The 72,089-nt window shown below is 40.2% G+C and overlaps 3 protein-coding genes across 4 annotated transcripts; 1 reads left to right on the forward strand and 2 right to left on the reverse strand.

Annotated features, from left to right (window-relative positions):
- Positions 1–10,566: 10,566 nt before the first annotated feature.
- Positions 10,567–46,882, reverse strand: psmd1 (proteasome 26S subunit, non-ATPase 1). The gene is made up of 25 exons (XM_069153448.1): positions 46,716–46,882; positions 45,547–45,590; positions 44,932–45,005; positions 44,327–44,496; positions 43,897–44,105; positions 43,510–43,653; positions 42,362–42,588; positions 41,969–42,029; positions 41,711–41,839; positions 41,489–41,577; positions 41,300–41,378; positions 41,020–41,193; positions 40,747–40,858; positions 40,217–40,413; positions 39,666–39,761; positions 38,970–39,034; positions 25,019–25,133; positions 22,443–22,559; positions 21,564–21,666; positions 17,517–17,686; positions 15,105–15,197; positions 14,665–14,751; positions 13,105–13,332; positions 11,751–11,917; positions 10,567–10,791 (listed from the first exon to the last, which is right to left on the reverse strand). The coding sequence occupies exons 1-24, from the start codon at positions 46,729–46,731 to the stop codon at positions 11,771–11,773; spliced, it is 2,946 nt and encodes a 981-aa protein (XP_069009549.1). The 5' UTR covers positions 46,732–46,882; the 3' UTR covers positions 10,567–10,791; positions 11,751–11,770.
- Positions 28,696–37,529, forward strand: htr2b (5-hydroxytryptamine (serotonin) receptor 2B, G protein-coupled). The gene is made up of 4 exons (XM_069153446.1): positions 28,696–29,142; positions 29,537–30,158; positions 34,223–34,423; positions 35,275–37,529. Exons 2-4 carry the CDS (start codon positions 29,897–29,899, stop codon positions 36,231–36,233), a joined length of 1,422 nt encoding a protein of 473 aa, XP_069009547.1. The 5' UTR covers positions 28,696–29,142; positions 29,537–29,896; the 3' UTR covers positions 36,234–37,529.
- Positions 46,883–47,483: 601 nt separating the features above from the next.
- Positions 47,484–50,156, reverse strand: LOC138200616 (uncharacterized). Of its 2 annotated transcripts, XM_069153449.1 has the most exons (3): positions 49,297–50,156; positions 48,629–48,742; positions 47,484–48,360 (listed from the first exon to the last, which is right to left on the reverse strand). In XM_069153449.1, exons 1-3 carry the CDS (start codon positions 50,129–50,131, stop codon positions 48,263–48,265), a joined length of 1,047 nt encoding a protein of 348 aa, XP_069009550.1. In that variant the 5' UTR covers positions 50,132–50,156; the 3' UTR covers positions 47,484–48,262. The 2 variants fall into 2 exon arrangements, with proteins under 2 accessions (XP_069009550.1, XP_069009551.1); XM_069153450.1 differs by lacking the exon at positions 48,629–48,742.
- Between the last annotated feature and the right edge of the window lie 21,933 nt (positions 50,157–72,089).

The raw sequence follows: 72,089 nt of genomic DNA on the forward strand, positions 1-72,089 counted from the left end.
TGTCGTCCGAAATATGAAAAAAAAGTCATACTATAGCATGTCGACTGAAATATGAAAAAAAAGTCATACTATGGCATGTCGACTGAAATATGAAAAAAAAGTCATTCTATAGCATGTCGTCCGAAATATGAAAAAAAAGTCATACTATAGCATGTCGTCCGAAATATGAAAAAAAAGTCATACTATAGCATGTCGTCCGAAATATGAAAAAAAAGTCATACTATGGCATGTCGACTGAAATATGAAAAAAAAGTCATACTATGGCATGTCGTCCAAAATATGAAAAAAAAGTCATACTATGGCATGTCGTCCGAAATATGAAAAAAAAGTCATACTATGGCATGTCGTCCAAAATATGAAAAAAAAGTCATACTATGGCATGTCGTCCAAAATATGAAAAAAAAGTCATACTATGGCATGTCGTCCGAAATATGAAAAAAAAGTCATACTATAGCATGTCGTCCGAAATATGAAAAAAAAGTCATACTATGGCATGTCGTCCAAAATATGAAAAAAAAGTCATACTATGGCATGTCGTCCAAAATATGAAAAAAAAGTCATACTATGGCATGTCGTCCGAAATATGAAAAAAAAGTCATACTATAGCATGTCGTCTGAAATATGAAAAAAAAAGTCATACTATAGCATGTCGACTGAAATATGAAAAAAAGTCATACTATGGCATGTCGTCCGAAATATGAAAAAAAAGTCATACTATGGCATGTCGACCGAAATATGAAAAAAAAGTCATACTATGGCATGTCGTCCGAAATATGAAAAAAAAGTCATACTATGGCATGTCGTCCGAAATATGAAAAAAAAGTCATACTATGGCATGTCGTCCGAAATATGAAAAAAAAGTCATACTATGGCATGTCGTCCGAAATATGAAAAAAAAGTCATACTATGGCATGTCGTCCGAAATATGAAAAAAAAGTCATACTATGGCATGTCGTCCGAAATATGAAAAAAAAGTCATACTATGGCATGTCGTCCGAAATATGAAAAAAAAGTCATACTATAGCATGTCGTCCGAAATATGAAAAAAAAGTCATACTATGGCATGTCGACTGAAATATGAAAAAAAAGTCATACTATAGCATGTCGTCCGAAATATGAAAAAAAAGTCATACTATGGCATGTCGACTGAAATATGAAAAAAAAGTCATACTATGGCATGTCGACTGAAATATGAAAAAAAAGTCATACTATGGCATGTCGTCCGAAATATGAAAAAAAAGTCATACTATGGCATGTCGACTGAAATATGAAAAAAAAGTCATACTATAGCATGTCGTCCGAAATATGAAAAAAAAAGTCATACTATGGCATGTCGACTGAAATATGAAAAAAAAGTCATACTATAGCATGTCGACTGAAATATGAAAAAAAAGTCATACTATAGCATGTCGACTGAAATATGAAAAAAAAGTCATACTATGGCATGTCGTCAGAAATATGAAAAAAAAGTCATACTATAGCATGTCGTCCGAAATATGAAAAAAAAGTCATACTATAGCATGTCGTCCGAAATATGAAAAAAAAGTCATACTATAGCATGTCGTCCGAAATATGAAAAAAAAGTCATACTATAGCATGTCGACTGAAATATGAAAAAAAAGTCATACTATGGCATGTCGACTGAAATATGAAAAAAAAGTCATTCTATAGCATGTCGTCCGAAATATGAAAAAAAAGTCATACTATAGCATGTCGTCCGAAATATGAAAAAAAAGTCATACTATAGCATGTCGTCCGAAATATGAAAAAAAAGTCATACTATAGCATGTCGTCCGAAATATGAAAAAAAAGTCATACTATGGCATGTCGTCCGAAATATGAAAAAAAAGTCATACTATAGCATGTCGTCCGAAATATGAAAAAAAAGTCATACTATGGCATGTCGTCCGAAATATGAAAAAAAAGTCATACTATGGTATGTCGTCCGAAATATGAAAAAAAAGTCATACTATGGCATGTCGTCCGAAATATGAAAAAAAAGTCATACTATGGCATGTCGTCCGAAATATGAAAAAAAAGGCATACTATGGCATGTCGACTGAAATATGAAAAAAAAGTCATACTATGGCATGTCGTCCGAAATATGAAAAAAAAGTCATACTATGGCATGTCGTCCGAAATATGAAAAAAAAGTCATACTATGGCATGTCGTCCGAAATATGAAAAAAAAGTCATACTATGGCATGTCGTCCGAAATATGGAAAAAAAGTCATACTATGGCATGTCGTCCGAAATATGAAAAAAAAGTCATACTATGGCATGTCGTCCGAAATATGAAAAAAAGTCATACTATGGCATGTCGTCCGAAATATGAAAAAAAAGTCATACTATGGCATGTCGTCCGAAATATGAAAAAAAAGTCATACTATGGCATGTCGACCGAAATATGAAAAAAAAGTCATACTATGGCATGTCGTCCGAAATATGAAAAAAAAGTCATACTATGGCATGTCGTCCGAAATATGAAAAAAAAGTCATACTATGGCATGTCGACTGAAATATGAAAAAAAAGTCATACTATAGCATGTCGTCCGAAATATGAAAAAAAAGTCATACTATGGCATGTCGTCCGAAATATGAAAAAAAAGTCATACTATGGCATGTCGACTGAAATATGAAAAAAAAGTCATACTATAGCATGTCGTCCGAAATATGAAAAAAAAGTCATGCTATGGCATGTCGTCCGAAATATGAAAAAAAAGTCATACTATGGCATGTCGTCCGAAATATGAAAAAAAAGTCATACTATGGCATGTCGTCCGAAATATGAAAAAAAAGTCATACTATGGCATGTCGTCCGAAATATGAAAAAAAGTCATACTATGGCATGTCGACTGAAATATGAAAAAAAAGTCATACTATGGCATGTCGACTGAAATATGAAAAAAAAGTCATACTATGGCATGTCGACTGAAATATGAAAAAAAAGTCATACTATAGCATGTCGTCCGAAATATGAAAAAAAAGTCATACTATAGCATGTCGACTGAAATATGAAAAAAAAGTCATACTATGGCATGTCGACTGAAATATGAAAAAAAAGTCATACTATGGCATGTCGTCAGAAATATGAAAAAAAAGTCATACTATGGCATGTCGACTGAAATATGAAAAAAAAGTCATACTATAGCATGTCGTCAGAAATATGAAAAAAAAGTCATACTATGGCATGTCGACTGAAATATGAAAAAAAAAGTCATACTATAGCATGTCGTCCGAAATATGAAAAAAAAGTCATACTATGGCATGTCGTCCGAAATATGAAAAAAAAGTCATACTATGGCATGTCGTCCGAAATATGAAAAAAAAGTCATACTATGGCATGTCGTCCGAAATATGAAAAAAAAGTCATACTATGGCATGTCGACCGAAATATGAAAAAAAAGTCATACTATAGCATGTCGTCCGAAATATGAAAAAAAAGTCATACTATGGCATGTCGTCCGAAATATGAATAAAAAGTCATACTATGGCATGTCGTCCGAAATATGAAAAAAAGTCATACTATGGCATGTCGTCCGAAATATGGAAAAAAAGTCATACTATGGCATGTCGTCCGAAATATGGAAAAAAAGTCATACTATGGCATTCGACCGAAATATGAAAAAAAAGTCATACTATGGCATGTCGTCCGAAATATGAATAAAAAGTCATACTATGGCATGTCGTCTGAAATATGAATAAAAAGTCATACTATAGCATGTCGACCGAAATATGAAAAAAAAGTCATACTATGGCATGTCGACCGAAATATGAAAAAAAAGTCATACTATGGCATGTCGTCCGAAATATGAAAAAAAAGTCATACTATGGCATGTCGTCCGAAATATGAAAAAAAAGTCATACTATGGCATGTCGTCCGAAATATGAAAAAAAAGTCATACTATGGCATGTCGTCCGAAATATGAAAAAAAAGTCATACTATAGCATGTCGTCCGAAATATGAAAAAAAAGTCATACTATGGCATGTCGTCCGAAATATGAAAAAAAAGTCATACTATGGCATGTCGTCCGAAATATGAAAAAAAAGTCATACTATGGCATGTCGACCGAAATATGAAAAAAAAGTCATACTATGGCATGTCGTCCGAAATATGAAAAAAAAGTCATACTATGGCATGTCGTCCGAAATATGAAAAAAAAGTCATACTATGGCATGTCGTCCGAAATATGAAAAAAAAAGTCATACTATGGCATGTCGTCCGAAATATGAAAAAAAAGTCATACTATGGCATGTCGTCCGAAATATGGAAAAAAAGTCATACTATGGCATGTCGTCCGAAATATGAAAAAAAAGTCATACTATGGCATGTCGTCCGAAATATGAAAAAAAGTCATACTATGGCATGTCGTCCGAAATATGAAAAAAAAGTCATACTATGGCATGTCGTCCGAAATATGAAAAAAAAGTCATACTATGGCATGTCGACCGAAATATGAAAAAAAAGTCATACTATGGCATGTCGTCCGAAATATGAAAAAAAAGTCATACTATGGCATGTCGTCCGAAATATGAAAAAAAAGTCATACTATGGCATGTCGACTGAAATATGAAAAAAAAGTCATACTATAGCATGTCGTCCGAAATATGAAAAAAAAGTCATACTATGGCATGTCGTCCGAAATATGAAAAAAAAGTCATACTATGGCATGTCGACTGAAATATGAAAAAAAAGTCATACTATGGCATGTCGTCCGAAATATGAAAAAAAAGTCATGCTATGGCATGTCGTCCGAAATATGAAAAAAAAGTCATACTATGGCATGTCGTCCGAAATATGAAAAAAAAGTCATACTATGGCATGTCGTCCGAAATATGAAAAAAAAGTCATACTATGGCATGTCGTCCGAAATATGAAAAAAAGTCATACTATGGCATGTCGTCCGAAATATGAAAAAAAAGTCATACTATGGCATGTCGTCCGAAATATGAAAAAAAAGTCATACTATGGCATGTCGACTGAAATATGAAAAAAAAGTCATACTATAGCATGTCGACTGAAATATGAAAAAAAAGTCATACTATGGCATGTCGTCAGAAATATGAAAAAAAAGTCATACTATGGCATGTCGACTGAAATATGAAAAAAAAGTCATACTATGGCATGTCGTCAGAAATATGAAAAAAAAGTCATACTATGGCATGTCGACTGAAATATGAAAAAAAAGTCATACTATAGCATGTCGTCCGAAATATGAAAAAAAAGTCATACTATGGCATGTCGACTGAAATATGAAAAAAAAGTCATACTATAGCATGTCGTCCGAAACATGAAAAAAAAGTCATACTATGGCTTGTCGACTGAAATATGAAAAAAAAGTCATACTATAGCATGTCGACTGAAATATGAAAAAAAAGTCATACTATGGCATGTCGTCAGAAATATGAAAAAAAAGTCATACTATGGCATGTCGACTGAAATATGAAAAAAAAGTCATACTATGGCATGTCGTCAGAAATATGAAAAAAAAGTCATACTATGGCATGTCGACTGAAATATGAAAAAAAAGTCATACTATAGCATGTCGTCCGAAATATGAAAAAAAAGTCATACTATAGCATGTCGACTGAAATATGAAAAAAAAGTCATACTATGGCATGTCGACTGAAATATGAAAAAAAAGTCATACTATGGCATGTCGTCCGAAATATGAAAAAAAAGTCATACTATGGCATGTCGACTGAAATATGAAAAAAAGTCATACTATAGCATGTCGTCCGAAATATGAAAAAAAAGTCATACTATAGCATGTCGTCCGAAATATGAAAAAAAAAGTCATACTATAGCATGTCGTCGGAAATATGAAAAAAAAGTCATACTATAGCATGTCGTCGGAAATATGAAAAAAAAGTCATACTATAGCATGTCGTCGGAAATATGAAAAAAAAGTCATACTATAGCATGTCGTCCGAAATATGAAAAAAAAGTCATACTATAGCATGTCGTCGGAAATATGAAAAAAAGTCATACTATAGCATGTCGTCGGAAATATGAAAAAAAAGTCATACTATAGCATGTCGTCCGAAATATGAAAAAAAGTCATACTATAGCATGTCGTCGGAAATATGAAAAAAAAGTCATACTATAGCATGTCGTCCGAAATATGAAAAAAAAGTCATACTATAGCATGTCGTCCGAAATATGAAAAAAAAGTCATACTATAGCATGTCGTCGGAAATATGAAAAAAAAGTCATACTATAGCATGTCGTCCGAAATATGAAAAAAAAGTCATACTATAGCATGTCGTCCGAAATATGAAAAAAAAGTCATACTATAGCATGTCGTCGGAAATATGAAAAAAAAGTCATACTATAGCATGTCGTCCGAAATATGAAAAAAAGTCATACTATAGCATGTCGTCGGAAATATGAAAAAAAAGTCATACTATAGCATGTCGTCCGAAATATGAAAAAAAAGTCATACTATAGCATGTCGTCGGAAATATGAAAAAAAAGTCATACTATAGCATGTCGTCCGAAATATGAAAAAAAAGTCATACTATAGCATGTCGTCGGAAATATGAAAAAAAAGTCATACTATAGCATGTCGTCCGAAATATGAAAAAAAAGTCATACTATAGCATGTCGTCGGAAATATGAAAAAAAAGTCATACTATAGCATGTCGTCCGAAATATGAAAAAAAAAGTCATACTATAGCATGTCGTCCGAAATATGAAAAAAAAGTCATACTATAGCATGTCGTCCGAAATATGAAAAAAAAGTCATACTATAGCATGTCGTCCGAAATATGAAAAAAAAGTCATACTATAGCATGTCGTCGGAAATATGAAAAAAAAGTCATACTATAGCATGTCGTCCGAAATATGAAAAAAAAAGTCATACTATAGCATGTCGTCCGAAATATGAAAAAAAAGTCATACTATAGCATGTCGTCGGAAATATGAAAAAAAGTCATACTATAGCATGTCGTCGGAAATATGAAAAAAAAGTCATACTATAGCATGTCGTCCGAAATATGAAAAAAAGTCATACTATAGCATGTCGTCGGAAATATGAAAAAAAAGTCATACTATAGCATGTCGTCCGAAATATGAAAAAAAAGTCATACTATAGCATGTCGTCCGAAATATGAAAAAAAAGTCATACTATAGCATGTCGTCCGAAATATGAAAAAAAAGTCATACTATAGCATGTCGTCGGAAATATGAAAAAAAAGTCATACTATAGCATGTCGTCCGAAATATGAAAAAAAAGTCATACTATAGCATGTCGTCGGAAATATGAAAAAAAAGTCATACTATAGCATGTCGTCTGAAATATGAAAAAAAAGTCATACTATGGCATGTCGACTGAAATATGAAAAAAAAGTCATACTATAGCATGTCGTCGGAAATATGAAAAAAAAGTCATACTATAGCATGTCGTCCGAAATATGAAAAAAAAGTCATACTATAGCATAAAAAGACACATGAACAGCATTTAATAGAAGCAGGAAAAAACAACAACACAGATGTCTGTACCTGCACATTGTCCTGCTGAGGAAATATTTCAGTCACAATTCTTTAATATCCAAAGTTAAGGGATCCATGTCTGAATTATTTGTGTTTGTGTTTAAAAAAAAAAAACAAGCATTGACTGATATGTTGCTTTTAGATTGAATATATTTGTTTGGCACCGGCATCAAAAATACAGTAATTTTGTGTCATTTTTGCTTAATGCATGACACAAACAACCACTGCGGTTGATAAAGTTTCTTTTTGATCGTCGAATTTTCAGATGAATTAGTTGTTTATTGTCCCGTTGTGGGAGGTCTCTTGTCATCTCACCGTCAGAGATACAAGGAAACGTACAAGCTGCAGGCCACCGAGGCCAAAATCCACAACATCCTGGCGTCGTCCAGCGCGAGCGTCCGGAGAGCTCCGTCGTGGACCACTGGCGCGTCACTCGCTGGCCCCTCCGGTCCAGCCAAGAACTGTGCGGGACCCCCCCCCCCCCCCCCCCCCCCCCGACCCCGGCCGTCCGGCCGGCTCTCCGGCGGGTCCGCGTGTTTGCTTTAACAACTCTGCCGACCCTCCGTCCCTTCATCGACACCGCCGCCTGCATCCACAGACGGTGACTGCACGCTCGCCCTCCTCCTCTTCCTCGACGGCTGGTTCACCAGTCAGACGCGAGCTCCCCTCCACGGCTTCGACCGCGTGACCGGACGCAACCGGGGGATCGCATAATTCCCTTGTATGGTGATTTGTAGTTGTAATCGTCAGGGAATTTGGAGGTGCAAACTTTTTTTTTTTTGCTGCGCTTCCTAAAAAGCGCTTGGGGCCGAGCTCACGGGATGGGAGCCCCGGTTTTGTAAGCGAAACGTCAAAAATTCTTTTTGGAAACGAGGATCCTTCGCGAATCGAATATTGATCTGTGAGAGGTGCGGAGCATCGTCGGCCTAATGACTGAATGTTGACGCGCCGACGGCCAGCTTTCATTCTTTTTTTACGAGCCGACGCGGCCTGTGACGCTCGCAGTTTGTGGTGTGGGGGACGAGACGCCGACGCAGAGGGGGGAGCGGGGGTGGAGGGTGGGAGGGCGGGAGGGGGGGGGGGGGGAGTACGGTTGTTATGATGAGGAAAGATGACGAAAAGCTTTTGCAACGCTCTTCAGTAAGAAACCGATCCGCGTCGGCCTGTCAGCTCGCCAGAAGGAACAAAGACGACGTCCGCTCTGTCACGGAGAGAGACGCGAGAAGTATGAAACGTGGCTTTGAGCGGAGCCAGATGCTCCACTCGCACACAGGATGACAAATCTGAACCTCGTCCCACCGGCGCTTTACGGGGGACCTTCGGGGAAGCGGAGGCCTGCAGCGGGCCTCGCGTCGTCCGAGCTGGGAACGGCGGGGAAAGCGTTCTGAAGCGCGGCCAAACACTCTTGTCCCGTGCAGAAGTCTTCAGGGACGTAACGGACGGTTGTGGACCGTCGTCTCTGCGTCCATCCGCGTAGCTCGGATGTGCCGGACGTGACGGAGCGGGTCGAGCTCTACGTCCGGTCACGCGCCAAGTGACGCCGGCGACGGATCTGGTGGTGAAAGGGGAGGGGTGGGGGGGGAGTGTTTTTTTGCGTCGCAGACGACCAAGAAGAGGAAAATTCGGGAAACACTGTGCAGTCGATAGAAGTCGTTAAACATGTCCTCCGTTGACCGAGTATCTGGGAATGCGAAGGGAGGAGTTGATTAGACTAAATGTCTGGCCAAAGAGTATAAACTCCGGTTCTCTGATGGAAGCGGGTACGAGCAGCAAATCATCTCCGATGACCGCTTACTTCACAGCGGAGACGGTTTTTTTTTTTTTTTTCTCCCCCCGCCAGTCTTACACGTTAAGAGTCACACTGAGAGTCACAACCCACTTCATACAGAAAACAAACTGCCTGCGTCATCACGCGCTGAACGATTCCCAAACCGCTTTTCCACATCAAGCTTCATTTACCAAATGTAATCCTACTTAGATCGGGGGGGGGGGGGGGGGGGGGGGGACAGGCCACTTGGAAGATTGTAAACTTGATCTCTGGGTGGGAGACCAAAAACCACGATGAAATCAAATCAATTCTTCTGCAGGCTACTGAAAAAGCCGGATGGTTTGATTAGAAGGATATTTTGGATGTGCGACGCTCAAACTACGACTTCAGTTTAGGTTTCTGTCGAGCAGAATGCAATTATGGAGGTTCAGATAATTATTCTGTAACGGGAAAGAGAAAATAATATTCTCATGATTTCAAGCAGGGAAACCACTCTGATAAGACACGAAGGGAGTGTTGCAGGTAATCAGACACACCGAGTAGTTGAACGACGACTGATTTAGGCGATGTCTCATGTTTCAGGACGTCTCGGCTGAAATTAGCTTAAGGTTTTTTTTAATTTAATGAATCTCTCCAATGTAGTTAAAAAAATTTCCCCTCGGGGATTAATAAAGTAAATACCTACCTACCTAGTTTTTTCTGTTTATATGGTAAAAATAAAAATGTAGTTTACTGCGTTTTTTTTTTTAAATTTACTTCATTACTGATGTGGCATTTGTTCTATATTTAGCAGTAGTAACATATTGTTTACGCATGTGATATATTCACTGATTGATGCGTGTTATGAGTTATAGGATCTTTGGGAAAAGTCAGTAACGATCCAATAATAATAATAATATGTTTAATCATCTCATTATTTCTACATTTCAACAGTTGCGTTCCTACGTCATAAAAAAAAAGTAATATTTTAGTATCTTGTCCAAAATGTAAAAAAGAGTCACGAAAGAAATTCACAGTATTCCGGGCACAATGGTGTAGTGGTTAGTGCCGGTGCCTTTCATTGAGAAGGTCATCGGTTCAATTCCTGCTGGACACCTGCTTGTCAATTCCTAAAAAAAAAAGTCATACTGTAAAAAGTGGAATTTTTCCAATTTGGAAAGTGAAAATTTCTCTTTTGAAATGAAACAAAATGTAAAGAAAAAAAAAGTCAGACTATAGCATGTCGTCCAAAATGTGCCAATTTTTTTTTTTTTTTAACAATTTTGTACATGCATGAAATTGATGAACACAAACACACCAGTGTCCAATATATATCACTTTTATTGTATGGACTGAAATTATACAACATGAGAATGTAAAACATCCCCCTGCGTGGCCAAATGAGGAGCCAGAACAGGAAAAGAAACGTGTAAAAAGAGGGGAGTGAAGCGGGGGAGGTGGATGGATAACACGGATGCACACGGGAGGAGGGGGGCTGGGGGGCTGGGGGGCTGGACCACGATGCTGGGATCTCATTTCTTCTGATGCCTGAAGAGAAAAGGAAAAAAGTGAAATCATTTGAAAAAGGGTTCCATCTGATTTGTTGTCATGAATTTGCACCGTCTGTATTTGAATTTAAAGCCTGTGTGTTTAACAGTAGGAACTGGACTATAAAAAAAAAAAAAAAGGGTGCAGAGTTGATCGAATTCGTGATGAATAATAAGTGGACTCGCACGCACTGTCAGCAGAAATGTAATATAAAATATCTGCCAGACAGATGTGTAAGGGGAATGAACTCTAATGAAAACATGGTGGGCCTTTCTTCCCGTTTCCTGAGTGTGCACTCGATTACTCGGGTGGGGATGGGTTGGAGGGGGGGTGGGTGTGTGTGTGTGTGTGTGTGTGTGTGGGGGGGGGGGGGGGGGGGGTGGTGGCGACCAATCTAACGCCGAGCATCAGCTTCAGCGGCGAGTACAGAGGGAAGGTTTTCCCTGGAAGCCGGCAGCGATGTTTACATTCCTCAGCCAGCGATGGTTGAAACCGAGTCAGGCTTTTAAACAACAGCACAGATCCGCATTGTGTGTAACCATCACGTGACGGTACTTCCTGTTAAAACAGACTCGACAGCTATGCGGGAGCTGCACCGTACGTAACCCCGACCTGGACTTCCACCGTCCGGGGGGCTCGATTCGCTAGATGTTAAACTAAAAAAATAAAAAAAAAAAAAGCGCTCGCGCGTCGTTTGACTATAAAATGCTTCTGGAAGGAAATTAGAACTGGAAAATTGTTGCCGGTCTACGCGTGATGACAGTTTACAGTGCGGTCAAATCTTCTAAAAAAAAAAAAAAGTGAAATGTTTTGGATTCCAAATCCCTAAAGCACTAAAAATCAAAGTCAGGGATTTTGTTTGTTGTTGTTGTTGTTGTTGTAAAGACGAAGCAGCAGGTGAGAGACCGAAATGTGGGAAAAACTGAGCGGTGCGGTGGAATGACTCGGCGTGAACATACCTTCGCCGTGAGAGCAATGTCTACTCGTCCATGTACTCGAAAGGCTCGGGGGGCTCCGGCTCCTGCTCTTCCTCCTCGATTTTAGGGCCGTGAGCCGAGACGGGCTCCACCAGCTCCTCCTCCTCCTCGCTGGTGTCCTTCAGGATGATGATCCCGCCTGTGTGGAGCTGGTGACAGACGGGGAAGAACTACTGATTCAACACCGACACTCGTGTTTAAAAAAATAAAAATAAAAGAATAATCTCAGGGTCACGTCCGACGACGTGCGTCATCCGCAACAAATGCAGTACTTGAATTTCATATAAAAGGGAATAATTACAGTGTAACGCAAGCAGGTAAGCGCGTACAAACGAGAAGTTCTGATGAAAATAAATAAATAAATAAATAAATAAAACAGTAAATGGGAAGGTTGAATTCATTTGAAAGTTCAGGGTCACAGAGTTATAAAACCGTTTGGTTTTCAAAAGGCGGTTTTGTTTGGATCCAAACTACAAAGAGTATAAAAGCAAAGAGGAAACCTCACATTAATTTTCAATGTAACAAGCCTTCAGTAAATCTCCAGACGTTAACCAGATTTCAAGATAACGATATAAAACCTCTTCACTTCCTAAACCCGCCTTCCGAGTCAAAAACAAACCCTTAAAAGGAAAGCAGCGTTACCAAACTTCAGACGAGCAAAGACACCGTTCTGGCGCTCGGTCCGGCAATCCGTACAATGTAGCGCTCGGCTTGGCTCGCTGGACACAAAATCAAACAGTGCTTCCTCTTTACGGGACCGGGGCGAGTGCTCATTGGGCGACTGAGCGCCGTCCCGACGTTTACTGCGGAAAACTGTCAACATTTACAGCAGCACCGCAGAGCGCCGCTTTATAGGCCCGAAGAGGGGAGTTTTCTGGAATGGAGGGTTCCTGACGGACCCCGAAAAAAAAAAAAAAACACCGACAGGCTGCGAGCCGACGTATATTAGAGGGGAACTCCTCTCCCCAGATACTTTTACACTGTTAAAATACGATCACGTGACATCTTTAGTGCACATTTACACATATTTCGAGCTTGTTGTACGTGTAATGTTATCCAGGAGTAATGACGCTAAAACCAAGAAATGATTTGGGGAAACTGTGAGACTCGCATCCTTAAAGGGAAACCTCTGTAGTGTAAATGTCGGTCTACACACTTTGTGTGATGAACTCTTCAATGATCATTATGTCAATGTTAGACTGTCTTTTGTTTTTTGTATGCAGAAGGACTCTTTTGAAGAACAGACTTTTGCCGAGACCTTTAAATAATTGGAATCTGTAAAAAAAAAACAAAAAACACACGCACAAACACACAAACACTCTCTGAGGCCGTTTACCGGTTTGAAGGGTTGGTATCGGCAGGTCTCCGGCATGATGAGGACTTTCAGCTGAGCCGGCATCGCTCTGGCCGGGTTCTCCAGGAGCTGGAAGTTTGGCTCGGCCTCTTTCTTCTTCTCTTTCTCCTTCTCTTCATCCTTTTTCTCCTTCTCCTTTTCCTTCTCCTTCTCCTTTTCCTTCTCCTTCTCCTTTTCCTTTTCCTTCTCCTTTTCGGCCTCCTGCACCTCCTGCAAACAAAGAATCAGCATTTTCTGCATCAGGGACTTTTAAATACTTGTTTTTCTTGCACTTTTTCATTCGTAACGATGCCGTCCCTGTGGACTCTGCTGTTTCTTTACAATTGATTTGTTTTCACTTTGTAAGTATTTTAGAATTTACACAGTATGCATACAAAAAAAAGATAAACAGCATTTCCATTCCGATACTTTTTTTTTTTTTTAGGAAAAATGATCAACAATGACCCGACATACTCGATACATTTTTCTGAATATTCTTCTAAATAATTATGAGTTCTAACGTCTCTTGATGTCCAACGATTGGTTGCGCTATTCAACAGATGCTACGGACCCATAAAGATGACAATGAAGAATGAGCGTAAAAGGACAGTCCAGCTTTAAGGCAACAATAACAGATTCTGAACTGCGTGAACCCAGTTTCAGTGGAAACCTTTGCTTCAACCTCCATCTCAACAAGTCCAGCCAAATCAAATCAAAAGCCTGAGGTGTGAGCAGGCCGGACGTTTCCAGGCTCGTCTCTCAGCAGCAGAGCCGAGACGTAGCGTGCCAGACAGGATCTCACAGGCTGCTTAACGCCCAGAGAAAATCCCACTGAAAGTTATACTGGCTCCGGACTGACAGAGTCTGTCTGTGAACACTGGGAGTGGGTGAGTGAAAACATTAGGACAGGAAAAAAAGAAATAAAGGTAGGTGTGTGTGTGTGTGTGTGTGTGTGTGTGTGTGTGTTACAGACTGGACGACTGGGTGCTCGCCTCAGATACCACAATAAGTTGACAATAGCTGACATTTGATCTGAAACCAGGAGGGATACAGTAAAGTGCGTTACTAGGTACTAGTTGTCAACAAAACCCAATAAGACAACAAAAGGTGAAGAAAAAAAAAAAAGAAGCTTAAACTAAAAACACCAAGTTGCGGCTGTGCTGTCAAATAGTTTACTGGAGCCAAAGTCAGCCAACAGAGGCACCGTGGCTGTCATAAAAAAATAATCCTTCGATAATGCAGATTATACTATGAATGTTTTAGTGTACCTACTTACCTTCAAAGCAGTCTAAGACTACAACAGTGTAATAAATCTTTGAAAACTTCACGTGTAGTTTTGCTTTAATTCAAGAAGGACACCCACAAGAGTGTTTAAATCAAGTAAAATCGTCCTGCTTCTGGAGATAAAACTGCCGACTGTAACCTTTTTACTGCTCGGTAAATAAACTAAATAGATAAATTCATCTTTAAGGAGTGAAACAAGTGAACGCAGATAAGGAAGTCAGATAAAACTGTTAGTAGAAAGGGGGCAGAGCGTTTGAGCGTCGGTCTTTTTCCACTCACCACTTCCATCTTCTCCTCCTCCTTTTCTTTCTTTTCCTTCTCTTTCTTCTTGGCTTTGGCTGTGATGGAGAGAACAGCGGTGGATACCTGCCACGAGACAAGAGACCGAGAGACATTTCCACAACGTAAGACAACACCAGAGACATTCAAACCTTCTACAAACACGGGTTCAAACGTGCAAAACTAGTCAACCACAAAATAAACGTCCTTCATTATGTTCCGCGAGAGCAGCGAGGATTGTGAAATGAAGCAACCGAGAAAAAAAATAGGCCGGAGATGCTGAAATAATAAACACAACAGCTAAGAAAATGCCGAGTCTTTTAGGGAGGGTTCGAAATGATTCACAAATCAATACGAAACGAGGTCAGATTTCCTGAGCTAATAATTTCAGAAAAAGGAAATCAAAACAAGCTGATTTGTTGTGGCGCCTCAGTTCTCACCTTCTCCTTCTCTTTCTCTTTAGGAACCTCCAGAGCTGGCGGGTAAGCGAAGGTGGAGGGCTTACAGTTGGAGCGGTACTGCACCTTGGGCATCTGCACGCAGAGACAAAAGAAAAACAGGGTCAACCCTGATGGCATGACTTTTTTTTTTTATAGATGTTTAATAACGCCGTACGAACTGCTCGGAGGATCACCTTCGGCCCGGGGCGATGTGGACAAAATGAAATGTGACAACATTCTTGACCAAAGACCTCGATATCAATCCCGTAACAATATTTGAGGGGTGACTATTGGCGTTTTAAGAAAAATATTTACACAATGAGACGATGATAAATGATCATCGGTGCGCCAAAAAAAGCAAATAACAGAACGGTCGGGGAAGTTCTGAAAATTACATCATTTTCGCTTTAATGCAGCCTTTAAAACAGAGCAGAGACAACGCAAATGCCATCCGACGATATGACAACATCCCGTATCTAAGATGATATGTAGTCTCGTATCACGACATCAATATAAAATCTGTTTTTGCTCACTAAAGTTGTGTAGGGGGCATTAACCAGGACAGACCTGATGATCCCGAGCGCATTTAGTTCGCTTGTTTTGCCAACTACTGACATAAAGAATGAACTCTGACTCTCAACCTGATAGACTTTGTTAAAGTCTTTAAACCTGAACTTTTTTTTTCCAGGTTTAAATACTTCAACAAAGTTGAAACTTATTATTATTATTTTTTTTTTTTAAAGAAGTTTTATTTAAGGCTGAAGTGATCTGAGAGCGGAAGTTCAACTATCCGTCCCCTGCCTTTGTATCTTCCAGTAGAATCTTTCATCCTGCTCTATTTCTTGGTTAAAATGATGAGCTGCTGCAGAAGCACTGCCGAGAGAATGTCGCTACGAGTAAACCCGCCAAGTTACAGAAGGAACCGGTTAGTGAAGACCCAGGGGTGGCGGGACTTCAGATTCAAACTAAATAGCGAACTGAAGAGAAATGGGAATTGAGGATAAGCAGAAGGCAAACAAGGGAAAGACTGCAGTTCTTTTGTTTTGGTGAAAATGTCACATCAAAAGCGGCCGTAGAACGTAGCAGCTTAACGTCACCTCGAATGTCAGGTTTCAAAACTGCATTTCTCTCTCGGGATCGCACGTTTTGTGTGCCAGTCTCAACCTACTGGAGCACGAACACATGGAGGGGGACCAGATTTGACCAAAACGCTCCAGTTCTAAGTATTTTGTGACTTTGTTAGAATGCAGGTTTTGCAGACTCCTGCTTCATGATAAAAAAAAAAAAAAACAACAACAACCTTTAAGCAAGAAAAACAGATTTGTTTTCCACAGGAATCATTGTTACAGGAAAAGTGAAGATGGGGACAGCTTGGCTTACAATTAGTTTCTTTAACTAATTAACTGACTGTTACATGTGATTAGTTGACGGGTCTGGAAAAAGAGGGAGCCCTTTTGTTACAATGCTTTTCTTCTGATAAATGCAGCTTCAACTTTATGTAAAAATGAAGAAGTGGCCTGACAACTCGACCTAGACAAACATAAAAGAAAGTCTCCAGCCACGGCAGCACCAGCTGCCTTCTGTTTAGTGTAAGCCTTCAAATTATAACAGTTCACTGAAACTAAATGATTTAAGTGTCTCCAACAGAGCACCGCTGCAGCACAATGTGTGACTGGGAGCACTTCTTATTTCCTATCACCTCATAACTCATCCTTTCACTGCAGCATGGCGGCAGAATAAGAGGTAGAGGAGTGATTTTTCTTGCCGAGATACTGGAAGCCCGGCCACAAGTTTGGTAAATGACAAAGATGTCCTCTGTCCAATGAGGAGAAGCCAAGAATGTGAAAGCTTGTGCTGCGTTGTTTAACGACGTTTTGATGAACGCTGCCAGGATGCGGCGAGTCTGTTAACCCCAGCTAGCCTACACCCCCCCGCCCCCACTCCATCCCTGGTGTATTATTGGGGGCTGTACACCGAGTTTATTCTCCCGAGCCTGTTTGGGGGTTGCAAAGAGGAGCTAAAGCCCATCTAATGTCAGTTTAAGACTGCAATATGTCACCGTGATCCCTTGGCATCCGTGTGCGAGTGGCAGGGTGCCGGAAGATTCCCCCAGTCGGGAGCACCTGGTCATGGATAGGCTGCTTGGTGACAGTTGCCACTAAGGCAGGAGGCAAAATCATTTCTACACCGGATGCAAAGCCAAATACAAATTCAGCAGCAGAATTTGGCAGCCGTACTTCTACCCCTCAGCTCAATTGTGGTTTTAATATACAGTTATATTTACACATAATAAATAGAGAGTACTGCATTTCAATAACTGCCGTGTGACTTATGTATAACACATGAATGATAAATCTACTTTGGATATTCCTTCAGAAACACCGACCGCAATAACTGGAGACGCTTCAGTACCTTGAGGTCCTTGTTGAGGCCGATTATCGCGGTTGGCGTGAAGGCCAGAGACAGAAAGTGGGACAGAGGGAACCAGAACCAGAACTGGGTGAAGACCAGCAGGCCGACCAATGACGGCATGTGAGTGTGACCCGTCCTGGACTGCAGCGAGATGGTCACGTTACGTCCACCTGGACAACAGAGAGCACAGAGAGGGTTTCAATATTATGAACCAGGCCTGTCGGGTCATTCACCACGTACCACACAAGGTTTTTAGAGACATTACAGCTGAGTGTTAATTCCAAAATGACACTGCATAAACAGTTTATATACCAGGAGGATATTATTGTCTGTAGGTCAACAAGTAAATGGATATTCACTAATATCCACGACTAGAGCAGTAAGTAAAAACATTACGTGTAAAGGGTGAAAACAATTTTCATTCTATTTGCAGCTATCGTTGTACAGCTGGTGATAACTGAACTTTTGCTGAAACCTTTACAGTTGCACAGATATGTCATTGTATGAATGCCCAGATACTAGTCTTCTATTACCTTTACACAGACGTCTTATACAATAATGCACATTTCACAATTCCAATAAGAGACAGAAAAGAGACGAAAACTAAAATCCAAAAAGCTGCTGCCTAATTAAGTTTATCAATAAGGATTAGGCACATTCCCAGACATCTAACTCGATAGGTGATGGATAAAATCTTTTTAATTGTACAATTTAACAGCACCCAGTTTACGGAAGCGCGAGTGGTGAAATTGAACTGAACTGCAGGGTTACATATAAAACGTGAATCAGGTCAGGGCTGAAAACTAGGAGAGTTGAAAATGAGCCAGCTCAGCAAACCTCGAGTAAGCCACATGTATTCCTGATATATAAAGGTTAACAAATGACACAGATGAAACGTGGTGGTGCTTTGAGTTAAATGTTGATCTCCGCTGATAAACAGCACCTACAATAAAGAGACTCGAGCACACTTCGAACAGACTAACAAGGGCAACTAAAAAAAAAAAAGGGAGCAGCTATTTGAACAATAATGAAAGCAGCTCTTTTCTATGATGTGACATTTATTACTGCTTGTGGAACAAACTCGTGACATCTTGGCAGAGAAATCATCAGATGAGGGAGTGGGGGTTAACAAGGGTACAGACCAGGATGTTCACCACCCAGAAAAGGTGGTCTGATCTGTTGAACTCAAGGCAGGATTTAAATCACAGAGACATGCCGGTGAGGCAGTTAACCCGGGAATGTATTGTCTACAGCATCCTGCATTTAAATGAAGAAAAAAAAATAGGTCTCAATAAGTACTATTAGATTAGAACTGCACCGGAGATTAACAACTGATTTACGTCAAAAGAGGTGCGTCAGCTATATAAAATACTGCATACCTTTTCCTTCCACACGGAAGTAGATTCAGACAGTAAAAGTCCTCCAATAAATCACATCTTCAGGACGGTTAGAGGATAAATTTCGCAGAAACTTTTGAGATTTTTTTTTTTTTTTAAAGATTCAGAGATGTTGGGAGCCGCCGTTTGTGGTATTACATGACACTTCAGGGGAGTATCCATTCAAATCAATGAGAGTAGATTAAATTATTTCAACTAGTTGTACTTGGCAAATGAGTGCATACTTCAGACAACACAAACGTGAATAAGGATTTTAAGGAAAGCCAGTTATCACATCTCAGTTTGCATTTATCTCCGTCGTCCTTTAAATGAACTGAAACGGTGTTCTTGTTAACACATTTAACAGAGAAGTAAAAGGCCAAAAATATCTTTGTAATGTTGGCGTGACAAAAAAAAAAAATGAAGCAACTTCCTTCTAAGGAGCAGTTGAAAGAGGGGCTTTCTGTACAACCTCCTCACCGAGGTCACTCATTGTTAAAGTGTGAGCCCCACCAAATAAAAGCTGAAGCCATTCATTTGTATCTATGGAGATGACTAAAGAGGTGATTAACGGGGGGGGGGGGGGGGGGGGGGTCAAGGGTGAAACTCCAGGCAGTAAAAATAGAGGAACAGCCCTCCCTTAGCCTCCCTTGGACAAACAGAAGGGAGGGGCAGCAGGAGACAGAGGGCAGTAGAGAGGAAGCACCCAGGAGGAATCTGTCATTTCTACAGGGATGAATAATGAAAAGAAAAACTTTCCTTTAAAAGATAAGGTCACTGAGGAAGGAGCCCTTCCAACGATCGTCCTGAACAACACCCCTCAAATCATCTGATGCTATCTAGGTTTGCAACCACTCTAATGTGAGGTCACTGGGATGATTTAGGAACGGTGTCTTATCTTGACACCTGAACCAGTGTTGAAATCATTCCAGTCCCACAGATTTGATCGGAGGCTAGAACGAGTTGCGCAGTCAACTCGCCGCACCACAACTGAGTCCTGGAGAGTCTCCTAAATACTTAATAAGATGTTGAGAGCATTTGACGAGCAGGTACCCCACCCACCATTTTTTTTTTTTTTTTTTGCCAACTCTCAGTTTGTTGGGCCAATTTTCATTCCTAGGAGTTGGCGAGGGAGGTGTTGGGATAGCTGCGATCCCTCAGAGGTGTAATGTGACTAAATCAACAACCAGCAGTTTGAAAGGATGAAACAACTGGATCCCACAAAACCGAAAGACAGAGCATGTTTTGTTACAAGAAGGTGAGAAAACACACAAATAAAAGCAAATTAATGGACTGTATCAATTAGCGAGAGAAAGTCTGAACATATAAAGGCGAGACAGAAGACATGGACACAAGAGAGTGAGAGAGAGACCGAGCGAGAGACTGACATTTCCTGGGTAATGAGCGCCGGTGATTATGAAACTGAGCTCTAATCGCTTCCGCCAGTCAAATTAAACACAATTACCACTGCACCTCAAATACTAGGCCCGGGCAGAACCATGGCACTCCAACATTCATACCACATGAGCTCGAGCATGTCTGACATTCAAACAGGGCTCGTGTGTGTTCTGCCTGAATGTGTGTAAACTGTATGCACCAGACTGAACTGTACTGACAACGTGGATTAGCACACGGAGCTGGAGTTCTGCAATCTGGAGAGAGAAAAAAAAAAAAAAAAAAAAAAAAAAAAAACTCACCCGTGATCACATCACAGTTTGTCTGGGTGGCCTGAGTTTAATGCGCCTGATTTGACAAATCATGGAAGTCCTGTCGGTCATCAAGATGGCTAATCAAAATGACCATTAACAGCAACGCAGGCGGGGCGGAGTTAATCAAGAGGCTATGAGATGACTGATGGAAAATGATTCACAACAACTCAAATCTTTTTAATGTAATGATGAAAATACTTGAGATAGACTTCACTTTGTGTAAGCTGCAACACCTGATAGTGTACATAGACAGCAGTGTCCAGCAGTAAACAATGATGGTTTCTTTCTTTCTTTCCGAGTGCACGCGGTTCAGCTAGAATGTTTTTTTTTTCTGCTCATGCCAACATGGACGACTCGTGAACAACACCCCTGTAAATATAGTATGCAAATATAGGTGTGCTCTGCATGTGGGAGAGTGATGATGTGCTGCTCTCTAGACCACACAGACACAGACAGACAGACAGACAGACACACACACCCCACACACACACACACACACACACACACGAGCTGCTTGCTTGTGTCCACAAACACCCGCGCAGATACACAAACACAGAGACTTATCAGACAAACAGTAATCACCGGGGGGAGGGCGGGAACCAACCGGCCATGTGTGGCTCAGAGCAGAGCTGAGGTTGGACCGCCAGGCGCTAAAGCACCTTAGCATGATCTGTTCCAGAGACGCAGTGCACGGGTGGTCAGCCAAAGAGGGTTACTCTGTGTTTGCTTGAGCGTAAAAGGACTCAAATTAAGAACGCACACATGTACACACACACAAGGCCAGAAGCCCACATAGATTTAGAGGAGTTCACTTCTCGGACCTTGTAATTAAGAATTATAGATCTTTTTGTATCCCCCTGAGGGGTGAAGGCACATGGGACACGCAGGACCACATACTAGTTTAATCTTTAACTCAGTGACAGACATAGATAAACCATATACACCAGTGTTTGGATACTGACCTGCATCGAGGATTCCCTGGGCCAGGATGGCGCCGAACTTGGCCATAACGTCGTCGTGCTTGTCGTTGATAACCTTTGCGTAAAGCTGCCTGAACTGGTTCACCTAAAATGATGGGACATTTGGAGGTAAATCATTAAAATAAATCAATGCTGTGCAACAAAGCTATATATACATTTTTCTGCCCAGTCAGCCTGTGCCACCACGTCAGGCTCTCCAAATAAAAGTGAGATACACACGATCAGCAGAATATTCACAGCCCCATCACTCACGATGACGACGATGATGATGATGATGTAGCACCAGTGGGAGTCCCAGCTCTGACAGCACCTCTTGTGAGCCACACTGAAACCTTTTGTAAATGCTCTGCTGGGTGATTATCACCCAATTGGGCCATTTTACCACGCTGAAAAACTAAGGTCTTAAACTGACGTCTACAACTGTGGAGCACAGCTGGAAATTAAAAAGGCTGATGGGGAAACGGTCACGGATGTAATACCTCCTGATGTTCCACTGTTTGGTAAAAATGGACTCTTGCGCAATCCTGCATACCGCCCTGAGCTTTAAGGACCGTTGCTGTGCAGATGAGGAGTCTTTGAAAATGTGTCTGGCATTTCTTAACTGCCTATGACGAAGTATGAAGTGCTTCAAGGGGGAGTGCGTGCAGTTATGCCTGACTTAGTAACCCTCCGCATGTCGTTATTTTGCAGATAACCAACCGACACCAGGACAAAAAGCAGGGCCGTATGGTTTTGTACTTTTACAAACTGAAAAACATTCAAGAGGAAATTGCTCTGCTGTTTTATAGGTATAGTCAAGAGTCTAGATCAAGTCTTTGATGAGGGCTGCGGGCTATGAAGCCCGTTTCACTATGCACTCACCTTGGGACAGGTGACTTCAGTCTGCTGGATCATGATGAGGGCGGAGGCAATGAGGGCGCCTTGTCTGACATAATTCACGGGGTCATTGGTCATGGGCTCCAGCAGATTGATGGCCTCCTGTGAAGGAGGAGGCATAAGAGAAGTTGGTAAATGTTGCTTAAAATAATAAACATGCATGTTTTTATGAAAGGGCAAAAACCTTGCGGGTATTGTACACATATTGCCAAAGTATGATTGAATGGCTGACCTCACTAAGAATGATTTTTTTTTAATAGAAAAAAGTTATTTCAGATAATAAAAAAATATAGAATTCAATTAAAAAAAATGGAAATTTCTATTTTTCTGTTCCAAACAGAACAGATGAGTGCAAACAGGGACACTTTTGATTGGTTAAATACAGGAAAAGGGATTATCAACAGAGGCAACCAGACCCCACAAATTAATGACATTAGTCATCCATATCTGGTTGCCACCGACAACTGAGAAACAATCAGTCTCCTCCCATGGCACCCTGTGAAGGAGTGCGGGAAGACCGCCTCTTTTTCTTTGCTCTCTCTCCTCTGTTCTGCAACCAGTCCATCATTGTTACTTTTATTTCTCTTGAACAGTAATGGCTGTAGGCCACACCACCAGGCTCGCATAGAGGCGTCAGCTCCGCCGAGGAAAGAGAAACAAACTAGGATGATGACAGTGGAGGTAAAATAAACCATGTTTCATCTGTGTTCCCGGCTCAGCTGGCTGAGACAGCGGTGCACCGGGATGATAAGTCAGAGTGTAAAGCCAACACTAGTCGACCACATCCTGTCCGTGATAGGTTGTTGGAGATGGGGGTTAATTGAGGGTATTTACTGTCAGACCCAATCAACAGAGAAGGTTGTTTGCTTATGAACATCTTAATCCATGTACAGTCTTGGGCTGTTTTCCTCAGGTTTGTGTCTCACTGTGAACTGAAGTTTAAATTAGATTCAACTCTGTGCTGCTAAAAACTGGCTGGAGGCTTGTTTAAATAAATGAAACTGTGCAGAACACACTTTACCGCGACATAATTTCCATTTTAATACACATTTATAAAACAGTATCACATGACGGAATACTAAATCATTTAAAGGTTTCTTGTGAGTCAGCTTGGAGTTTAACATTATATTTCCACACATAATTCCTGGTGAACAAGGTTTCCATCCAATTCACCAAACAAGCTCAACTGTTTTTTTTTTTTAAGAATTTCATTATGGCACACAATCAGTAGACTAAAACAAGGGTCAAAACATCTCTCCTGTGCAGTTTTTTTTCTCTTCTTTACAGTAGATGAGGAACACCAGTCCAGTAAACATATCCAAACTCCAAGGTGTAAATGACAGCAAGGGAATGTTCCCCCTGTAAAATAGGTGACCCAGTTCTCTTGCCTGAACCTCATTACTCTCACCGAGAGCCTAATGTGCTTCAGGTCTTATTGTGGAAAAACCAAGCAGTGGAGCTCCGGAGCTGATCAGGACTATAACAAACCTTGACCGACCGGAGCCGATCCAAAATATTCACTTTGGTGCTTCAAGGTTTAGGGTGCAATGAGCCGTGACTCTGCTGTGACACAGTAGACTTATCAGCCAGCATAATTAGATAACTCAGGAACTGGCAGCACCCTGACTTCTGTCTTCTTCACTCTTCCCAAACACAATGACAGGGTACAGCCGGGGGGGGGGTTGTTTGCCAATTTGGACCATTTTATCTGCTAATCTGGGATGAACTTTCCACAGTTCCTCTGTGCTGACAAAATCAAAGCAAATGTTGATGGACGACAAGTAAAATAGCTGCTTACTTTATGCTTTGATTACAGAACAGGGAATCAATGAAGCACTTCAATCAACCTGTGGCATTAAATTAATGTTTCCCTGAAGCAGACGATCCTCAAAAGCAGGTGAGTCTTGAGGTATAATCTCGGGATAATTGCAGCTGGTTTTTTGACAACATCATTACACCCTTTTTATTTAGTATTCATTCTAATGCAATCATTAGGTCTAACAAGACAAAACACACAACCTCATTTTAGAGGCTTCTGCAGGGGTTACAGAAAGTGAGCCTCACCTCAGTCTCACAGAGGAGTCATCAATCAGCTGCTTTAAAGAAAAGCCTTTGTTCAGCATAGATAATCTTTCCATCAGTGACGCACATGTTACGCCAAAAGGAAAAGAAAGTGCCAGGGATAAATGAGGACAGACGGGCTTGGTTTAAAAAAAAAAAAAAAAAATGCTATCTAAACTTGTCTTCAACACAGACCTTTGAGAAATATCAATTCCAGTTATTATCTAAAAGGACCGGAAGAATGAGCCATTACAAATTCCTAAATAGTGACCTGGTCTTTATTTAGATCAAGTGAAGAGAGAACCACACCTCCTTACAACAGTGTTAAGCTACTGCTATTGAATGTTTTTGCAAAGATTTTTCCATGTTTTATATTAAAAGCCTACAATCAGTTCACACAGTACTCTTCCTGGCAGAGTTTTATCAACAGTGGCTCAGCACGATCAGTGATAAAGGCAAGGCAAGGTAACCGACTTTTTGAGTTAAAAGGAGGCGCTCACCTTGTTGCCTGTGCCAGCACAGCAGATGCCCAGAGCCATGGCAGCTCCACAGCGCACGTGAGGGTTGTAGCTCTCTGACAAAAGAGACACCACGCTGGGACACTGCTCAGGGGTCCTGGAGAGACCAAGAGAAATGCAAAAAGAGTCAAGAAGGCACTTGGAGTTAACTATTTGCATTAATTGTGATAGTCATATAGCTTTAAGAGAAAAAAGAAAAATACATCCAGCACTGATGCTTAAAGTTAACATTTTTTAAAAAGGAAGAGACTTACTTCCTAATGAAATATTACAGCATTTTGGAGGGCGAAAGCAAATAACTGGTTGTGTGTTAAGATCAAGTTTTAATATGTCACAACTTCAGTTTGGATGTGGTATAAATGTTACAAATATGCTCTTTGTGCCCACAAGAATACAAAGGGTAAAATTTTAAGCAATGCATCAGGTGATTTGTTCCATGTAATGTAAAGTGTTTCAATGGTAAATGCGTGTTTGGCCATTTTCTCACAGCAATGCAAACATTTAAGCCAAATCTTTGGCTGAAGACACAATTGCACATGATGTGGCTCCTTGTTATGTCCTTCCACCTCTTGTATGAATTGTTTATTGCAGAATGAAGTGAACATTAAGGGATGCGAATTGAGGTGCGAGAGGGAGGAGTCAACATTACCTTTTTATATTGCTCTTTGCAAAAAACAAAACAAAACAAAAAAAAAAGAGGTCAAGACTGTGGTTGTAGTAGTAAAAAACACTTACAGGCAAACAGAAATAAGTCTAACATCTGCCAAAGGACCACAACACTGTGCACTATTCACTGTATGACTATATGACAAAAGTATTATCAGTCAAAGGGTTGCCAAGATACGAAGTACACACAATTATTAGGCAATTTAAGGGAACTTGATGGAGCTAAATGAGAGGCCTCACACGGGGTGGGGGGTGGGGGGGGGGGGGCGGACGGACGGACGACGACTCTCCCTCACATTTACACTGCACACTGTCACAATGAAACTCTCCTCAATCAGTACATGATAGATGCAGGCAGTCAGAGTGACCAACAGCGATGTTGAATCCTGTCATACGAAGTTTTGTGCCATATTTCCACTGCTTCCATGAGGTCATCTTCAGTGACACACATGTTCATCACCTGTTCAGAGAAAGGTCTGCATCTCCTCAATTGACCACAGTGTAGTTTTGCGTGTTGCCATTTAATCAAGCAATCCAGTGAATAAAAGAATAAAATAAATTGTGGCCGCTCTAGCAGCTTGGCTTTTTAACTTCAAATTTGTATTGTGAGCCATGACCCTGGTGATGATTCTATCTGCCCAGTCAGTGGTCCGCAGTATTTTCACCTTTCAGTATTTGCTTGGCAAAAACAAAGTACTAGAAAAAAACAAAAAAAGGAGAGTAGAATTTAGCCGCACCACGTGGTGAAAAAGAGGCATTGCATCACCAGTGGTGGCATCTTGATATTAAACAAAAAGACCCACAAAGTTTTAAAGGTAAAGTCTGAGGCAAAACAGTGTAATTGTGTAATTACTAGACATAGTAGTCTTTAATTTGTCCAAGACATGCTTAATTTGAAAGCAGAGGAGAAAAAAACATGGTATAATACAGATTACTTCAACCTAGTCCAAGAATGTTAACAGACAATTTGCTTGCAAAAGGTGGTGTTGATAAATGCAGCATTGCCTGACAGACAGATGAGCTGATTGCTCGGATTATAAAGCCTTCAGATACAAATGTGTGATTTTGAGCCTCAGGAATAAAAACTGCCCTGATCAACATGTAGGTGGTGGGTTGACTTTGTTAATTGGGTGCCGTCAGTCACTTATAAGAAGTATGAACTCTGCTATCTACAGTGTAAGAGGTTTTGAAATGGCGAGACCGACTTTGATACATTTTGAAATGGACTGGAGAAAACAGTAGCTCAAGGCACAACTTGAGAAAACGTTGCTATGGGTTTTCCAAATTGTTTAATCTAAAGCCTTCTCAAACCTTTCAAAATGAAAGGTAGGCTAATTACCTTCAACCACCATCGAAACACAAGAGCTCGGATGGAAAGAAGAAATCAATATCCAACATTTCTTTTGTGAGGAGGCAGTGAAGCAATGACTTCTGTATTTAGAGTTAAACTTAAGATCCTGTTAGTGTGTGATGCACTTCTAAACCTCAGAATAAACTTAAACACATATGATAATAAAAGACAGGAAAAATACATATTTATCTGAGAAGCTGATTAAATGTAATGCTTGCAAAAAAACAAAAAAACAAATCCAGCTTGCTGAATCCGATATTTATGCTTAAAAGTTACAAAGATACAAAAGGCTTTTACTTGTCTGGTTAATGTAAAACATAACTATATACATACATCACATACAGCACTCTGGTATGAGTGACAAAGGCTGACATAAAGCTGCAACTTCCTGACTACTTCTTGTTGCAAATTCCATGTGATGCCGTGTGAAACAACACATCCATCGTTGTGAAAGAGGCAGGGATTAAGTGTAGCTAAAGAAACTACAGATGGATTTTGCCACATGAAATGTAACTGCTGCACTTATTAATGTATTTAGAAAGCAGATCTCATTAGCTTGCTTCCTCTCATAATACATAATGAAAAAGCCTGGACAATGTTAGTATTAGACAAGACCCTGTGGGGCTTTTATTTTTGAGACTTAAATTTTATTAAAACACAACCAATGTCCAGCAAAGTGTAAACAAAAGAAAAAAAGCAACAAACCTGATAATCATTAGGGGAAAAGAAGAATGGTAATATGGGTGAGTATATTGCTTCAATAATAAGTGATAAGCCACTGCCAAAATGTTAATTATCAAATTATTGAAATGTAAAAAAAAATTGTTTATCTCAATGTAGGCTGAACATAGGTCATTAGGGGAGAAGAAGAAGAAGAAGAAGAAAAAAAAGGGAACAATGTCACAATGCATTAGTTAAACAAATATTATTGGTATGTACCAAGTTAGATAAGAAGATTTTTTTTATTTTTTTTTTAAATTTTATTTGTGTTACATTGGATATCATTTTGGAAAATGTGTTACACAGTGTATGAGTGTAACTGAGCATACCAACAAACGTTCGGATACGAGAAGAATGCCTCATCACAATGTGGTTACTGAAAACGCCATGTATTGTTTATTTGTACACATTTCAATGTCTTGCATCCTGCCGCAAGTTAAGGCGGGGAGATTAAAGCAGAAAACAAATATTTATATGCATCTTTGTATGTTTATGTCTATCATTATGGATGATCTAAAGGAAAATAGGATTGTATTTAAATTACTTTCTCAGCCTGAAAATGTGAGCTCACTGGGGATTAAAGGGAAAAGCTCTGCAATACGAGTACATATTTCAAGCACCAACCACCTCAAAAAAGGCTTCTCACTATAGTCCGCTGCTACCTCCCCCATCACTGCTCGCTTCGAATGGAGGAGAAAACAGAGAGTGACAAACATAAACAGTGGGACGGCTGTGTTGAAGGAAATTACCTCCCAGAACCGCTGGCATATTGCCAGCACGAAGACATTCATCTGTTTTGTATAGAGTCTGACTCACTTGTCGGAGGGAAGGCAGGGATGGAGGGAGGGAAGGAGGCATGGAGGGAGGGAGGGAGGGAGGGGAAGGGTGAGAGAGCGAAAGAGACAGGAGAGAGTGTGAGCTGATCACAGGCTGTGAACAAGAGGCAGCGAGTGGGAATGAGAGAGGGGCAGAGGAGCCACAACATCTGAAAGTTTTAAACCTGTAATCGCTGTGGTGATGCGAAGCAAGACTGGGAATTCCTCCAACATGTGGAAGCAAAGCAAATTCCACATCACGGACTGCTACAGACCAAGACAGATTTAGGTTTTGCCGCTGAGGGAGGGCGTTCTCTGTCACATTCTTATTTGAGAAGGGTGGAAATATAAAGATGAGATAGGAGATGTTAAAAAAGATATTATACCGCAAGGTGTGCAAAGACTGAAATGCTCCGAGTGTTCAGCTGCGTCGTTTCCCCGGCACAGAATGCTACTTTAGTACTTAGAAAAGTTAAGACAGAGCGGAGCTTGGAAAAATACTTCAAAGAGTTGATACACCAAAGAAGTACAACAAACGCTACATTGGGGAGGAGGTAAGAAACTTTTGCAAAATCATGATAATACCCATTCACACTGTATGCTATTTTAAATTGAATTATGTTTTTAAATCTTCAATTTGTTTAAGGGTGTGAATATATATGTAAAAGAAAATGTTATACCACACTGTTTAAACCATTAAAAAAATTGTTTTGCAGTTATTATAAACTATACAGAAATTAAATAAACTTGTAGGCTGTTATTCTTCATGTTTCCTAGCTTGACAAATTTATTTGTCCTAATGTGGAAACAATGAGTGGCATCACGCAGGAAAGACCCTCTTCATTCGTCACCATAAATGTCTTATTATCGTGCCATAATTCAGACAACTTAAAACAAACGGGTAAAAAGTATCGCTGTCCTTTTAACAGACACATTTCTTCTTTTAAGTGGATGCAGTGGATGACAAGAGTATCAGCTGCCTGGGAATGTGAGGACCCCTGCTAACATCTCACTGTGGAAGTACTACTCGCTGTGGGATTATTGCCAACACTGGAGTTTATTGCATTGGACGCTCCCCTTTCGTTTTTTTTTTTTGGTCTCCTTCAAGCAGTAGATCCTCTACTGATTGTTAGCTGGTCCGTTTTGTTTGAACAAAGGATGAGGCATCTTTTGCGCTGACCTTGAGCTGTCCCACCCTACCCTGTGCCCTTGTCTGTGGGACCCAGTGACCATGCTGACCGAGTGTCCAACACCAGAAAGATCAGAGCCCCGAACCGCGCTCAGGCCTGCTGTAACCTCAGCAGCACCATGTCTCAACCAGTCGTGGCACAACTCGAGGCTAACAGCTCGCATGCAGGCGAAGCGCCTGAGATTCAGCTGAAATGGGCTGCGCTGCTCATTGTCATGGTCATCATCCCCACTATCGGAGGAAACATCCTGGTCATTCTCGCCGTGTCACTGGAACGAAAGTTGCAGAATGCCACCAACTACTTTCTGATGTCACTCGCGGTAGCTGATCTGCTGGTGGGACTCCTGGTGATGCCCATTGCACTCGTCACTATTCTCTACAGTAAGTTTAGCATGAGGTTTGAAAAACCCATAATCCGCCTCATCTCTGAAACAAACCTACGCAACACCAAAGCATCGACTACTCAATGCTGCCGAGAAATATGTCCTCGCTCAGCGCCCAGATCCATTTTCTTGACACAATCCTGATGAAATTCAGCTCAAATGACAGACGTTACTCCGATACCGAGCTTTGTTTAAGAGGGCAATGGACCAATAAAGCCAAGCAAACCATTTCTAACAAATACTCAAAACAACAAGGTTTCAAAGTGAGTGTGTGTGACCATAGATGTCAGAAAGGGAAATTTTACAGAAAAAGAAGAAAGAAAAAAAAAAGAAGCCTGACAATATATAAATAAGAGAGAGAGAGTAAACTAATGGGTCAAAGAGGAGAGTAAAAATAGTTTGTGAGCAGAAGTAGATACAATCATGACCATCAAACAAATTCTTCAACATGAAATAGAATAACAAAGAGTGGATAATAAACATGCGTTCATTGCTGTGGTCTAACTAATAGTCTGTGTGACTATTACCAATGAAAAGATATGCAAACAAAAACGTTCTTACTTTAACTGCAGTAATAGTGTTGTGTAAATACAGCTGCAAAGGGGCAGATTCAGACTTCTATTCTCTATGTGTTAATAATATAAGAACACTTAGAGCTTCGGCAAAGCTATTACTCTCCATTAATTCAATTGAAGGATAAGGAGCCAGATCATAATTATGCCTCTGTCTTTGCCTCACATACACTCTGAGAACAGTGTAATTCAAGGTCATTTGTTTCTTGCTTCTCCGAAACATGTTTTGCATGAGAATTGAATCTATCCATTTTATATTAATGCAACGGCTTTTAAGTAAGAGCCTCACAATTAGTTTTTTATTACTTCTATTTTTGAAAAAGAAAAAAAAAAAAAAGAAAAAAAAAAAAAGAAGAAGAAAATCTTCATCTGCATACAGAATGTTGACATTTGGATTGGGTTGCATGAATTAATCAATCCTTGGGTTACATGGCCCGTTATAACAATCTACAAATCCAACATATTAGGTTTGTCTGACCAAAAGCTTTTCCCCTCCTAAGTTGCTTAAATTGAGGAGCCCGGGACGCTTCAGAGACTAAAAGTTACACAGCATATTATGAAAAAAACCGAGACTTTAACAACTAAGGAAAGTGTAGGGAGGTCTTTAACCCATCTCGTAAATGTAGCCAATGTATCTCGCCAAATTAAAATATCCTGAGAAGCAGTGCAGTAAGGTGAAAGTTTGTGAGGGTGCATGTTTATTAATGAGAAGAATACTGCTTCAATTAAAATACACCAATTTCACCTTTGGAGTGGAAAAGTGAGATGTTTCGTCGATTAACAACTGAAAAGGTTATATAATTGTCCATGTACAAATGAGTAAATATGACTTTATTATCATAGCTGTTGACATTAAAACGTAAATATAAATAAGTGAGGTTACGCTTTCTTACAGCAATGCTTCTGGCTGATACAGTATTGCAATAAAAGAAGGAATTACCAAATATTTTTTCAGACCCCAGCAACTGTAATTACCCTCCTCCTCAGAGAGATGAAGCTCAGAGCACTGGGTTAAGAAGGAAGAGGTCATGCGGACATACAGTAAACGTACACATACAAAGTCTACATAAAGTTGGTGTGAAGCATAGCAGGGATAACAACAGTGCAGGCAGTCAAACTGCCAGACAGAGGATTCGTGTTTCGTATCCTACCTTAGCTGAAGGACATGAAACAGTCACATATTACAGGTTACAATATTACTACCAGCAGGACATAACTACTGTAAGTTCACGAATACTTCACGAGGTCAAATACAACAAAAACTACTAAATCACAGTTAGGGATATCTCTGCAGATCAAGGCCAACTGGGTGGGACAGCTGGCACAGCTCCCCGTGGGCTGGACTACGAGCTCCACAGGGCAGAGCTTGAAATAATTAAGGGATGGTAAACATTTTAAGTAGAAAATGGTAAGCAATGCCAGTCTAGGGGTAAAAATAAACTCAAACTGATGCAGTTTTGTGTATCATGTAAAGTAAGACAAGGATCATTGTTAACTAAGAACAGAAACCCAGCTGATTCTTCATTGATCTCTGGTTACAAGCTAAACTTGTGAATTTGTTGAGACAATATTTTACATTAAAAAAAAAAAAAATCCCTTTCCTCTTCCTGCACTCAAGCCTGGCCACATATCAAATCATATGTAATTTGTGATGACTAATTAATTGACCAATTGTATACAAATAAGACTTAGCAGTATTTTAGCAGGAGGTGTTTGGTTTTCAGCAGGTAAGCTTGCAGCTGAGGTCCAATTTTTTTTTTTTTTTAAACTCCGAGCTTCCTCCTCCTGATCTAACAACAAAGATGAAGGAGGTCTGTGTGCCCCCACACAGACCTCACAGCCCCCTACCAGCTGGTCCTTTGCAGCTTCATGCGTCTCTTCAGCTCCATATTAAACCAACACAAAATTCCAGAAAATACTTCAACCATTTAGTTATTTTCCAGAGATGCAGGGCCGATAACTTTAAGGACCTTGAAAAATGTCCCCTTGTTTAAAATGGAAGCTATGTTGAAGAAACCGTTGTAAACTTACAATACAGTACTCTGTAACAACAAAAAATGATCAAGAATTTTTTGAAAAGCCAAATAATATTTTTGTTGCTACCTAAAATATTGTAACTGCAAGTGTCAACTAACAACACATTATACTGCCAGGTGAGTCGGGGTTTTCATTTCTATTATTGTAACCATATAACGTGGCAATTCAATATATATTTGTTGTACCTCTCAATTCTCTTTGTATTTGAAGAGCTGTGGGTCAGGGGTTTGTACTGTGTAATGTGCTTCATGCTTCTACTGAATGTTTTGAGCAGAGAGTTTTATCTGGTCAGGATAAGAAAAGGCAAATATATACACTGTTTTTCTTGCAAATAAAACATGAACCTAGCCCTTTCAAAAAGCTTGTTCCATTGACTTCCATACACCTAAACTTGTGCTGAGTGACAAACAAAAATCTGAAAATATTAAACAACAGCTTTGTAATCCTTAAACAACAACAAATGTCAGATTGCAATAAGACAGATTGCTGTGTAAGGTGGAGACCAGAGCTTTGTGTTGTGAGAAACTGCTGGATATCTATTACTCTCCATAAAACTATTTATATGGGCTGGTATTTGGTGGAGCAAAGATATTTTCAGAGGCAAGTCATAAAACAACAACAATAATGCTGCATTGCTTTTTAAAGAGGTATGGATAGGGATAGAGATTGTAAAACAAACTCAGCTGCTCCAATGCAAGAGACGTGAAATTTGTGTGTAAAAAGAAAAAAGGGCAGTTGGAGAGGTCTCACTAATGTTTACAGTTTCAAAGTATCTTGATTTAATTAAACAAAATTAAAAAGATGTTCCTTTCTGCAGCAAGATGGAACTTGAAGCTACTTTGTTTATTGAATTTGGCATGGCACTAAATACTTCACTCATTCTCCAAGTAGACCTTCTGTACCTGATTTGTGAAGTATTTGTCAATGAGTAAAGCTTCCAGATGAAAACTGACTCAGAAATTCCCCCCAAGTGTGCAGAAAGTGGTGCAAGTAAAAGAAAAGTACAGAAACATTTCTTTACGTAAAGAAAATTATGTAACGGAATATTTCTAACAACCGTCTTTTGCGATTTTAATGGGTCACGCGACAAAAGGCAGAACAATTACTTGCCAGTTTTATGCCTGGAACTCAAAATAAACACTTCTGTTGAGCATAGCCTCCACTACATCTACATAAAGAACTTTTAGCTCCATAAACAGTCAGTGAACTCTCCTTTTTCCAGTAAAATCATTCCTCACAGGGATAAATAAATACCAATCTTTTGCATGAGAGCTACTTTTAATTCCTTGCCATAGTGGTGTACCTCCCGTAACTGGTAGTGAGTAAGCCCAAATTCTGCTTGGAATGAAAATGAGTTACGACCACGAGCACATTCAATTTGCTACTACAGTTAACTGATGTACATGCCAAAGGTTTTCTTACTTAATTCATTTCTGTCTCATTTTGTCTTCAGACAATGGATGGCCCCTTCCAGAGTTCCTCTGCCCAATCTGGATCTTCCTCGATGTTCTGTTTTCTACTGCATCCATCATGCACTTGTGTGCCATCTCACTGGATCGCTACATTGCCATCAAGAAGCCAATCCAACACAGCCAGTACAAATCCCGAGCCAAAGCAATGGCCAAGATTGCGCTGGTGTGGCTCATATCCATTTGTAAGCACATAAACTCAGCTTTCTGTAACTTTTCTTCAGGGTGATGAAGCAGAAATACCAAACGGTGTATTACCTGACAGTTAAATGTGTCTAACTAAAAACACAAACAGCTTAAATTCTCAGCTTGTGTCCATTTCAGGTTCTGTCCACCCGACTTCAAAAGCTGTTGGTCAAATACTGAAAACAAAGAGATGGTACCAACTGTAGAGGCCACAGGGCTACACAGCAAAAACAAAATGCTAACTTTAAATGGAAGAAAATGTTTGCATTTATCCTAATTAGGTCTTGTATGAGTTTTCAGGTTCATTCTTCAACATATGACGACAATTTTAGCTTTATAGTAAAAAATAAATAAATACAAAAAGTAGCTTCTGGCCATTATGTTTAACGATGCAGTCTAAAAATTTGGCTGAGTTTACTGAGCCATTACAGAACAATGCTTTCTGACCATTAACAGCAAAATCAGTTTGGATGTCGGGTTTGGTTTCATTCGAGTTTTTCTTATGAGTAAAAACAGAAAATCATAATATGCAATAAAAGAAAAAACACTTAATGACCGCAAAAGAGTCTTTAACCGGACTATAAACTCCTCAGTTTATTAGGGATTGTGACAAACCATTACTTGATTCTGAAAACAAGAAAAATCTTGCGAGCAGAATTTGCCTTATTGCAGATACTATCCTTCTATCAAACATAAATCATTCTTCAATTTCCATTTCTACATCCACCATATTAATGAAACGACCGTGGTTGGTGTTAAAAAAAACATTGAAAGCCAAATACTTAAATAGTCAGCAGTATAAAAATAACAAAATAATTGCCAGAATTAACTATTCTTGTCATTTTTACAGGTATCGCCATCCCAATTCCAATTAAAGGGCTCAAGAACTACCATCGACCCAACAACGTCACCCTCAACAGTAACCACACATGTCTGCTGAAAACAGACACCTTCAGGGAGTTTATCATTTTCGGCTCCTTGGCAGCATTCTTCATCCCTTTGACTATCATGATGGTCACCTACCTGCTTACTGTCCAGGTGTTGCGCAAAAAGGTTTATTTGCTCAGGTCGAAGGTGACTCAGCGCTTTAGCTACCCAACAGTCTCCACAGTTTTTCAAAGGGACCCAGCGTTGACACCATCTCCAACTGAGCAAATGAACATGCTTGACAACAGACTTCCCAGGATCCAAGAAAAAACAAATGCAGGCGCAATGACCGTTCCAACAGGAAAGGAAATGTCCTTTCGCAGAATGTCAACAATGGGAAAGAAGTCAATGCAGACACTAAGCAATGAGCAGCGTGCCTCAAAGGTGCTAGGCATAGTCTTCCTCCTGTTTGTAGTCATGTGGTGCCCTTTCTTCATTACAAACATCACCTCTGTGCTTTGCTCCACTTGTGATGGTGATGTAATATCCCGCCTCATGGAGATCTTTGTCTGGGTGGGTTATGTGTCATCCGGTATCAACCCGTTAGTTTACACCCTATTCAACAAAACTTTCAGGCAAGCGTTCGCACGTTACATCACCTGTAAATACAAAACCTGTGCTAGTAATGGGCCGGGACGACCTCCGATTGCATCAAATGCAGACTGGACCCTTACAAGGATTTCATTCAAATCTTCCATGGCAGAGAACTCTAAACGGTTCATGAAGCGGGGAATGAAGAATGGCATTGGAGCAGTGAGCTACCAAAGTTCACCAAGGTGCCGGCAACCACCTGCACAGTCATCAAGTGGTGTTGTGTTAGACGCAATACTTCTGACTGAAATTGAAAATGGTAAGCAGGTGGAACACGTCAGCTGCGTGTAGAGACACCAGACAAATAAATCAAATTAAAAAGGGAGCACTTGAAATGGATCAGATTCACGGTAAAAAAAAACAACAACCTTTTATCTCTTTAAAGACAAAGGCTTGCCTCATAACAAATATTCAAAATGCAAGAGTGGGACATGCTGTTACTGTCAATTTGACACACCGATTATTGAATGCCAGGACAACAAAAACAAACCTGTTATTGTCCAATGTTTACATCAGTCATTTTGTTTCAAACCAAAAGAAGACTTTTTCGCACCCCTCTGTTGTACATATGACTGTACAGTGGCAAAATAATCGCTTAATAGGCCTTTAAAACAGGGTAAATTACTAATGTGAATTTTCAGCAAAAATGTTGATAGCATACACAAAGAGTTTTTAAACGGTAACTAGGATACTTTGCAATATGTAAACTTAAAAAAAGAACACAGGAGAATATCACCAACGGCAGGTTTTAACTACAGAAAATTCAGGCCAGACATTATGACAACCTGGAAACTCCCTGAATGCAGTGTATAATATATCTCTATGCTGAACCTTTCAATTCCGGCTAGCTAAATATGCTGTAAACCATCTCAGACCACATGCTTGTATACAACCACAACTCTACCTTTCAAATTTCTTCTGCAACAAACATATACATAGAATGCACTCTTGAAATGATACTTGTTGTATTTTTGCTGGACCTTTGGAAAACACTCTTGTATCTGTATTGCGGGCTGCAATTGTACATAGGGGAGAACAAAACTGAGATTAAACGGAAACCTGAATGTTTCAATAAAATATTTTCTGTGTTGGTAACCTGAAAGAAAATTGAAAAGCAGCAGTGTTCTTTGATTGTTGATGTCCACACTCTTATGCTATTTTATTTTTTATCCTCCTTCATCAACCAGCAGGACAGACGAACAACCACACTGCCTTAGAAGATCAGCAAATACCGCTAGTAAAAGTGACTCAGCACTAGCGGAGTCTTCCATAAGAGGTTATAAGAAAAGGTGGCAGTTAACTCATAGCAATGAAGATTTAAATGGTCAAGTTAGAAAACTTTAAGGAAAGTGTATTCAGCAGCAACATCTTTTTCTTTGTGCTTAACAATATCAAATCATAGCATTTTTGTAAGCAAGCAAGCATAAAGTAGACACGCAAACATGTAAGTGTTGTATCAATTCTAATTCAACCTAATAAAAAAAAAAATACTATCAATGGTGCATTAACATGAGATTTGGATAGAACGTGATGAGCTTGGTTTGTAAAATTCTACGAGTCTGTCACCATTATATTTTTGGAACAAACAGTAAGTCTGTTGATTTCGTATAAAAAGCAGAAAGGGAGAACATTTGAACTTGGAGTTGTCCTCATTGTGTGTTTGTGCGCATGTTGGGGGAAATTATCCTGGAGACACTACAGTGGGAAGTTGGAGAAGAATGCTCAAACTGAACTGCTGTGGTTCAGAAGTCTTTCTAAACAAAGGCATGATTTACACAAGGTTTATCTAGCAGCCGATTGATCACATAGAATATCACAGCCTTTTTTGGGCTTAAAAATGTAAACCCTGATATTTGTGCACTGGCTAGGCGGCCTGTTTAAAAATGCTCTGGTCCTGGATGGGTAAATTTACATCAGTGTGAGAGTGATGAATCCCTATAAATAGCAGGGGAAGAAAATGTGTGACTGACAATGACAGTATGACCATCTTTGTTTGACAGAGGACCAGCTTCCATAAAGACCAACATATTATTGTTAATTCTAGACACCAGTGCACCTAAATTGGTAAATCATATAAACACATGGTGTCTATATTGTTCATAAGTCAATGCATTACACCCTGGATGGGTTCCGTGGACTGGTCAGAACCCCAGTAAAAATAAGCTGCAGGACAATTATAACCTCTATGAGTGTATGAACGTTATTCAATCGTTTGTTCAGCGTTTTCATTTGCCTGTTCAATTAACTTTTTCTCAGGGTCTCATCATTCTCTAATGATGATGTGCTCATTAGTGTTCTGAGGCAATATCATCAGAGCGTTTACATTCTGTAGACTGTAGCATTCACACACCTAAGGCTACGTGAACAGTTGCTTTTAATGGTCTTTTACTTCTCCATTTACCAGTGATGCAAATGTAGCACTGGTTGGGCTTAGTCATCAATTAAATCCCATAAAATATAGAAAGCATACCGGAAAGAATATTAATCAACAAAGACAGGCAGTACTTGCATCAATAATGGTATTCACAAAATCCTTACCATACCCATATCCCTATTTACCACATGCAGAAATACATATTTGTTTAAGAGGGGTGTTTTGTACTGAAATCAGGAGAGGGAAAACTTTTCTGTTTAATTTTTCGATAAACACGTTCGACAAAGAATTAGTTGCACTGAATATTGTACAGTGTAAAGTAGTTGTAAAGTAGTGTGAAGTAAATGTCTAATAACCGTTTATCTTGGGCTGGCTATAGTTTAGTACCGGTGTCAGGACAATACTTTATTTCTGTACGATATCTAATATTTTTGACGTAGAATTTTTTTCCCTATTCAACAAAATGACCCCAAACTATACAAATTTAAATCAATGTTTGTTTTTGTCTTTAGTGAGTGTTAAGTGTTGTGTCGGATAAATAACTGGAATGTTGCCCAGAACCCTGAGACTCCAAAGAAAAAGGCCTTGCATGTAAGAAAAACAATAACCTGAACAGCAGGTTCATAACACAAGAAATTAGGTCTGGATCCTACCTGAATAAAATGAAGCCAATGGACTCGACAGCAGCCCTTCGGACGTCATCATTCACATCACTCACCTTAATTAAGATAAGCAAAGCAGTCATATTAGCAAAGCTGATATTTAGACTGAAAGTAATCTTTAATGATGGAGCTCCCTTATGTCTCACAGTAAAAAGGAATACACTCCACTATCACACCATCTCATAAATTTAGCTTGCACAAGGTGCCACCTACAGGACAACAAAATATTCACACGTCTGTAATAAACTGTTTGCAAATGCAGCCACGATGTGTAGTCTTGGCTGTGTCCTAACTTAGACTTTCACCTGTAGATCTTAAGAGTAAAGTTGTACAAGATTTGTCAATAAAATGAATAAAGGTTATTTAAATAACTGGCACCAGCTTCAATAACAGCTGTCTGTTCTGAATAGATGGAGAACTATCACAGCTTTAGAAACAAACAGGAAAAACATGAAGGTGTTTTGTTAAAGTGAAATGTCAGGCCAGTGATTTATGCATAATCAAATCATTTACTCCCAACAGAAATTACACACTCATGCCTATGACACTAAAATAAGCAGCAGTACTTAGAAGGGCAGCCACAGTTATGTGTTTCTGGATCTTGGCATCTGTTTTACTGCCAGAATGATAACCTGGTTCGCCACAGTCAGTGAAAATGATGTAAAGAAGGACAAAAGAAACACTCACAGCGACATGTAGCAGGCGTCGGATGGCCTTGTTGTTCCCGGAGCCGCAGTAGGCCATTCCCACAGTGTACATACCAGAGCGCCGCAGGATGGGGTCCTATCATAGACCGTGACAGAGAGCAGAGCTGTGAGATTTGTGTCTGAATGAACAATGAATATGAACATAGTTTAAGTCATTTCCCACATCGAGCTTTTTCAGAAGGATTCCTGGTGCACAGTACAGAGGAGGAGCCTCACATGTAACATGAGGTAGACACATCCTGGGGTTGTGGGAGCGCATACAGGACGTTTAAAAACATCAGACGTCTGTGCATTGCAACTACAAGCTTTATGGAGAGCAATGACCTTTAAACATACACATAAATTTTGTTTTAAATCCGCTCCACTTCTATTTGTCTCTGGATTAATCAAGCTCGTGTTGTTTTGAACGTAGTGTGTTACTATATGCATAAGTATAGTGCTTTGTCAAACAAAGCACTACAGTTTTGAGAATAAAATAACTCTAACTTCATGATGTACATGATTTTGTGTCCGAGTGTTTTTCAGCTGTACCTTGTCCCTGCAGAGGCTTTCAATGAGGGCATCAGCCTCCTCCATGCGTCCATACATGACCATGGCAATTCCCACTGCAAGGCCACGCAAGATCTTCTCGTGCTGCGTCTCCTGAGCATAGCCCACCATGTCCTCAATAGCCTGAGCAGACTTGGAGCCGAGCATGACCAGACCGAGAGCCAAGCCAGCTGCTTCCCCTGGGAGAGCGAATGATATCATCAGCATTCCTTGTTTGGGCTTTTTGTCCTTTTAAAATCAGATGTCTACAAGTGTTTACCACTAAAACTAGGTGAAATACAAATGCATTTGGAGATATGGAAAAACCAATACTCATAAAGCAGACACCTACTTGCCTCTATATATGGTTGACTACAAATCATTCATGCGTAACGTCAAGGCATTTTGTTATTCATTTATGAATATGTTGTAACATTTCTATACAACTTTCTTTTTTTTTTTTTTTTGAGGAGCAAACTATATGGCCACCCTGAACATCTGGGAGTAGTGATTTTGTCAAGCGGCCTACGTACCAGTGACAGCATCATCCTGATACAGGTTTGACTTGAGAAGGTCATAAACATCCTGTCTGGCTGTGCCTAAAGCAGCCAAACCCAGGCCAAGGGCACCACCATGACGGACAATCTGCAAAACAAAAAAGAAAAAGAACCATCAGAGAGAAAATAAAAAAAAATAAGCTGCTGGTCTCTACTACAAAGGTTTAGCTGCGGCAAAAGTAGAACATTTACAGGGTATTGGACAACAAAGCAAACATAAAAAAAATAAAAAATAAAAAAAAAACTTGCATCATTGCTGGCATTCTTGAGTTGACTGAGCAGGTAGTCAATGATGTCCCCGCCATGGTTGGCATGAATAAGGCCCAGAGCATACAGGCCTCCTCCTTCTTGGTAGGCGGAGCCAGGGGAGGTGTCTTTCGGCAAGTAGGTGGCCATTAACTGGAGTGCTTCTTTCTCATGACCCTGGAAAACACAGCATGTCATGTTCAACGTTAAACAGAAAAGTAAAACAAAAGTAAAAATGCTTTTTGTTTTGTTTCGCATTCTCCTCACTGTGCCATAACTTTACCTTGTGGATGACACCCAGACTTGCTGTGGCTGTGAACTTTGCCCAGTTGGTGGCTCTTGCTAGCCATTCTAAGTTTTCTCTGCAAGAACAAAAACAAACTTTGGTCACAGTGATTTGGAGTAAGTATGTTTCTCAATCTCTCTCTAACATCTATATAGTCTTTTATTTGCATCCAGACAGCAGAATTACCTGAGGAACTGGTCACTTGTGGTTCCCGTGTGCATGAAAGAGTTGGCTATAACCGTGGCTGTGTGGCACACTGAATTTCGGACAGCATCCTGGATTAACGGAAGGAAAAATAATTAAAGCTCAGGAGGAGCTGTCATAGCAGATTTAGTGACTTTGTGCAATCTGCAGTTGGTCTAACCATGTAAACAATAGTTTATTTATCTCATTGCTTGACTACATTACCTTTGTGTTTTTGAGAATCATTAGATCTGTGTTGTTATTTCGAATTAGGAACTGCAGGTGGAGCTCTATTGCCATCTCCCCACTAAGGATCTTGATCATCTTGGCGTTCTGGTCTTTGGGCTCATCTTTCTACAAAAACAAAGAGGGGCAACATGATGATTTAACAGCTGAATTAAAGCTGCTCTATAGACACCAAAAAACTGACCAGCACAAGGTACCACAAAACTGCTGAAGTGCAAAATAATCCAAAATGCTCACCGTCTCTGCTGGCTTTCCAGCAGGAGAGCTGCCAGCCTTGTCATCTGTCTCCATCGCATCACTGTAACACACACACACACAAAAACGCTCTCGTCAGTGTCGCATCATGTTAATTCAATTCTATTTAAAATAGATGCACGCCTAATGAAAAAAGTTTGGAGGGATGAATGCCAAATATTCACAGAAAAATCTGACTTTGTGTAATGAACTTCCTTCTGGTTTCTATGTTCTACACAGTGACTGATGATTTGTAGATGTAGACACATCTTTTCCTGCAATGCTGGTAAAGTTTTGAGTTTTTGGTTACTTTCCTCGTAACTCACAGCCCCACAGAAGGTCTAAACAGACGTTTCCTAAAGCTTAAATCAGACCAATTAGCAAACACCTGCTTACCTATCTTTGTCTGGCGTGGGCACAGTGCCTGTATTTGTAGAGCCAGGCACTGCAGGGATAGGTGTTCCAACGGTACGCAGGTTCTGAATGACAGAGGAGAGGAACTGCTGGCTGGCACTCTCATAGAGGTCAAAGCAGATCTGGTAGGCCATGAGCAGGTTGTCCTCCTTTACCAGCTTCTCCAGGATGTCACTCACAGCCTGCGGGTCGTCCAAGAATATCAGGCACTGGAGTGGGGCGAAGAGAGAGAGGGATTTTAGGCTCCGGCAGTTTTGAAAATCGGATTCTGTGACATTCGAGCAATACATGTGATCTGTACAAAGCTATTATTATAAAACAATTTTCCTACACTTAAAAAAATACAAAAATGAATAACTCTCAGTATCACTCGACTAATGTTGGCTGGGTTTTACTATCACACAAGTTTCATACTTTAATTAGATTAACAAAGATTATTTGATTAACGATAAATCCATCAAAAGGAAATTCATCTGCAACCCTTTGGATAATTTGTTTCAGTCATTTATTTATCAAAAAGGCCAAACATACTAGTTCTAGCTTCACTTATGAGCGGATTTTATGATTTCTTTATCATGTTAAGATTGAAAACGGAGTGTATTTGGGGTTTGGACTGTTGGCCATGTGAAACACTTCATCCGAATACATCACTTTGGATTGTTTAGAATTATAATAAAATAATGATAACAATTGGCAATTGTTACTATTTTCTGACATTTTACAGACACAATGGTTGATTAATCAGTAATAATTATATCTATAGCTAATGATCTTAAGCAAATTACTTTATAGCAGCTTTCATAAGATGAATATGCAAACTCACTAAAAACACTGTTAATAATTCCAGAACTAAGGTAGCATGAAAATCCTTTTTAAAATTCTAAAATTAGTGTTGAATGAGCAACAAACAACAAAATATTGATAATGGGAAATATGGCCTAAATGTATCCCTTTGTGTCAAAAATCAAAAGATTTAAACTCAGTCAAACTAAATGTTTTACCGTAAACAGAAAAAAAAACAGAAAAAAAAACTTACTAGAACCAATCTGTAACATATCACAGACGACATGTACATATTGCAATGTCGAGGTTATAATGCATAAAAATGTTTTTAACAATTCAATAGTTACCTGACAAACATTGATAAAATCAGGCTTCTCCAAGTTCATGTAAAGTTTGACCAGCACCCGCAACACCTCATTGCGGAACTTCTTGTTCTGCATCAGGGACATGCACACCTTCAGGCTGTAGGCGAGGAGGCCACTCACATCAGTCTGTACGGGAGGGGGAAAAAAAGGAAAAATTAGGGACTATCCACAGCAGTAAATCAAGAATCTTGGAAGAGAATTTTGCCTGCGTAAGTCAAGTGCTCTAAAATGTGTTGATGTCACCAAACAGATAGTTACGGCGTCTAAATAAAGGAATTCTCATAAACATGATTCGAGTTTTACCGCATTCTCATGCAAAGAAGGCAAGATTCCTGAACAAGTCAGCAGTGAATGACTGAAGATACTGACCGACTCTAAGATGGTCTTTTCAAACATGTCAAGACGCCTGGTCTCCAGGGCGATGCCAATGGCCTGCTTGTACTTGTGATCGTCTAGGCAACGCAGGAACATTTTGTTGACAATGCCCTCGAGACGGGGGTCAATGCTTTTCTTCTCCTCATCCTCTGGCAGCTCAGCATTCTCCACCCGCAGCTTGGTGTAGTGGTCGATGCATTTGGCTGCAGCAGGCAGAAAAAGGGGATGAATCCATGTATACAGCCCAAAATCATTATCTATTACATCTAACTTTCTCCACCAGAAAGTCATGGTGAGTAAAATTATTGTGTAAACTGAAAGAAAGGCTTTTCAGTTGTTCATGATCTCATTATTTACTTGACACTAATAAGGGATGCAAGACAGCAGCGTCAAAACAACTGGGTATTTCTGTTTGATCACTCACCAATAATGGTCTCCACATATTCTGAGTCATCTGTGACACTGAAGAGATCTCCGGCACCAAGAGCGTAGTTAAGAGATTCTTCAAAGGCTCCGAGGTGGTAGAAAACCTTCGAGGCCACCAGAGCAGCAAATTCTCTGCTCCGAAAAGTCTCATCCTCATATAGGACCTCGCTGTGAAGAGACAACGGCCGGTTACGTTGGACAGAATTTTGTTTATTTTTCAAAAGCACTGCCAAGACATATTTATGTATCACTACTGAATATAAATTGTCAGACCTAAATGATCTTTTCTCTCTTACACTGAACATGCTCTAAAACTGGGCAGGTTGCAAGTCTACCTATCATTCTACTTAATCATACCTGCTGAAAAAACAATAAGTAACAATAAGGCACATTTTACACAACACCACCCTGCTACACTTCATCTGCACATAGTGTGTTAACTAACTTATACAGCAGATCAAAAATGGTGAACTACTTAGATTTCATTCAAATGAATCATTCTCCACACAGACAGAAATAATTCAACTGTGAGTATAAGTTATTGCTGCCTTATATTGCATTTTTATGTCAATTAAAGTTTTCAAGTTCATTAATAATACTTACATTTTATCAACAGATCCTGAAATCTCAGCCCAGAAGTCATTCACAATGGCGTCTAGCTTGTGCAGCGCAAACTCCTGCAAGTAAAGACAAAGGTGTTGCTTACACATTCAATTACACACATATCATCTTATGGTTCACTTCTGTCTCACTGCACACTACAACTTAGTTTATCATCCATAATTTAGGCCCATAAACAAAGCCATGTTTAAGATGCAGTCAGTATAAAGCTTCAGAAATGGTCTTACTATTACTCAAGTCTTATAGGAGTATAGAAGAATAGCACTTAACAAGTCTGTTGTTTTATTGTTTGATTATGTACTGGAGATCAATACTTTTATGTGCCACATTTTCTGAACGCAGAGCACAACATGGAAAACCTGAAACATCTGAGGAAACCTCAAGGCGTTATGCTGACTTTGAAACCATTTAGGATTAGAGATTGTTTTATTTAAATACTCTGCTTAGTGTATTGCACACACGCTAAAGTCTTTAACACTGGCTCCTTTTCAAACAAATCATAAGCCAGCGTACCACAATTTATGTCATTTTGAACACACTTTTCACACATTTACCACCTTCAGGACACTGAACCACCACTCTGCAGCCAATTCTTACCTTGAGCTGTGGCTCCTCCTCATCAAGGAGTGAAATAATTCCAGCTAAATAATAGAACGACAAACAAAATATATTAAATGGATGATTGATTCGTATACCATTATCCACGCATTGATTTTAAACATCAAAATCCTAAAATTAACTATCAGAAGCATACACGGCTGGGCCATGTGGACAAAAAAAACAACAAATCACATAATCAAATAAAAATCAATATCAATATTGTAACTATGACTATTGGTGTTGTCCCAAAATATTTACATAATTACATTTTATATAAATATTCATCAGTAATGTGCATACAATGACTAAATTGGTCAATAAAACAATGGATCAGTTGTCAGTCAAAAGATGACATCACTTTACAGTAAGTCAGCCTTTAAAACAAGGAAAAGACAACAATCATGCGATATCACGATATTACCATATCCAAAATCTAAACGATTATTAGTCTCTCATCACAATATGATAACGTATCGATATATTGCCCAGCATTTTGTTCCATTTCAACGCAATCCATGGAAATACAAAACGTTTATTCAATTATGGTACATAACATTTAAGGTTTTCCCCTCCCCCCCTCTTAAAATGGTCAAATACAACAATCAGTCCTTAATTATCTGTCGATATATGTCAAGTGATTGTGATAAAAGAAAGATGACCTACTTAACAAAACAATTTAGTTAAAGGGGGATTACACTCAAACACTGGGACTCAAATCAGATTTAAATGCGAGTTATAATCACAGCAGAACAGAGCAATAATGTAAAAAAAAATAAAAATAATAATAATCACCGACAGTAGCATCTAGAGTGTATTAAATCAAACAAGAAGAACAATTTCTGTATTTTGTGAGGATGAGGACTGGCATCTTACACAAGACTGTTAGCATAACCGTGACTGGAACTTAAGTTGTATTTCCCTTATTTTAACAACCTGGCAATGATTTAAAAAAAAAAAACAACAACCCGTCGATTAGTTACACCAAAAACATACAGCGAGGTGGTCGTCCATCCTGAGCAACACGTTGTTGGTTTTGGTCGGTTATCGCCGGACAACGACTGACTTTGACAACAGCTACGTTAGCTGTGTGACTCAGCTAAATCAATGGCAGCTCGCTAAAGTTACGGCTCCCAAAAATAACAAAAAGACAACTGCTGGCGACTTACCGGCAGAGGTTATCATGGCTGAGTCTTTATTCCCTCCTCGGGCACACGGTCCTGGTTCGACGGTAGGAATTCCGTGCGGTTTTCGGTGGAGTTAAAGGAAATAAAAAAAGATTCGTGGTGTCTGAATGTGCTCGACGACGGAGCCAAACGCTGCAAAGTTCTTTTTGTTCAGCGCCGCAAGTCCCTCTTCAAAAGGACCTCTAAAGTTGGTAGGCTTCGCTTCCGCCTGATCGAAAAGACACACTGAAATAGTATATTATTCACTCGATACTCGCCATTTAAACCAAACCATTAATCACGTGAAGCAGTTAAAAATAATAAAAGTTCTCAACGCATTTCAAAAATAATTATGAAAATATGTAATTTGGATGTAACCGGTTTGTGGGCAGGCATTACGTAGGTGACCAGCCGTGAGACAGTGCTTTTGCCTGGGCAGTTTTCTTAACCAATGTTCAAATGTATCTGATCTGTTTTTTTGCTGCTCATTGTTATGGCATTTAAGTTTGAATTGTGCCGTACCTTTTTATACACACTTAAAAAAAAAAAAAAGGGAAGTTTAACTATCAAATGAAATTCATGGAAATCAAAGACACAATGTGGATGTAATTCTGGCACAGAAGTCATATGTCAGTGTTGGTTAAAGAAATGTTCCACTTAAACCAGCAGCCATCTTTTTGTCCCTACATCTGTTTTTTTGTCTGATAAAAGAATAGGCAATGACTACGTGTTTTTTTAGTTTTGTTTTTTTAACAGAGTTGTACATTCACACAAGTTTAAATCTGTTTATTCATGATAGCCTACAATGGGCAGATGAGTAGCCTACGTGACAAGCAGAGTGTTAGATTTCCGTTATAGATAAAGCTAGAGTAAGTAGCACTCATTTAAGGCACACAATTCTAATAAATGAGAATCACATTGCTTGGGTAAAAAACAGAGAGCTACTTAGGGTCGTTAGTTAGTCCAGTTTTCTGTGCAGCGTGCACTGTGTTGTTAAGCCAGAATAGCACCTGGCCTCTGTTTGACATTTTAGCAAAAATAATATAGGAAAATATAAACAGTATGAAAACTAACATGTAGGTCTTGACACTAGATTTAAGCAAAGAGATCCTTTTCAAAATTAGGTACAGCAATAAAGCTCGGCCCACTTTAAGGCTCTTATTAAAATTGTGCTTTAATGTAAATATTCCCAGATAAACAAACTAGCACATTAACAATGATTACTAGCACTTTAACAGGATGTGATTAAGGACTTATGCTGTAAGCTGTTCAGTAGCCTATTGCCATACTGCAGTTTCAATGTGTAATGAACTAATGTACACTTTTCCATCTGAGGGTGTGCACGTACAACAAATCCCTTCAGGGCTAACACTGACAACGTGTCATTAAGCAACATACTGCTTTCAGGACAAAAATAGTGTGAAGTGGGGCCTTGAGCACCATGAAAAAAACCCTGTAACATGTTGTAAGGCTCTATAAAACCAACTTTTCTTTTCACAGTAACAACATGAAGTCCACAGTGATAGGCCCGCAGGTCACGTGTCCCGACATCAGCCGTCTCCTCCGGCTTGTTCTCCATTCACATGGGGCTCAGCAGACAAGCCACAGGTTTTCAGAAGGATGCCTTCCTCTGCACTTCCAGTGTCACCTGAAACAAAAAAAACAAAAAACTTTAAGCATTTCTGTGTTCTGTATTTATGTACATTTATGTATTTATGCACAAGTTTCCTTTCAATCTGTCTCATCTGCTTTGACTTCACAGTGATTTGGCTTAAAAACAATTTCAATTGAACATGTAGAGGTGGACAGCCCGTGTGAAAAAAGAAAATATAAATAAAATTTTAAAAAAAGAACAATTGAAAAGCAAAGGAAATATCCTGTGGGAACGGGAAGGCCTGTATGCAGCTGCATGCTACCTCTTTGCCTGCTGCTTGAAGAGTTGTTGGCCTGGCCTCTGGGATCTCTTCTCTGAAGCCTGAAACAACATTGGAATGGCCTGAGAAGTGGGTTCCCTCTATCCCTGGTATTATCTGAAAGGCAATAATAAGCGTTTAACAATTTGGCAGCTTATTTAAGGGCCTGATTGCTTAATGAATGCTCCCATTGTTCTCAGGCCTTTGCCACCATGCCTGGGAAAAAAATTGAGTGCAATAAATATTGGTCATTGACTGGCCGACACAATAGATAGCACTAACACAGAATATTACAGTGCCTGCCAAATAGTCGCAGGAACCTCATCTGCAGTACTGCTCAAAAATCAGTTTACAAATATCTATATATAATAATGAGTTATAGTTTTGTGTCTACCACTACATCAATATACTATCTATTATATCCCAAATCCTGTCATTGTTTTACATGTCTATGTAATGCTACATCAAAGTTCATGGTGCCCTGGATAAATTTACCAGGGTTCAAACTTCATATTGACAAGCATGTGCCCTGCTGACCTGTGGGTGTGTGAGAGCAAACAAAAAGCAGATTTCAGAAACGTGACATTATTATACACTAACTTTAGAAAGCAAGTAAGTTTTCCTCTCTATTCTTTTGTGTAAAACAACATGAACAATATGTGCTATTACACCTGCTGTTTCAGATGAGTATATAGCTTTGCAGGCGTTTTTCTTGATGCTGAGCATTTTGGCCTCATTCTTCGGGATGAAACAGCCGACCCATATTGTCTCTGGTGAATGTTTATGGAACACGGAGCGGATCAGACTCTCCAGGAGCTGCGCACACTGACGCGTCTCGTCACTCTCCTGTGTGATGCGTATTAATCCAATCAGAGCGGGTCGGACGATTATGGCACGTTTCGTACGCGCCTTTACGTCCTTCAAGATCTCTTTTAAGCACACCTGGTTGGGACCCGGGCTGATAAATGTCTGTCTGAAGATGAAAATAATGACAGGAGAGTCTATCGCTCGCTTTAGGCTGTAAATATTAGCCCACCTCCTTGCTGTTCTCTGAGCGTTGCCATTGCGCACTGGGCACTTCTCCCTCTCTGTGTCCTCTCCCACAGGACTACCTCTCAATCCCAAATCCCCCGGCCTCACGGTCAGAGGCATCTCAATGCTTGTGCTGGTCTTTCTCTTGCAGTAAACGTGGTTTTCACTCGCAGTCTCGCCATGGCTGCTTGGCGTAGAGGATTTAGGCTGTCCGTTACTGTTCACAAGGCTGCCGTTGTGAAACATGTCACGTATGAACTCCTGCAATATCCCGGCGTCGTCTCCGTCCACCTCTTTACTTTTACAGGCATCACTGACCAAATGAATCCTCTCTCTGCCTCCGATCTGAGCTATAATCTTCTGAAATGTCCTCTCCTCCTCGGGCAGGGTCTCCTCCGGGGAGGCCGAGTCTGCCATCTTTTCGCAATTACGGCTGCGCGGATCTGTATTATTTACAACGAGACGCCAAACCATTCCCGACCACCCTTCTGTCCGGTGAACTCCCTTGCTGTCATCAGAAACACCAATAGGAAGGGTGGGGATAAAGGCTCGCCGCGTGTTTCTATTCGCTGATCCGTTCAGTGGGCGGGGCAAACTATCAATAACTGCAGGCAACACAAGCTTGTTCCAAGATAATGAAGTTAATCTTCAATGGAAAACTAAACAGTAAATATTTATTAGGAAAAACATTGCCATTTACTCCCAAAGAAAATTACATGAAGTAAGTAACATGGGCTCAGAAATAGTACAGTTATTATTTTAAGAATTTCTAAAACAATTCAAGGTTGTTGGATGGATGGTGTATGGATGATGAAATCTCAAGGTTTGGAAGTCACTTTCCTTGTTCCCACTATTTGCATGGTAAAGAGTCCTGACTTCCTTCCTGTGTTGTAGATTCCTGACTGCTCAAAGAAGAGAGGAGACAAAGAGACAGCAGGTATAAGTACAAACTTAAAAAAGAGAGCTTCAAATGTCTAACCTGCTCCTTTTTTAATATTAGCTCTGGTTTGACTTCATTATGAGATCAAAAATGCCTTTCCTCCTCCAACCCTGCACTACACCAGCAGTCTGCTGAGTTCTCCAGACTCTAATCCTTTAATCCACCCATGCCTGTTCTTTAATTAAAAGGTGCTGTCAGTCTGAAATGCCATCGAGTTCATTCACTGAAATCCAAATTAAATTATTTCAGTTGTTGGGTCTGAGTGACATTGTGTCCTTGCTTACTTGTGAATAAATGATAAACGGTGAGCTTGACTAATACCAATACCAATACAGAAGTTTCAGCCTTTGACCTTTAGACTGGCTGAACATTGATTAGTTGGGAGGTGTGGGAGTTGTTTGGCTTTTCTTCAAATAAAATCTCTACGCAGTTGCTTTGTCATGAAGAGGACACTGCAGCTAAGAATATGTTTTTATTATTATGTGCTTAGACTTGGACTTTATTACTCCCACAGTGGGGAAATTCAGTATGCATATAACAGATGTTATGCGCAAAATACCCATCATAAAGTTTATATTTGTTCATAGGTAGTTGATGGCTTCAGTTGTGGAGCTGATCTCATCTGCCCACCACGGCCACCAACACTTTTTCCCCTGAGTGAGTCACAGTTAATTTAAGCTGATATCTATGATCATCAATGCCTTCAGTATATTTAAATATTTTGAAGTGTTCCAACTCTATGCATGTTGTGCATACTGGAGTCAACATACTGACCTCTTTGTTCAGTAAAAAGAGGAGCTGAGGGTCAAGAAGCTCACTTGGACCAGTGAGAGAGACATGGAGACGTAAGCGAACTGCAACAAAAGTTCAAAGCATCATAATGACAGAATAAAATCAAGTATGCAGCACTGTTATCTTTGATTAGTTATATCAGCTGTTTCTACAAATTTTCATGTTGTGTGACATGAAAATGTTTCATTTCCAGATATGATACAAACAACTGTTTCGACTGCAAAATAATAGGTGCAAAATAATAGGTGCAAGCTGATTTATACTGGACAAGATGATATATTTGAGGGATTTTGGAACGTTGATAAATATCAACCAATCATCCTTAGTATGATGTGGGTTATTTTTGATACATAAGATAAAAAAAAACAACCTCAGCAGTTTATTTTCAAGTTTTTAGTGTAATTCTTCAATAATGTTTTTGTAAATAAATGTATCTTTTAATTTATATATTCAAGAGTTTTGCCAATGCTTTTTACTCTGGGTTACGGATTCAAGTGTGATCACAATTCATACACACAGCAACACAATTCCATTTCCTGTCATAATAAACCATTAAAATACAACAAAAGAGACAAAAAGGTTTCAGAGAAGATTTTTAGAGTCCCATGACGGACTGACTCAAGATTTGTGGGAACTTGTGGGAAAATCATGCAGCACTCGAGGGAAAAATACCATGTAAGAGGGCACTCTGCACAGGGAATTAGACCCATGTGGTATTTGCCCTCACCCCTCTGACCAGGGAATTCTTCAAATTCTTTATTTTACAACCATCTTGTGGTTGAAGATCATTTACCCAAGATCATGCTTCTTCTGCTAGAGCACAAAGGCCAAGAGAAAAGTAGCAGGGAGAGATCATATGGAAATGTCAGATAGTGTAAAGTAGCCAAATCTACTCCACTGTTATAAAACTGCTCTGTTCTGGCCTTAATCAAATCAAATGTCATCTTAGCTTTCACTAGTGATGAGTTCAGTTTTGATCAAACAACAAAACTGTAGTAGCTGCTCCAGGTCATCTTATCTTCATTTGAGACAACATTTTTTCATTTCCTCCTGCTGCAGTGAGTTGAGTGAGGAGGTGTGGTGCAATTTCACAACCTGTGATTTTCTTGTCTGAGATCAGATCTCTGAGAGAGGAGAGATGAGAGGCGGTCAGAATCTGCTGAGGCAAAGCAGAGTCTTCACTGTCAGCGGAGGCAGAGCTTCTTTTTCTTCTTCGGAAGTTATTTTCTGTCACATTGGTGTCGTATGGAGTCTGCGGTAGCGCCAGGACTGTGGACACATTACCAAGACAACAGGACATTTAGTTATAAGCTTTTGCTTTTAACACTGTTAAAAAGTCAAATGTATGAGTGTTGATAGAATGCACTAATATTAACTTGACCTAGTTTCTTCTTCAGGAAAGTATAGAGAAACAGTGATAACCTGTTGTAAAGGAATGCAGCAGGTCATCTGATGACCTGGAGGCCGCTCCACTCCCAGATTCCCCCCAAGGACCTGAGACATATTGTTCAATGAACATTAAACCAACAGAATACCACTGCGAAACATCATCTCTACTCTGATTAATGTTAAACTTCAGATGATTAAAAGAAGCACAGTGATGAGAAGACTATCATGAAAATACTTGATGTTGTTCCAGTTTTAGGTGATAGCAACTCACTTTATTAATGAATTCTACAATTTGCTTCTATAAAATGCATTATATACTTTTTAGTTCAGCTTTCTTAATCATGACTGAAATGCTTCCACTTCATTTTGTAGTTTTAATTTCCAAGAACAACTTTCAATTACAGGAGGGATGTTCCATATCAGTTGAAGCTGGCTTTGGTCATCAATGCTGTAGTTAAATGATTGGCAGGATGTGTTGACTTAAAATTAACTTCTCTTGTTTGACTAAGAAAAATAACAGAATTTACAAATGGATGTTTAGCAAGAAATGTACTATCAAACGCAGAGAGCTAGCAAAACAAATGACATACAAGGCAATTTCAAAAAGTACATTAGTGTTGTCATAACACAATAGCACAATGTTGCATTCAGCACTATCCAGCAAAGAGGTTTATCATTTAATTTTCTAGAGATGATTTTTGATTTAAAGTGTAAAATTCTTACCAACAAATATGGTTCCAAGAAGCAGTAAGAACAGCGATCGACCAAAACCTCCTCTGGCCCAGCCTCCGAGCTGCAGAGCCCTAAAACAAACTTTGCTCTTTGTCATAGCGAGTAGAAAAGCAAATGCCGCACTGGAGAGATGTTTCTGGGAAGAAACACTATAACGCCCCAGTTTTAAACAATACACTATAGACCACACCTGCAATACTGGGTATTAGATGTCAAACAGGTTTTGATTGTTTGGGAGGGAATGGTGGTCCCATGTGGGGAAAAGCTAAAATGCTATAGAATCTATCTGGAATGCTTTAAATTAAAAACAAACTAAAACTCAGATAGTGTTTGTAGTTGTAATTCAACATCAACAACAAAAACAACAATAAATATTTAAAATTTTCTTCTTAATGTCAGAAAAAAGTCGCAATAAAAGTTTTTACAAATATAAAACAATATGAATAGTTAATCACAGCAAAGCAACACCGCCAGCTCAGATTCAGGTCACTAATATGAAGGATTTATTATCATAAAGCTGAAATTATATATAGGACATGGACAAGAAGGACACGTTTTAGTGACTTTATGCTGCACAAAAACTGACACGACACTTCTGACCTCGGAAATCCCTGAAAATGAAAACAACACGGTGTGTACCGAGCAGTGTGTGTCTGTTTGTGTTTGCCTTACAAAGTTGTTGTTTTTTCCCGATTTCTTGATATAATCTTGCTAATTGTTTGATTGATCTGTCTAACAACCTCACTGCTATGGTGTTTTGTGTGTATTTGTGCATGAGAGAGAGGGGAAGTACTGGGATACAAGATGAAAAACTGAAAGATGTCCCTTAAGATTCTTTTGACGTTGATATGGCAAAACATCGTGACAGGCCAAATTTCTGCCTGGATCTTGAAAAATGAAGACTAAGTCAGTGTACATCGACTCCCAAAAAACATAATGCAAATACAATCTTTTCCAGATCTTTCCTTTTCTGCTTTCAAACATTTTGGGGAATCCACTCATTGCCAACAAATAATATGATGCCCTGGACTTTTGTAAACAGATGCAGGTAATAAATATTACTGCCACAGAGCTACACTCTTACCTCAGAGACTGCATGTAGTGTAAAAATATACTGTATTGATGGTGGATGCCGTTAATGCTTCTAAATATGTGTAATTATGGAGTTCTTCCACAAGAGTACACTGTTGTATTCTGGAAACCAAAAATTAGCATACCATCATGTGATCAATACATCAAGTTTTGTTCACTGAGAAAGAAAAGAGACTTCATCACAGACACAGAATTTAAAAAAATAACAAAGACAAGACTTCAATCAACAAACATACGGTCTAAAGAAGGCTGTCTGGTGGTTTCAGAGGACGAGTCCAGTCTTCAAACCACTTTTCAGGAGGGTAAATGATGCCAAATGCTTCTAATGGCCTAATAAATACCAGAATATCACAGTAGATGACTGGAAAAAAAGTCTTATTTACTGATGAATCCAAGTTAGATATTTGTTGCAATAACAGACAAACAGAAGAGAGACTGATTAGTGTCTCAAACCCACAGTGAAACATGTCTGTGGATGTTTTGCCAACATTGAAGCTGGACACCTGCCCTTACTGACTCCACCCTGACCAAGGAGAAGTACTCCGCCATTCTCCAGAGACATGCTCCACCTTCTGGTTTGTATCTTTGTGGACAAAGATTCACACTGTAGCAGGACAATGAAATCAAACACACCTCAAAGGTTAGCACAGACTACTTAAAGACCAAAGAAGGCCAAGGAGAGCTGCATGTCATGGACTTTCCTCCAGTCATCTGATCTCAACCCCACTATGGGCCACTAATGGCTTACCAGGTTTTGCATAAACTTGTGGAGTCCATGCAGTTTGAGTGGAGCTATCAATAAAACAAAAGGGGAGTGAACAAACACTATGTTATTGTGAAATTCCTATACATACAGTATGTCCAATATTTAACTTGCCACTAAAATTGTTGAGCTGATATACTAAGTTTGTATAAAATTCAAAATGAATGTACGAGAAGTATCTTCACTGGTGGTCTCAGACTTATGGAGCCCAGTTTATATTAACTACAGTTACAAGCTATACATCCTCATCAGTCATGTTAATTTGATAAACAAATTTAAACAGTTTTTTGAGTGTCAAATGCAGATTTTTACTATAACAATAATAACAGTCATGTTTCGTCATGTATTCAATCATTTTGACAGCCCACACCATATTTCAGATTTTTCACATTGAAACTGTGGGTTTGATGAGTCTTTATTTGTACTTTTAACAGATTTACATTAAATTGGGTTACTGTTTATGTGTATATTTACATTACACTAATTACTATAGACCCTATAGAACTATAAATTGACATAAATCATTACGCAGGAACAAATTATTTACTTTTAGTTTTACAGTGATGAATTAGCAGATCAGTAGTTATTCCATGAATTTCATCAAAATCATGAACGGTTAAAAAACGGCCTTTGGATGGCAGGATTGTATCAAAATTGCGGATAAGTAAATGTTTGTGCAGCCTGTGCCCACTAGAGAGCAGTATTTCCCAGCTATGATGACATTTTTTACTCTGATATATTTATGGTACTACCACCCAAGACGCATCATGTACTGCATTTTACTATATACATGACGAACACCACAGCACACTGTATTGCTCAATGAATGTCAGAGCAGAACAAGATATCGACCCACTGCCAGCGTGTCAAAACAAAACAAGTTCCTTTGGGAAAAAGAAAAATTAATCTCATAAATATGCATAAATTGGATGCATAATCTGAGCAAACTCATCTTGTTTGTGGTGTCATTACTACAGGATGACACATCTCTGTCAGAGTACGTCCCGTGTGTGTGTGGACACCACAGCGCCATCTGCTCAGGCTGTGGGACATGGTTCAGTTGGTTAAGCCGCTGATTTGCTCACTGATAGTCAGAAATGATTCAAACCACACAGACGTCACTGATTTCCCATCAAAAGATGTTTCTCACTTTATTGGTCTACCTCCAGTGTCAGTCACATGTCAGGAGGCTGACGCAGTAAATGCTGTGGCTGTTTGGGGAACTTCAGGCATGCAAATGGTTTGAAAGAGAAATGAGTGTGGTGGATGTACACTTGTACATTTGTTTTCTGTGGGACAGGATCATCCTATATCAAGACATATATACCACCTTCCCATTCAGAAGGCCGTATGCTGTCTTGAAAGTCCCAATCATATCAGAAGAGCCCAGCTAACCGGATGAATGACCTAAGTAAAGGCTGTATATATACACACAGTTTTTGAAATGTAACAAATTATTGCTGATTAAATAACACAACAATATACTGTATAAAGCAGCTCAAAATAGTTACTCTTCAACCAGCTGCAACATTGATCTGTAGCCTACACATGTAGTTTACACATTTATAGATTGTAATAATAACAATGATATATTATAATATGTATAATGAAGTAGTTTGAACGGGGCCCTCTTTGCTTTTGATACTTCCCAGTATTTTGCTGTTAACGTTGAGTTTCAAAGCAGGACTTTTACATACAATGGAGTTTATATTAGCCTTTATTTTTCTTTATATTTCTTTTATTATGTTGTATTACTACTTTTACTTAACTATACAAGCTAACTACTGGTTTAATTACTAACACACACTGCCAGAGAACTGATCATGTGTAAATACCACTTAACAAACTAAAGTGTACTTTGGGTGGAAAAACAAAGTGGACATTCATTGTGCAGTGATGTCCTCATCACTGTGATTGTGCTGCAATCTGCTGCAACTTCTTGTTTACAAGATGTTGCCATCTAATATGGATTATTTCCTTACTTTATCTTTACAAATGCTTTAAATGTCAATTAAATGATAATAAGCTTTTAAGGAAACTACCACACTTGGGTTTGTGAAAGCCATTTGACCCATAACCCATATAACTTAAAAAATTCACTGTTGTTAAGTTGAGAACAAAGCAAGGACTTTTTTTTTTTTCTTCAAATTTCTTAGTTTTAATTGCAACGCTACAATGAAACATCTGTCTGTCTGTCTTATTGTATGTTTATATGTTTGTATGTTTGTAGCTAAGTTTGGAAACAGTGATTGGTCTGTTTTGACACACATAGCTTCAGAGGTCATTGTGTTACAAGTTAAGTTGTAGGTGCCCTGAGGAGCACGGTTAACCAAAAAGCCAAGAAAAAAAACACCAAAAAAAAACCCCACAAGCGTCCTCCAGGAGCCCTGCTACTCCTCTGTTCAACTTTTCTCCTGGGCTGAGACATTTACAAAGCCAAACAAACAGTCCACTGTAAGCAACTTTTCCAGCCCAATGGGCCTGGACACTGAGGACTTGTCCACAGAGAGACGAGGGGTCGGGGGTGGGCAAACAGATGGTTACACCTTGAATACGTCAGACTAAACCCACGGTGCGTGACAGGTCAGGGGTCACCAGAGTCAACAAGCTGCACGGACCAGAGAGTTTGGAGAGACCCAGTAAGATCTTTCTGGACTCAATAACTGAGTGTCTGAGTGTGAAACACAAAAAACGTTTAAAGCTGTCACAAGAGACAGAATTTATTTGTTATTTTTTTTTTAATCTCTGATGTTAATTCATAACAGCTTTACTAATTTAGCTATTCTTAATTAAGTAGACTAATGTCTGTATTAGACATGATATGTATTTGAATATCATCATCATACAAACTTAATGTAATAATGAAAAATGCCAGAACTATATCCAAACTATATTCCATGTTTTTTAATCAGAGTAACTATCAAGATAGGAGTTTTGACTCATGAGCAAAATAAACTTTGCTGAACAAACAACATTTTTTAAACAAAATATCTGTTTTTATTTCATTTTAATTGTCTTTTGGGAACAGCACATGACAACCATGGCCAAAGTGACTTTCAATTTACCGTTTGGCAGCTTTCTTCAGCCAAATGCCAAATTTCAGCACCCGCACAAATGATAAACCTTCTTCATGTTTCTGCGAGTCATGTCCTGTCAGCTTTCACTCTGATTTCAAGGAACAAATGCACACTTTTAGAAATCCTAACAGTCTGCCTGTTGTGATGAGCTGACATTGTGCAGTTATGAAACATTTCCAGGAGAAAACAAACGGAACATCTTGTTGTCGAGGTAACGGCCTTGTTTAAAAATGAACGCATATTTCATTTGGCTATCTTAACATTTTAAAAGCATAAAACGTTGGAGGACCTTCAGCTATGTAGCAGAGTTTTATGATGCAAATCTGTCCGACTAAAAGGGCCGGTTTTGAAATGCAGGCCTTGGGCGCGTTAATTGAATTATCTCTTCTGAACTGCAGGCAAGGAGCTGCATAAAGAAAGGCATCAGTGAGAAATAAGAAAAAAGGCAGCGACCATTGCCAACCTTCTCTTCAGTAAAAAGGTTTTTGGGCATTCACTTTGTGTTTTCAGAGGTCCACAGTGGGAGAAATGATTCCATGAAATAATTAATATACTGAGGCAGAACTATTGACTGTAGAAGGAGCCAGCCCCACAAGTCTTCCTCTACGTGACTTTTAGTCCACCAACAACCCACAGAAAGTGAGAGGAATGAGGATATACATGTAGCAACATTGCTAATTTACCAATTACTACCACTAATTGCTGCCTCCTGAGGAGAGGTTAAGGAGATGAGTCAGTGCCTCCCTGGGTGCTGCTGACTGGCTCGCTGCCAAAATGTCATCCATCCTGGAGCCTAATCGAGTTATCATATCAACAAATCTCCCATCAGGGGCCCTGCGGTTGACACTCCCAAAGAGACACTCAGAGGGGGACAACAAATTTCTAGCAGCAGGACACTAGGGGAAAGAGCCTGCCTGTCAGGCGGCCATGAAAACTACCTGCAGCTCGTGGTCAAGCTCCCCTCTGGGACGACACTCAAACTGGACTCCACAGCTCCAGCCCTTCGGCCCTGGACAGTCCCTGGAAGACAGCACGAGAAGTGCGAGATGGTGGATGCACATTATTTAGCGTTGCACACAATAGTGTAGAGGGAACACAATGTGGCATCTTGCAGGGTTTAGACGGGAGAGTGGTAACTGCGGGCCCCCTGTGGTTGTGGTGGGGGCGAGGGACGCCGGCCTCGCCTACAGAGAGGGTTAATGGACTGTTAATCTGGGGTCAGAGATGCCCCCTCACACTCATACATCACTACTGACAGCACCAATCACTGATGACCACCAGCACCAATCTTCCCTGTCATAAACACAGCGCATTGGTGCAACACTGCTGAATTACTGCCTCTGTCCAGGAAAATGCAGTCTGTATTCTACAACTTCATGGAATCATTCAAGTGTGTCGACAACTGATGAAGCCAAATGCATTTTTTTTTTATACTGACAAGAAAAAAAAATAAAAAATAAAAAAACTGTAGCAGGAATAAAACCTATCATAAAAGTTCAATATAATTACTCGGTTAGATGGGAGACTGGGAGTATTTTGGTACATTTTCAATAAAAACACTTTCCAGGGTTAAATAGGCATATAAAATGGTAAATTGATATATGAATTTTCATAACTGGAAGAGGTTGGACTGTTGACTGATGTTATGTTGACGATGTTGTTGCGGTCCAGCACAGAGTGGTTGAAACTAAATAAAAACAGAAGCTTAACTTTATTTGGTCTGTGTTTGATTGTGGTGACTTACTAAATTTAATATAATACAGAAAGAGATCTCAGCAAAAATCATGTAGTTGCTTCATGCAGAATTAATCTATTGTTGAATGCTGAAAGGTGGTAATGGTATTGTGTGTGTGTGTGTGTGTGTGTGTGTGTGTGTGTGTGTGTGTGTGTGTGTGTGTGTAGGGGGCGGGGGGGGACACAATGAGTGCCAGGTTTATGGTAATTACTACAAAAAGAGCTTGATCATATTCATGATTTTGTGAAATCACATAATTACCTCACAGTCCCAGCACAGGTCTACAGCCCAAGGTTTGGGAACCACTGTTGTAGGATACCTTAATATGAATCATCCACAGTCGCTAAAATTTTATTCCTCTTTTTTGGTGTTTTTTATTATTTCGCACTACCAAACCATTCAGAAAAACAGTGCTACAACGCTCTTTTCAAACTTACATTATATCAGCTAAAGAAATAAATAACATCTTAAAAAAGGTTAAAAAAAAGAAAAAAAAGATACAACCAGGCATGAATGTCAAAAAAGATGAAGATCACACTTTCAGGAACTCAAATTTTATATTCCACCATTAGCTCATAGGCTATGCTTGAGTTCGAAGTGCTGACAGAGCATCGAGGCATGAGAGCAAACATTCCCTGGATGCACAGGGATGTCAAAATAAGGCGATAGGGGCGATATCTGGCTCAGCAGAGATCCAAATGTTTGTCTCCAAAAGCATACTTACTTGCATATCTGCACATGAACAGTCACCTGTGCACACACACCACCTTCTGACTCACACCCGCATCAACAATGCTGATAGCTCAGATGTCATCAAAAGGGTTTTGTTTTGAGTCTGTGATAAGATTTTTATCGTGCAGAAGTGCTGAGATATGGCCTTGTAAATTGCAGAGAGTAGCCTCTGACCTGCCTCGCTCGTTATTCCCTCTCATGGGTCCATTAATTGAATTACCTATTCATCGAAAAGTGGAGTGTATACTGAATTAGTCTCTCCGCTCTGCTACCTCTCAATCTTAAGAGTCTCCTTAGTAGTGTGTTGACTGGTTTCCATTGTACACAGCTGTGTCTGTCCGGGCCTGTGAGAGTGTAAGGGGGAGACAGGGCAGGGCAGGTATGGAGCAGCCCACAGCGGGGCTAACCTTTGACCCTGCGCTGGAGAGGGACTATCCAGCAACACAATACTTCCAGCATATAGCCCTCAGTGGCTGCCTGCTGCTACCCACAATGAAGCCCTTTGGCGGGGTCTCTCTGGGCAGAAAGGCCCCCTGGAGCGCTGACTGCCATCCGGAGGTCTTTCACCATTTCCTCCCCTCTCTACCTCCAGCCTTCGCCTGGAAAGAGAGGAAAAACTCAATAACAGGGAAGATACAAGGGAAACAATAGTCTTTAGAGGGCATCTTAACCCGCAACAAACAGTGTCAACATCTGTGGGGAGTAGATAGATAGATAGACACTGTGTCCGCCACGGACAGAAAGGGCCCTTTCCTTGTGGGCAGTCACACTGAAAAGGCTACAGTGTTGTTTTGTTGTGTATGAGAGGGATTTGGTCCCCGTCTCTTTTCAACTGCAGTTGAACCGCACTGTGGTGCCGGCGAAACGATTTTGTCTCGCTGGAGAGCCGGGGCAAAAGATGAAGCAAAGCCTCGAGAGCAGGGCCTTTCTTCCCATGGCCCGCTCTTTTGGAGGGGTGAAAAAGATTATTGTCGTACACATCAAGTAAAAAAACGCATCAAAGTCGATGGGGAGTGTGGCCTGGATGTTACAAGGAGGGGATGAACACGGACACATGTAGCCTGTAGCGTGAGCGTGTGCGTGTGTGTGTGTGTGCGCGCGTGTGAGCGGAGGCCACACACAAGCCCAGACGCGTGGGAGTGTATTGGATTCTCATGGGTTGTCTGGGAAAGACACTGTCCCACTCTCTCTTTTTCTACCTCATTCTCTCTCAAGCGTGCGGTCTCCTCTCATGTGAACACACTGCCAGTATAAAGGATCTCTTCATCTCTCTTTTTGGGCTCTCTTTTGCATCCTGATGTGAAAAGGGTTCATTCACTGAGGCCCTGCAGTCTAACTCCCACTCATCCCAATTTATCAGTTACTGCCAATTGGACCTAACTGGGAGCTTGTGGGAATCCAGGTGCTTATCATTAATGCTGCTTCTTTGTGGTTTGTGAGGATACGCGGGAGGAACTATGTGTCATGTTCTTGCATGTCTGCGAGGGCTTCGCCAAGCCGTGCTTCCCCTCCATACACTGCATCCAGACACACACGCCCACACATGCAGTCACATATAGGTAGACATGCCTGTGGTGAAGCTTTTGCAGACTGGTGTTTGTGAAGTGTACAGTAGCACATACAGTACACTTAGATATCTTTGGAATATTTAAGTAACACTGCCGCTGCACGCAGATCCACCCGTCTCATACTTCTGTGTCTTCACTGACATGTGGTTTTGGTCTGCTTACAATAATATTGTGATATCATTAACTGCTTTCAACTCCACTTGGATGAGCATATAGTTTCACGTCTGAAGTCAAAAATACATCAAAGAAAACGCGCTAATGACAAACAAAGACAGACTGTGGCTAACTGTATCATCTGAGATCTAAATCCTCCAGAAAACCCACATCCTGAACACTCGCTGCCTCAACAAATGTGCAACCCTCAGTCAGACCTCCTGTCAGAAGTTTTAGACGTGACACAAACAGACACAGTCATGCTGCGATCAAAGCGCAACTTTGGAGCGTGCAGACAGAGAGAGCTTGTGTTTGGTTTGGTTTGTACACTCAGCATCTTTACTGTCAGAAGTGCTGGATGACTTTTCACAGACCAAACAGTAAATCTAAAAAAGAAATGAAATAAAATCAATATTTAAAATGCCTACAATTGCCTACAAGAAAGCACACATTAACCATCGCTAAATGTCTTATTTTAACTTTCCATCAATCATTAACTTCAGTCTGTAAACTCTCGAGTACGTGTCATGAACTAAGTGGACAGCTCTACTGTATCATGTGCTTTTCTTTCGTTGAATAAAGAGCACATTACTTCTTGTACTATCTGCATCTGTGCCACTTATGTCTCTTTTCCACTGCCGGTAACGGCTTGGCTCCACTCGATTTTTTTTCTCGCTTTTGGTATCAGGTATTTTTCTGGATTTTGCTGCTGAGAGGTCATCTTCAACACAACACACACACAAACAGTGGAGGATACGGTGGGGATGCTGTTCTTGATTCTTGGCATGTGGCTGTTAATGTTGCCCTCACACAGAGACACATGTGATATGAGAAGCAAGAATACAAGCTGTCAGGTGGAAATATGATGCTGCTCGCATCAGTATCTGGTTCTGCAACACATACTTGGACTCAAGACTGAGAAAGTGCTGCTTCATTGTTTCCCTGTTCACAGTGAAAAAACATTACATCAGTCACATATAGGATTAAAAAAAGGGGAATTGTGTTTGAGTGCGAGTGTTACCTAACACACACACACACACACACCACACGCATTCTCCCACAATGACACAACACAGTTAAGGCAAGACATCCCATTTCCAGCTACATGGCCAATAAGAGAAAGGACACTCCAAAATGTGAAAGGCCTGGAAAAGAAAACACTTTCTTTGGGGTTTGTCATCGTTGCAGGAAACCGCAGGGGGCGGGAGGGTGAATGCCAGCGGCTAGGGTCTTTAGCTTCTCAGTGAACCAGTCTGTAATGTTCATTAGCACACCTGGGGAGAGAGGGAGGGACTTGAATGGGAGGTGCAACTTTGTTTTGTAACCCTGTGCCAGGAGAGGTCCGGCAACATTAGGTATGGCTGACCTGAGGTGAATGTTGGCCCTGGTGGTGGAAAGAGCGGGAGGGGGGGGGGAAGAGAGGCTGAGCCCTCCAAACTGATAATCTCTTGTATTCCTTCCCCCTTGGTGCTCCTTATTTCCAGCACGCCGCCCCCTTTCCTTCCCCTCACTGGTTAAGCTACTTATGGCCAAATTACAATTATTGCATGTGGAGGTCTCCCTCGAGTGTTTCTACCACCATCGGGCCAGTTGGAAAAAGTTTGCCCCCTAATACACCTCTAATCAGGGCTGCTTTGAACGGCATCGACTGCTTTTCATTAAAGTGACTCACTGGGATTTTTCTCGTTGTTGAGTTCAGAGAACTAAGAGATTACAAAAAGGGAAAAAGTATAACTCCTTTTTTTTTTTTTATTTTTTTTTTTTTTTTGTGAAATACAGCAACAATCCGATCCACTTTAGTTATCCAAGGAAGTTTGGGAGTGGACTTCCACATGCTGCGGTGTAAAACAAAACACTGTTAAAACACTGTCCATGCTTACGCTAATGTAATACACCCATGTTTGGAAGAAGCAAGGGGGAAACAAAAAACTGCGCAGTAAAAGGTCACTTACACGAGAAAACAAATTTGGTGCTCGTGATGACTGTAAAAAACGGGACTGTAAAATTCGGCGTAGCGCTGGGAAGAGAAACTATAAACGCGGCAGTTGTTTCTGGGGGTATTTTATATGCCACAACAAATGGCAATTTGAATGCCTGAGCATGACAACCAACCCAATCACTGCCTCCTTTCCTCTCTTCCTCCCCTTCCAGGCAGGCAGTGAACAGTTTAAAGTGTGTTCACACGGGCTGAAAATACACACTGCGTCAGACTCACTTCTAAACCGCAAAGAGCCCTCCTGTTAGGACCAACCTTAATGAGGCAGGAGGTGTGTATGTGCACATGTGTGCATGTGCGCTCAGGCAGAGGCTAACACCTGGACCAGCTGCTAGCTATAAAGCACCAGCGCTGTCAGGGACTATTAAAGCACCTTGCGGGCAGCCATCTTTCTTCCTTCCCCTCAATCTCCAGTGAAGCCTCCAAAATCACTTAACAGCATCCTCCATTAATAGGCCTCCAACAGGCTTTAAGTGGGGGCACTCATTTCAACATACACATGCTCACTCAGAGCAGCAGAATGCTCTCACACTCGCATATTAAACCACAAATATACACACACACACGCCCTCAGGTGAGTCAAACACAGCAAAGACAGATCTCCTTTTTTTCCAAACGCGGTTTCTCACAGCAGAAGCAGGCAGCGGGTGGCAGAATTGTGTGTGTGTGTGTGTGTGTGTGTGTGTGTGTGTGTGTGTGTGTGTGTGTGTGTGTGTGTGTGTGTGTGTGTGTGCGTGTGTGTGTGTGTGTGTGCGTGCGCGTGTGTGTTGGAGACAGTGTGAGGAAGTGTAGAGCAGGCTTATCTGGCTCAGGATCAGCACTGGGATGATTTGCTCACAGTCAGCGTTGTGCGGGTGCAGAGAGAGGGCCTTTGTCCTCCTGGCAGAGGGCAGGCTGGGATCCTGTCTCAACAGCCAGCAGCTCCCGGAGTCAAAGTCATTTAATTAACGAGTAAAATGTAGAAGTATTTATTTTGATTGTGTTTGTGCAGACATAAACAGACGATGAGCAGTGCAGGACTGGTGACATCATTCATAAAGTCCTATGAACACAGAGATTAGATGCACCGCTATCAATGATTGGCGCAACAAAGACACATGTTTGTTTTTTTATTTGTTTCCTCTTCCTGGAAAATGTGGGAGGTAAAATGTCTCAACACGGGCACCAAAGTAAATAAAACATTTTATGAGATGGCACGTTATCAAACGGTAACATTACAAACCTATGTCTGCACTGGTCACTGTGGAGAGAGTGTAAAGATTTTAAATGATAAAAAAAAAAAAAAAAGAAGTTGAGGGTGTGATTAGACTAAAATAAGCAAAGTACTGCACATGCAGTAGTACATCAAAACCCAACACATCATAAAATATGTTATGGCACCAGCAGGATCTCACAAACAGTAAAATGATTTCCCGACTAGCATTTATTCATGTTAACAGACGTGTGAGACATGTTAAATTTACAACACAGGACAATTAGGAGGCTGGAAATTTTAAGGGAACACAGGACCTAACTTCAAATATAAAGTCTAAATACTTTTCTGCTGGTGTCTGACACTTGACCTCGTGTGAAACGCGGTAAACCCCTGCACCTGGCTCTCCATTAGGGAAAAACAAACAGCGAGAATTATTTGCAAATGTTATTTGACTCTGATCTGCTCAGCAGCTCAGCTGGGTGTACGCCATCCACAAGTACATGTCAGCATGAGGAAGATTTACTGCCTCTGAGCCAGGGGCCCGTTTAGCCTGGGAGTGAGACGCTGATTGACTGAGTACGTGTCTGGATCGAGAGCGTGTGTGTGTGTGTGTGTGTGTGTGTGTGTGTGTGTGTGTGTGTGTGTGTGTGTGTGTGTAAGTGTGCATTTGTACATGTGCATTTGTGACGGTGAACATGCGTATGAGGAAATGCATGTGCGTCTGTGTGTCTGCCGGTGATGTGACGGCTGGATGTGTACTTGGACGATTTTGTTTTTCAGCATTCCTCTGTGTGAGGGTGTGAGATTGTATATATTTGTGTTGTCTTGGAAGCCGGGCAGCAGGGGTTACTGCGGTGCTTTCGGCTGGAGCAGAGTTAACAGCTCATTAACACCAATTCATTACGGGCCACTTCTACTCCCTACTTCCACTCCGCAAGACACGGCCAGCAGCCCTCTTTCACACACAATGTAAATCACTGAGGCCTAACTCACCAGCACAGAGGGGGAGCCGAGCCAGCTCTGTCATCTCCTGGTGAGAAGGACTACCTGTGTGTTTGTGTTTTTTAAGTGCGAGTTCATGCGCACGAGCGAAGGCACTGCTGGTAATTTTCAGCCTTCAGACAGCATCAAACCTAGAAAAAAAGGTTGTTTAAGTACGACTGAAAGGTATGAGATTAGAAAAGGTTTGGCAAGGTTTTAGTGTGTGTGTGTGTTTGTACTGTATAGAATACTGTAAGGCTTAACAAACACTCGAGCAGCCAAACAGCTGGTTGCTTTGCAAATGGAGCCAGTACTGTATGCTGGGGCGTCAACACTGTGGGCTCCAGCAAAAAAAAGTTCAACCAGACTCATGTTGGCCAATCGAATACATGCAAGCCCACATTCCTCACAGATGACTTTGTCATTTGAACACTGTATTGAGTTTACCTGCCGACAGTCACATCGAAAGATAAAGTAGTTGCAGTCATGATAATTCTGCAGATTTGTACAATCCTGTATGTGAGTATGTATTCTGGCACCTGATGAGCCTTTTGAAGCATTAATCTGTTCGTCAAAATGGACTTCCTATATCATATTTTTAGTATTCACTCAAGAATTTTGGCCCAGTACATTTCAAACAGGGATATTTATCCTCTTCTGGTGGCAAATTTACTGCCATGCAAATTTAAAGAGTGAATCTTATGTGATCACACTTTATGCTTTCACTGCAAAATTCATTACTGCAGAATTAATGAAACTTTGAATTTCTGCTCTTCAGGTTTCAGCTCTTGGGCTGGAAAAAACAATATTCTTCAGGTTAACAAAATATATCTGATTTGCATACAAGCATATCTGACAGCTGGTTGTTCTCAGACTACTTTCTTTCTAAGAAAGTCATTGCCATGACAACACCAACTTCTTGGGTATATTTATTTCTCTTCTGAAGTTCACTGTGCATACTACAAATTTAGACATGAATTGCCCTCCATCAGTAGAGTTTAATAAAATAATGTCTTCTTTAATTGAAGCATTGCCATAGAACATGGAAGCAACTATGTTTCCCATTAAAACATAATTTACAAAAAAAAAAGTTTCAAAACAACATTCCTAGGAGATAGGGCTGCTCTCTGGAGAAAGGATAACTTCTGCCAAATTGAATTAGACTCTACAAATTGAATCACACATTGAACTTGTCAATAAGACAATAAAGGAGCTGAATAATCACCAGACAAAACAAGCCCATGTTTGTCACTGCCTAAAAACAAAATAATAGTGATTTGAATACATTCGAATGCGATGAACTGAATATGATACAGAGAATTCTCTGCTGACCAATGATGATGTCTGGGGCATTTGTGACACAGCTGCCAAGTCTGTGTAGACAGGCTCTCAGAGGATGAGTGACGGTCCTAAAATGCAGCTGTTGGAGGTGTGGAGAAGCCCCGAAGGAGTATCTCTGTGTATTTGTACGTCAGCAGCCTGGCTCTTGATATTTTGACCCTCTCAGCACCTTCATTTGTAACACAGGACGGGTCCATTAAAAGAAGGAGCAGCAAATGGAGATCAAAGACATAAAGGAGAGTATCAGATGCAAAGACAGGCAGACTAAAAATCACGAGCAGCCTGCAAGACCATGACCCCTGACCTTACTAGGCCTGGACTTTGAGATGTTAAGTAAAGAGCCAATGATGAGCACAAATTGTGGAGTTATTTAATTGTAATTTAATTGTAAAAATGGTTCATCACAATCATTGTTGCGAGGGAGCATGTAAAAAAAAAAAGACAGGTCAAATGTCAGGCCTCTGTGCGCCCAGGGAAACAACAATTTGCAGAATAACCATGTGTGCACACTTCTCCCTCACAATGCACACAGGGCTTTGTATTACTGTCATCAGCCCCAAATTTTAGGACATCTCTCAGTTGCTTCAATGGCAACCGATGGCCTTCTCGAGGACTCCGGCTATCATCTGTCCCTGCTTCAAAAGCTGCCCATTGTGGAGAGAGTGAAGAAGAAAGAAACACAATCCTCTTATTATCGCGCAAATAAATAGCAGCATATGGACTTGCCGCTCACAATCCTTTTCTAGCTGCTTAATGTTAGGCTTTAGGCACAATTTCAGTGCAAAATGTATTTAGACTTTAGCAGAGGGGTTGATGAGGTGAGGGATCGTTACCATCTCAGAATATTTCTTTTGAAGCCTCAATTTCTCTGACCTCTAAAAATGGAAGAAAAGAAAAGCCATAAAACCTATTTTCCATTACGTCTCTTTAAAGTGGTGCCCACAAGTGAAGGGATGGAGGGACAGGGAGAGAAAGGAAAATTGGCTTCTGGATACCGTTTACATCACTCACATGTCAATGCAAATAAGGTGATCTGGCCGTCCAGCACTGCGTTTGCCCCCAAACACAGAACAACAACAAGGTTCTTTGTATCTTAGATGGCCCGATGAATGTGTTTTTGCCCATATATCTCTTCTCCCTCTTAATTACAATAAGTTGGTGCCATAATAGGATTGTCAACCACCAAGGAGTGACAGCTTAAAAGAAATGCTTTCCAGTTGAAATGTGCCTTTGAGGGCCGATTTTCCAGAGCTTTCTTACTTCACTTTAAAGCTCCATCCAGTTCAGCGGTCCTTTCAGTGTAGCTGGGATACAAATCCATGCCACTGCAGCTATCACAGGAGCAGAATGAGCATAAAAAAGCTGCATTACATCTTGCTTCGTTTTTAAAGGTTCCCTTTGGCTTCACATGTGCAGGAGCCCTCTATAGCGCAAAGCGTCCCACTTTGGTCTGCCAAGTGTCTGTGTTACCGGGATTCGTCATAGGGAAGTCAAAGAATTGCTACGCAGACAATGCTAGCGGCCATCATTTCATCGTAGTGCAGGCTCTCTATCTTATTTCAGAAACGCCATTGTCATACAGCTGTGTGCCAAAATGTTTACCCTCGGCGAGCTACCAATCAGCCTTCTGCAGGGGGATTTAAAAAAAAAAAAAAAAAAGTAAGTTAGCCTTTGTGTTTTAAACATTACTATTACAACGTACTTCATCTTCATCAATGGTGTGAAAGATTCCAGGGGTGCTGTTTTTTTCAGCCAGTGTGTCTCGGAGGCAGTGGCAGCTGATGGAAGTGATAATCATCCTTGGCCAAGAGCTACCGCTGCTGTGCCTTGAATCCCTTTGTGGTTGATTTCAAGGCACGCTCACGCCATCCGGCACCATCCGCCCTCCAAGTACCTCTTTAGAAAAGGGACACATTTTGAAAACCTCTCTTCCGATGGTCCAAATACTTTTGAAAAGAAGAAGAAAAAAAAAAAAATGAAGAAAATCACATTTTGGTACCGCTTTAAGAAAACCTGCTGATGATTTTCACTGGTTTAGTGATAGATTGGGTCAAAGCAGAGACAGATGTAGGGAAGGAGAGGTAATAGGGCATACTAAAGATGCCCTGCGGCCCTTCCTGGTGCCGACCACACAAGTACAAATTCCCTCGGAAGGAGATGCATTCTCAAATCTGTGACTGTAACTACACCAACATCAGGAGAAACCACTATACACCAAGGACATCTTTCACTGCAGGTTTGACCCTGGGCAAACTGCAGAAGTAACAGTAAACTCAATCAATCCACTATTCATTTCACGATATACATGTAATACCATAGCGACGGCAGAAACTTTTTCTATTTGGAATACTAATGGTAAGCCGTAAACATTAAACACCAAACATTTGTAAATCAAAGTTTACTGCACTCTTGAGCGGGAGGAGGCAGCCATCCTACTATAAACAGCTGCTGGTGTCAAATGCTGTTTGCAGCTTGGCAAATATCAAATTCAGGAAGAAAACATTGCTGGGGGTTTAATCTAGAAGACGAATATTGAACCAAAACCCAAACGACACGTTTCAGATTACATCTCTCTACCTGCTGCCTGCACAAACACCAAGAGGATTTGGGAGAGAAAGTTCCCAGCACCTCATTTACCTCTCACTCCCCTCTTTCTTCCCTGCCGCAGGTCTGATAAAGCAGGGAGGCCCAGTGGCTGCACTGCTCTCCCCAATGAACCAGACCCGGGAATGAGAGAGGAACTCGTAAAACATAATCACGCTTTATGAGGGCCCCTCAAGAGGTCTGTTTAGGGAAAGGCCGTTTCTGTCTTGCAGTTTTGTTCCAGTCTAATAGGAAGCAGGAGACTGAAGTGCTCAGGATACCAAAGATCGCAGTCGAGCTACACAGACGACACCACGGACAAGGTACTCCCCAAAAACAACTTGAATATTTACTTCTTTTCGTTTTTGTCAGTCACACGTCAATATAAAAGTACGTCAGTAAAGTTTTCCAAAAAATATGTCTGGACATGTTTCATTCAAATTCACATTTAGCAGGAGGTTAAGTTTGGTTCAAGTTATAAGGAGAGGAACTAAGATATTTCTCTAAGCAGCTTTTTTATTTAAAAAAAAAAAAGTCTTGATAGAATTTAACTACAGTTTAGAAATGTGATAAGAATAAATCCTTTCAATGTATGCTTAAAAACAGTCAAATTCTGCACCACAATTTTTTGCTCATAAATAATGCGGAACAGATGAACTCTCAAGGCAGTTTTTTCTACACTTGATAAAAAATAAATAATATCGAGCTTCTGTGTTGGGTTGTTGAGATTTCACAAACAAAAAAGAGTTGCTGAAATTATGACATGCAGAGGTGAAGAGGCAGATTTGGATGATATTTTTTAAACAAAAATAGGCAGCATACAAAGTCATATCTTGAGTTTAAGGTTTGTGCAAATTTCAGGTAAAAATACAATCAAACAAAACTAAGAAAAATGAAGCACACTTTTCCAAAAATTTTGCACTTCATCATTAAAGGATGACTAAACCTAAATTTCCTTTTCAATTTCTTGCAAAACACAGTCGACAAACTCTTTCTGCTTCTTGGTGGAGTTAATTTATGGACAACTGTAGAGACACTCAACAAGAGTAAAAAAAAAAAAAACAGGATTTAAAATGGACAAAACTTTCCTTTGAACAAATTGCTGTTGGCAGCACAAAACTTGTATCAATCCAAGCGGCATCATTTGCATTTGAAATGGCTCTTGTACACGCCCAATCAAGAACGATAAAAAGAGACAAAGGATAAAAGAGACAGGAGGGTAAAAATGAAAGGGAAGATGCTGAAAGAAAAGACGAGCAAACAGAGAGGAGTTAGAAGGGAGAAGTACGTGAGGGAGTAGTAAACAAAGAGAGCAGCCTTAAAAGAAGCAGAGAAAAAAAAACCTGACTGTGTAAGTGAGTTG

Source organism: Embiotoca jacksoni, unplaced genomic scaffold (assembly GCF_022577435.1).
Source record: "Embiotoca jacksoni isolate LCO1_2020_lvr unplaced genomic scaffold, fEmbJac1.0.p SCAF_19, whole genome shotgun sequence".
Lineage (NCBI taxonomy): Eukaryota > Metazoa > Chordata > Actinopteri > Embiotocidae > Embiotoca > Embiotoca jacksoni.

Bases quoted from the DNA above. Each gene is read 5' to 3' on its own strand.
- htr2b (XM_069153446.1), top strand. From the start codon at position 29,897: ATGTCTCAACCAGTCGTGGCACAACTCGAGGCTAACAGCTCGCATGCA. The intron at 30,159-34,222 runs GTAAGTTTAGCA...TTTTGTCTTCAG, and splicing joins ACTCGTCACTATTCTCTACA to ACAATGGATGGCCCCTTCCA. The intron at 34,424-35,274 runs GTAAGCACATAA...TCATTTTTACAG, and splicing joins GGTGTGGCTCATATCCATTT to GTATCGCCATCCCAATTCCA.
- psmd1 (XM_069153448.1), bottom strand. The intron at 45,006-45,546 runs GTAAGAATTGGC...CTTTACTTGCAG, and splicing joins AGGAGGAGCCACAGCTCAAG to GAGTTTGCGCTGCACAAGCT. The intron at 39,762-40,216 runs GTACAGCTGAAA...GGTCTATGATAG, and splicing joins AAAGCCTCTGCAGGGACAAG to GACCCCATCCTGCGGCGCTC.
- LOC138200616 (XM_069153449.1), bottom strand. From the start codon at position 50,131: ATGGTTTGGCGTCTCGTTGTAAATAATACAGATCCGCGCAGCCGTAAT. The intron at 48,743-49,296 runs GTGTAATAGCAC...ATTGCCTTTCAG, and splicing joins ATACTCATCTGAAACAGCAG to ATAATACCAGGGATAGAGGG. The intron at 48,361-48,628 runs GTAGCATGCAGC...TTTTTGTTTCAG, and splicing joins TTCAAGCAGCAGGCAAAGAG to GTGACACTGGAAGTGCAGAG.